We start from the raw sequence: 57,832 nt of genomic DNA, 5'->3' as shown, positions 1-57,832 counted from the left end.
TGGACAACCTGTAAGAGAGGAGGATTAAAGGGTACGTAAATGATACATATTTGCTCCCTTTCGGTCTGCTAAATCTAGCATTGAAAGCCTGAATGAAACACAGAAGCCTGCGCTTATGGAAAAAAAAGAAAAACCGGATTGGCTAGAAGCTGCTAATCTAAGGCGGTGAGCCCTAAGAGTAAATCAATCAGCAGGGTAGTGTTAAAAGCCTCACAGTGTTGCACCCAATTAGTGTTATACACAAAAAAATAAAAATATATATGTGTCAACTTGATGTTTATAAATGAAATAAATTACTAAAAAAAAGTAATATTTTTGTGTGGGTGAAATTCTTTTTCAAGAGATTAGCTATGTATAGGTGAAATTCTACACAATCTGTGACAAATGTGTGTATGTAAAAAATATCAAAAATGCAACATCTCTATAGGAAAAGCCAAGTGCACAATTCCGTGTGTATCATTATAAACAAGTGAATTGTGTAGAACATATCATCACAAAGCAAAAATTGTAACATTTAAATATCATAACATAGTGAATCCAAAAATATGTATACAGAGTTTTTAACTGAAAGTCTGGTGTAGGATAAATCCAATGAGTTCAAGAAATGGAGCACATAGCTCCGTTATCTTTCCAAACAAAGACAAAACCGAAAGTAGAATAAGTGTCCAATCCAGTGATGTGGGTAAAATGAAAATCCCCTCTTGGGTATGTACTCACTGGACTCAAGATGTTTTAAAGCCGTGTGCAACACCGGGGTGGAAGTAGCCGTTCAAAATTCTTCTCCCTAAAATCCATCTGAGGGGTGGAGTCTAAGTAGCAGCCGGCGTTCACCAGAGCTCCTGATGGTGGAGATAGGCTTGGCTGCTTGCTGGTACCAGGTCGCGATCCCCAGAGTTGCCCTGCCAAGGGATGGAAGAGAACACAGGAGACAAGAGTAAAGTCGGGTCCAGGCAGAAGATCAGGCTGGGCAGCAAGCGAAGAAGGGTCAGACAGTCCGGTCAGCAGCGAGAAACCAGCAGAAGTGTAAAGCTCTTTAACAAACAGGAAGCTGGTGCTGTGTCTTTTTTTGCCAGCTTCCTGTTTGTTGTTGCAACTCTGGGGATGGCAACCTGGTACCAGCAAGCAGCCAAGCCTATCTTCACCATCAGGAGCTCTGGTGGACGCTGGCTGCTACTTAGACTCCACCCCTCAGATGGATTTTAGGGAGAAGAATTTTGATGTACGACCTCGTGAACGTTAAAACGGCAAACGGCTAATTCCACCCGGCTTTTAAACATTTTGAGTCCGGTGAGTACATACTCTAGAGGGGATTTTCATTTTACCCACATCACTGGATTGGACACTTAACCTACTTCGGTTTTGTCTTCGTTTGGAAAGATAACGGAGCTATGTGCTCCATTTCTTGAACTCATTGGATTTATCCTACACCAGACTTTCAGTTAAAAACTCTGTATACATATTTTTGGATTCACTATGTTATGATATTTAAATGTTACAATTTTTGCTTTGTGATGATATGTTATAATTCACTTGTTTATAATGATACACACGGAATTGTGCACTTGGCTTTTCCTATAGAGATGTTGCAGTTTTGATATTTTTTTAGATGCACACATTTGTCACAGATTGTGTAGAATTTCACGTATACATAGCTAATCTCTTGAAAAAGAATTTCACCCACACAAAAATATTACTTTTTAATTTATTTATAAACATCAAGTTGACACATTTTTTATTTTTTGTATATAACACTAATTGGGTGTAACACAGTGAGACTTTTAGCGCTACACTGCTGATTGATTTACCATTGAAAGCCATCTGTTTGATAAAGTGCAAAAATACCTGCTGACCCAGCCACTAAAAATATGAGCCGATAACTTCCTATGCTCTCTGCCAATTCATAAGGAGCGGTTATGGAGATGATGAGGCGTCTGTGTTCTTTGTGATCCATCAGAAATGAAGTAGGCAGAGCTGACACCAAACCACAGGAAGTAGGCAGGGCTGACACCACACCACATGAATTCAGAGCTGTGATGTCATGTCAAAGGAGGAGGAAGGAGTACATTATATTTCTGGCACATCAACAGTTATTTTCTGTACTTGAGCGTGTTTAAAGGGATAAAACATGGGAAAACGTTCATGTATTCCAATGATACACAATTTTTTTGCATCACCTGTCCTGCAGGTGATAAGTGAAATCTTTGTTCTGTGCTTTGTTTTCAAGACACAGAAGTGATGCATCAGCCAGCGGAAGGAACCACATCATGCAGGCGGATAGGTCAGCTAGCAGGGGTACCAGTATCTCTTGGAGGACAGGTAAGTATTTCTCATCCTCTACAATACAGACTGCCCATGTGTTATTTTTTTTCACAGGGTCACTTTAACGAGAAAGATCAATGAAGGGCAGATCCCTTTAGTGCTGTGCTCTTGGCACATGCACAGTGGCGTAATGGAAGGGCCTGTAAAAGGTTACAGCGGCAATGATTCACAGTCATGGGAATGCATTCAGGGGCTGCATAGGTTACATACATAGGCCGGGCACTATATAAACTTGGTTAATAAGAAGGGCAAAGTGTAATGACGATATGCAAAGCGCACTGAACCATCACCCCGATCTGGAAACAGATCTAACCCTAGTAAGGTGAACTTTTACTGGCTGCTTTGTCCCTGTGCATTCTGTGCTACCTCATGGAATAAGCTTAGTTGGGGCTGATGTTTGAAAAAAATACATTAAAAAACAACAATGATTCTTGCTGCCCATAGCAATCAGAAAAACTAAATGGTCTGCACTGGTTAATATGGGAACATTAATTTTTGCTGTTAGCATGCCGTTCATAACCAATACAGGATAAGCAGCATAGTGCTGCCACCTGCTGGCCACTGCATTTCACAACAATCAGTGCTATACAGCTGGCAGATCCTCATCACAGACATTAGAATACCACACTTTTTTTTCTTCTTTTTTACTTCCACCGCTCCAAGTTTGCTCCTGTGATGGACTACAATCGCAATACAAACTAGCAGTCCCATCAATGGAGCGTTTTTTTTTTAAACTTTAATTTTAATTTTCTATCCGATTAATCGAACTTAATAATCGGCTAACTAATCGATTTTGAAAATAATCGTTAGCTGCAGCTCTAGAAGCAAGATTTATTCCCTAGGCTTTTTCTTTTCTTTTCCTGGCAAATAATATTTCTGCTGAGCTGGTGTGATACAAATCACCCACTTATATCATCTATTGCCTAGTGTCTGGCTTCACAGCAACAATCTAATACCAGCACCAAGAGTTATAGGTTTTTTTCTAGAATATTGCGGTATCTGCTGTACTGACAACTCCTTCTAAAAACACTAGTTGCCTGGCTGACATTTTGACCCTCTTGCTGTAATACGATAGACCCGGAACAAGTATACACATAAGGAATTCTGACTTTCCTAATCTGCACCTTGTGCGACTTCAGCGACTCAAAGTGCTGAAAAGAAGGATCAGGATAGTAGCCAGTCCACTAGCATTGGCAGCCCCCTTATTTCTCCTAGGTCTGGTTTCATTTAAAGCCGATGCTTTTAAGTGTCTGTGAAGGTTCTCATTCATCCGGGTCATGGTATATCTGTCAAAAATAAGTCTAGGCAACTGGACTTGCTGTACTTTTCCTGAAGACGTTTCAATGGTCATCCGACCAGTTAAGGTTTCATCTTTAGCCACTTCAGGACCGGAGCACTCTTCATTTTTCACACACATTCAAATCTAAATTTGTGGCTAAAAAATACTTTAATCCCCCAATTATATATTTCCTGAAAGCGGAGGGCCTGTAGGGAGAAAAAAATGCTAGTTGCACTTTTTTTTATGTTTCACGATATTTCAGCAAATGTTTATCAAATCGATATTTAAAAAAGAATTTTAGTGCACACAAACACCATATAATACCTAATTTGTTGGCACATTTAGGAGGTCAGAGCAGCCAGATCACTTTTTTTTTAATTACAGGTATTTATAAAGCGCCGACCATTTACGCAGCACTTTACATAGTTGCACATTCACATCAGTCCCTGCCCTCAAGGGGCTTACAATCTAAGGTCTCTATCTCACATACATACATAGAGGGCCAATTTTTAGAAAGGAGCTAATTAACCTAGCAGCATGTCTTTGGAGTGTGGGAGGAAACCGGAGTACCCGGAGGAAACCCACACAAGCACAGGGACAACATGCAAACTCCTTGCAGAAAGTGACCTGGCTGGGATTTGAACTGGGGACTCCCAGTGCTACAAGGCAGAAGTGCTAACCACTATGCCACTGTGCTGCCCACTTGTACATAAAATCAGCCAACCGTTACAACCGAATGGACCTCGCATCGTGACGAGCGCGTTTATACGCTCGAGCCGATTGGCTGAAGATGATATTTTTCATCTCGGCAAGCTCAGCTATGCGAGCTCTCGCAAGCGGACGCGCTGGAGTGAAAATTACAAGACACACTGCACGCGAAGGTTCACATGCGGTGTGTCACAGCCTTGATTCTCTGGCGTAGCCAAAATCCCATCAGTGAATTTCCTATTGCAAAGATACTCTGCACCTTATCATACCTATGCAGGACGAATACATCAGCAATGAAATGCCCTTTCCTTTTGGGAATGCCATGTGTGTGCCAGTGGCTCTAGTACATGGCTTCAATATCTGGTCCCAGTCTCTGACCTGTGTGATGATATGAAGTTCAGACTATCAGAAGTCCTTAGTGGTTCGCTCAGTCTCCTGAACACTCTGAAGTCTGGCCTTCTTACATGGCTCCTCGTCCGTGTGTTTGTGTTTGGGAAAGTCCGCAGCACACAGGGACAATTTGGGAGCTGCCGAGAGAAAATGTATACAAGGAGGAAAATGTTTAGATGGCACACATCCAACATAATACCTACTTTGCACTATCCTAACAGAGAGTCTGTGCCCCTGGCTTGGATGGAGGTCTTGTCCTTCCTCTTACTGGTTTCCAGTCCAGCACTGAATGATGGCTGGCTTTTGTTGATCACGCTGCTTTGGGCAGAATCTCTGGCTGATGAAAGGATATATCGCTGCAATGCCACACTCCCGGGAAGTGTACAGCCAAGATGGCGATACGGAAGAGTGTGTAAAAGCTACAGCACCAAGGATTTAACATTTATATTTATGGTAACCAGTTCATCTTTAGGATGCAAGGAGCACCGCTTTCTTTTTCATATGTAGCGACTGGATCTTTTTGAACACACGCATGTACCTGTTGATCTTCCAGAAATGCACTCAGCTCCTTAGTCCAGTTTTGACCTACAACAGCTTTTTTTTGTGGGCTGTGTGGTGTCAGCTCTGCCCACTGTCTTCTGCTAGACTACTCAATCCCCTCCTACTCTCAGATCTCTACAACATAAGGGCTAATCAATTTGGTGTTGGACCTCTGTACTTCCACACAGAGAGCAAGGGTCCTTGTCTCAGGATGTGACTTTATACAACTTTTGTTTTGCTGCACCTGGAATGTGTATAGGTCAGGGGTAGGCAACCTCGGATCTCCAGCTGTGCTGAAAATACAAATCCCATAAGGCATTGCAAGCCACAGGCATGACTCCTAGAGGCAGCAGCACGATGGGATTTGTAGTTTCAGCACAGCTGGAGAGCCAAGGTTGCCTACCGCTGGTATAGGTGATTTAAATGTTCAATGGGTCTGGACTACACACTGCATAGCCATGCATTTATTTATTAAGCCAGCGGTAGGCAATCTTGGCACTCCAGCTGTGCTGAAACACACGCCTTCATGCCTCTGCAAGTCACGTCTGTGGCTGCCAAAGAGTCTTGAAATGCCTCCTGAGACTTGTAGTTCCACAGTAACTGAACTGCTGAGGTTGCCTACACCTATGCTAAGCTTAAAGGACTTGAATGGCCAAATGCCAGTCAATGTCCCCAAATGGTAAAAAACAGGTTTTTCACAATATACTGGACCTATGACCTATAGAATAGCCTCTGCTCCTATACACACACACACACACACACATAACATATACATAGAAGTGTAAATTGTATAAAACACATAGACAGCATCACATATAAGGAACAAGCACGATTAGTCATTTCCTTTTTTAAACGCACAGAAAAGACTGGCTGCACATTACAGTCTAACATTTCACTGAACTCTGCGTTTCTTCTCTGATCTCCCCGATGCCTGTGATCGATCGGTGACGTGCAGACAGACCTGCTCTAATGATATTATGTGTTTGTATTATGTGTCTTGAATGCGCAGTGAGCTGGTCAGCCTTCCGTTCTCTGTATCCAATCTATTTTTAGGATCTGTGCAGAAGTCTAACCATTAGTGAAAACATCAGTGACCTCTATGATTTGCCAAGAAACACACATACTAATTATATTGCTGACCGCATTTGAGAATGGATAGAACTTACAGCACAGTTCTATTAAATGGTCTTTAACCCCTTCATGACTGAGGCCCTTTTTTCCATTTTTGCACCCATGTTATATTCCACATTTTAGGCCTGAAAATGACGTAAAACCCCCCAACATTATATATTTTCTGAATGCCAAGACCCTATAGAATAAAATGGTGGTAGTTGAAAATTTTTATGTTGCGCAATATTAGCGCAACTCCTTATTAAACCCCAAAATTTAGTGACAAATTTAATTAAATGCCCCAAAACACAACAAATGACCCATTTTTTTAATAAATTTTAAAAGATGAGGTTACAACGAGTAAAACGATACCCAACATGCCCAGTTTACAGATTGCGTGCGACCGTGAAACGGCGAAAAACTGCAGTACCCCAAAAAGTCAATAAAAGACACTTTAAAAGCCCCCACAGGTCATCAATTTAGAGATACCCCAAAATACTGGCCCTAGAATTATTGCTCTCACTCCGGCGTGCGCGGCGATACCCAACATGTGTAGCGCGTTCGTCGTTTTCATGCGTAGGCGCACCCGACGCGTGTTTACGTGGCGACGCGCGTGCTCGCGGGGGCGGGGTACTTTTAATTTTTTTTTTATTATTATTAGATTTATTTTATTTCATTTTAATTTTAAAAACTGTTTTTTTTTTTTTTTTTATTTACTTTGACTGCTATCACATGGGGGGGCTTGCAAGCCCCCCCATGTAATAGCAGATGGTGGTGACAGGTCCTCTTTAAGGTGATGCTGGGGGTCCAAAAGACCCTCAGTGTCACCTTTACACTGGAAATAAGCTATTGAAGTGCAGATCGCACTTCAATAGCTTATAGCTGGGCTGCAGGAGCCCAGAACTGACAGCCCAGGGACCGGAAGTGATGCAATCTGCATCGCTCCCGGTCCCATAGAACGGGGAGGGGATCGATGAACGGAAGTTCGTCGACCTCCTCCCCAGCTCCCCGCGGACACAAAGATCGCCGGTCCCGGGCCCGTAGGAGGGGCAACGGAGCCCGGGAAGCACGGCGGGGGTGTCCGGCGGGGGGGGGGCCCCTTCTTCGGGACGCAGAAGCGATCTGGCGACAGGTAAGTCGCCAGGATCGCTTCTGTTGTAAAGCCGACAGTCGGCTCTACAAGTTTAAACAGAGTCCCGGCGGCAAAAGTCGCCGGGAGTCTGTTTAAACAGCCCCGATGCTGGCGACGTACACTGTACGTCGTCAGTCACGAAGGGGTTAATGAGCAAAGTGTGATGCGCCATATTAAATAAATAGAATGCACTAGTATCATTATCGGTGACGATACCGAGTATTTGGGCGAATATTGTACTTGCCCATCCCGATACTGGAACTTCCGGTATCAGGATGCTGGGCCGTGAGTCATTATACACTGCCCGACTTCCCGATTGGCCCGGAAGCCGGCTCCGTGCTTCCTTGTCACTTGGTGACGAAGGAGCATGGAGCCAGCTTTCCGGCCATTCAGGAAACCGGGCAGCGTGTATGGACTCACGCCCCAGCATCCTGATTGGTCGAGAAGCTGGTCAGTCAGGAAGCCGGGCAGTGAGTCATTACACGGCGCCGGACTTCCCGATTAGCCGGAAAGCAGGCTCCATGCTCCCTCGACACCTGGTGACGAGGGAGCATGGAGCCAGCTTCCCGTCAATCAGGAAGCCGGGCACCGTGTAATGACGGTATTGGAGCATTTGGGCGAGTACGAGTACACTCTCATATATATACACATCGCGCACGCACACACAAACACACTATGGGGTCTATTTATCAACTATCCCCAGGGCCCTCTGCAGATATATGCCAATACATGCTCTAGTGGTTTCTTTACAAGGAAATGTATTTTTGAATGTTTGTTTTTCATGTAATACTGCAATATGGCCACTAGATGGCACTGAAGAGCAAATAATATATATACTTTTGCTCCTTAGCTTTATCTAGCGACTAGAAAGTGATATCACATTAAGACATTTAAAAATTCATTGCACTTTTTAAACAAAATAACTATAGAATGTTTGTTAGGAGAGTCTGATTTAAGACGGGCAGCAGGAATGTGGATGAACACAAAGCATGCTTATAGGTCCTGACTCCTGAGGATTTAAATTTTTGTCTGGATTTCAGCTTTAAAAGAAACCCATTTGCATTAAAACTGTATATAAATTCTAACAACAAACAACCTCATTTTGCTCTCTTTTAGTCTATATAATATACCATTGAAAGTGTTTTGTTACATCTATTAGCAACTAGATCTGTGCACTACAAAACACTTCCCCTTATATTATGGAGACAAGGAGAGAGGGTGGTGTTCTGTAATCCTAACACTTACTAGGTAAAAACACTAATAATAAGTAATCGTTGCCAGCCTAGGACATGGAGCGTGTTAACGGCAAGATCACCATGTGAAAATGTATAGATATAATTTTTTTTCTATCCATCCATCCATCTATCAATCTACACACACTGGTAGGAGTCATTATTTTCTTTCTCTTGGGTATAAATACAGTGTATCATTGACTTTCAAGGTGCTTCCAGTTCCTGGTAGCCACGTTGATGATCTCACTGAGGAGGTTACAGTCTGGGATGTCTCACCTGGATCTGAGGACCCCTGTTGGGAGGAAGTTGGATCTGTAATAGGACCACTGAGATCTTCCACACAGGATGGCACAGAGGCCAAAATACCTAGAAAAGCAGAAACAGTTATTTTCCTTCCCATACTCCAGTAGAAAGCATGCAACGTACTGACAGTCTATGTGGACAAAAGCATCAGGGACGGCACCATTCCCTACTTCTCCTTTTACTGCATCACCTGGACTACAGCACAGTTTTGTGGTCGGGCTTACATGCTACAATGTAGGTTGTGCACCTGAGAGATCCTCAAAGGGAAGGTTCACACCACCCAAATTAAAGGGGATCTATGGTCAAAATCCAAAAATAAATCTGTATATCTATATTGAATTTCCATGAGTTCTATCCCACTCCTAATAACCAAATCCATCTAGGAGGTTTGTAAACGGACATTTTGAAGTTGCCCATAGGATGCACTTCCTCAATATACTGACACAGTTCACTCAGCCCCGTGAATATGAACTTCCTGATGTCACAACATACACAGCTGCCTTCTGAACTACAACTCAACATCTGAACAATGTAACATTATCATTGCTTGCTGGAAGCAATGCATGATGGGATATGTAGTCGAGACATAAAGATTGGATCACATCAAGCAGCAGGGAAAGAGATGCAAAGCACACTGGGAGTCCAGGAAGTTGTTGGACAGACGGAAGGCAGCACTCACTACATAAAAAGTAAGCTTTGATTGTAATATCAGAAACATCTCTAGTATGTATTCCTATTACAATGCTGATGTCATAACAGGAGAGGATATGCTGGGACTTTACAACTCCTCTAAAGTTTGGCAGACGGTCAAAACCTATTAGAGTGTGTGTGACCTATGTTGAACAACCACACCTCAAACTGAGTGACCAGGATTTTTGGATACTGGGGTGGAAGGAGAACGGACGCTGGATACTCACAGAGCCCTCGATAGCGAGACAGCTGCTGATAGGTCTGTTTAATGCGCTCTATGTTCAGTCTGCTGGCTTCAGCATGGTTGACAATGGGCTTGGGATAATCGATGCCAACAATGCACTTGGCTTCCTTCTGCACAGACATCGGGGCGTTCCATGGCTCATATATGTAACGGGAAGGATAGCCTTTGAGCACTGGCAGGTACCGTCTGTAAGCCAAAGAGGTGAACGATTTAGAAAATGTACCCCAAACACACATCAAATAAAACTTGGACCACAATCTCAATACAAAATTAGTAAACTAAACGTGAGATTGTAGTCCATCCCGGGAGTGAGCTTGGAGTGGTGACTACTTTACAACACACACAGGGACCATGGGGAACAAAAGTAGCCCTCCAGAAGGAAGGACAGTGTCAGCACCAATTCAGAGATGATTTGAGGATCTACAGCCGAGTTATACACAAATAAGATACATTTTTGTGAACAGTTAAAAAGGAGAACTATGAGGCGAGTGCTTTTCACTCACCTCCTAGTTCTAGCCGACCTGTGACAATGAGACTGTCACAGGTCGGCTCAGTAGATCGGGAGGTGAGCGAACACATACCGGCGTTCGCTCACCTCTCCATCCTGTCACAGCTCTCTGCCGTGACAGGGGAGGGGCTGGATTCCCCCCTCCTTCAGCGTTGACTGGCGGATCGGACGGGAAGGGTACAGCTGGCTCTGCCTCTATATAGGCAGAGCCAGCTGTCACTCACGCAGCTGGGCGGATCCAGACACCATTGTCGGGATCCGCTTCAGCTGCGGTGTCTCAGTATACCGCAAGCAGTAGCTCGCGGTATACTGAGCTTAGGGTGACGGGAGAACGCTAGTTTGTGTCCTCCCGTTACCCTGAGAACTATGGGGAAAAGACTTAACCCCATAGTTCTCCTTTAAGGTGCTTGAATGTATTTTTAAGATTTAAGAGTCTCCTGAGATTAGTGTCACCTTAACCTATCAATATGAGGATTAGTGAGCAGAAACAATTGTTTTAATCTGCACTCATTATGGGTTTGGTTGCCCATGAGTTAATTTAGATATAATGAATGATTATTGTGAATGCAGGCGCAGTACACACTATTGCATTGATGCTTACACCTGAATACTGCGTCACTAAAATACACCTGAGTTACTAAAGTATCGCCAGCAAATGGTTCTAACAGTGACTTTAAAGCCGAAGTTTAATCTGCTAATATTTTGCCTATTCTATTAACCCAAATCAATATGCTAATTACATTTTTAAAGACAAAAAAACTAAACAAAAAAAACCCAGTTGCAGTGGGGCCATCCTGCACCGCAAGGGTTAACTGCTTGTCAAGTCTAGGGGTGCAAGGATAAAATGTAATACCAGCATGCTCCCTCAATCCATCCATGCAACTGGCCCGTGGTAGTCTCCTCTCTAAGGCACTCTTGGCCACAGGCGTACATTGGCCTCTGCCACACAAAAGTGAAACCATTCATTCCGCTGGAAACATATGCGAAAAAAGTCCGTATTTACAAGCACTTGTTCTGCCGCACACCTGACATAGTCCCCGCTGGGATCCGTCCGCCGTCCGAAGCCCACAGGACAATAACAGTGAAAAAACTGCTGAAAGAACGAGCTGCACGACAGCCACATCCAACTTCCCGCATTTACGCTGAAATCCGCGTCCAACAGCATTTCATCAAACACCTGCAGACAGAAACACAGACAAATGATCATTACAGAAAGAATGGGAAGTCAAAAGATCTGAACACCGGTCCTCCCCACATAATGCTACAGCTTGGCATGTCACAGCTATCTGGAGTGAAGAATCCCAAGGATGACAAAAGATCGATGTCTGTACCTTCTATTATTACTTATGGAGGACACACCATAAGAATATATATTCTGTACGTCCTCCATAAGTAATATTAGAAGGTACAGAGATCTTCTTTCGGAATCCTTATGAGATGGTGAGGCTCCATCCATGCGATAATGACAAACAGTCATAGATGGGTTTCTGCAAAAATTGGAATACTCAAACCATGACCACTGTACAGGCTTACTTCTGAAATTCTTTACATTTTGACTTATTAAATGGAAGGCATGTCAAGATCCTCTTCTTTTAAAAGTAGAGATGCACCGATACTAGTACTGGCCAAAATGCTCCTATACCTTCCCCGATACTGGAACTTCCATAGGGGAACATGGAGCCAGCTTCTCGCCCATTACTCGCTGCCCAGCTTCCTGATTGCACGGGAAGCTGGCTCCATGTTCCCCTATGGAAGTTGGCCACTCTATGCCGATTGGCCAAGAAGCCGGTTTCCTGGCCAAGCACAATCAAGCCGGCCAAACAACACGGAGCCAGCTTCTCAGGCAATCGGGTTGCCGTCACCATGCCAGCAGAACCACCGGTATCGGTACTCTGTATCGAAGAGTACCGAAAGCAAAAAATATCGGTACTCGTACTCTATACTGAAAAAACTGTATTGGTGCATCCCTATTTAAAAGTATATGTAAACTCCAATCATTAACTTTTCTTATTTGCTCCCTTTCGATCTGTAGGGGAGGGTGAAAAAGAAAACTAAGAAGTTACCACAGCTAATGTGGTAAGCTGCAATATGTTACAATTTTGTTCTTGGATTTAGGTATGCTTTAAGCTTCTGCATGGGTCTGACCTGACTCTTCAGCTCTTGTCAGAGGTCATGTTGCTAACAATTTCAGACCTCATACAATGCACATGGCTTGAGGTGACCTCACAGCCACTGACTAATGCTGAAGATTTAGACCCAGGCAGGTCTATACAAAAATGAAAATTTAAAGTAGTGTCCTAGACAACATCTATCTCACCTTAACCCCACATTCCCAGCTATTCCACAGGTCCCCTCGGGTCAGGAAGCAGGCCACAGCATGCCTCGCCAGGTGGTGTATCCAGCCTTCCTGCCTTAACTGCGTCATGATGGCATCAATCCAGGGGAAGCCCGTCTTCCCTTCTGTCCACTTTGCCAGCGCCTCAGGGTTCTTGTCCCATGGGATCTGTACGCAGATTGGGTTCCCTTCCATTTGGTCGAACTTGGGGTTGTTGGTAGCTGCCGTATAGAAAAACTCTCTCCATAAGATCTGACCGAAGAGGGAGAGAGGTGGGGGGCTGTTTTTCTTCACCTGTTGTGCCCAAAAAAAGCAACATAGGAATAAGACTGGGGGGGAGGGGTTGTTTTGCATTTATAGAACAATGCCACAAAATTGTATGAGAAGACATTCTGCAGCTCCACACCCCAATATAATTTTAGATTGTACATGCCTCCTTTGAGTGTTCTATTGCAAATAATACAATGTAGCTTATCTGTCATTGACAACTTTCCTAAAAGAAATAAAGAAAAAATATACTTGCAAAAGAAAAAAGGTCTAACAGTCTCTGATCTAGTTAGAATGTGGTTTTAGTAAACCTCACCCCTGCATGAATTAAGCAAATCCTCATCAGTATATTAGATATTTATATACTGTATTTTCCAGGGCTTATTGCTAGTTTAATAAAGCCCATCCAAAAGTATAAACGGTGTATTGGTGTTACTTGGGTCCAGGTGAGGGTGAGTCATCACTGGTGTGGGACAGAAGGCCCGTATATTACAGCGGCCCTTGCGGGGGTAGCGCTACATATGCATATGGTAAGGAAGGCTGGCTTGGCTTTTCTTTGTACTTATAAAGCAATAAACACTATCAGAAAACTCTTGCTTTGGGTACATCACTGTGATTGGGGGTTAGGTTGTAGAAGACATTGTTGTCACAATGATTTTCTAAGGTGGTCAATGGCAGACGACATTCATAGATCTCTTTTATGTGGTGCAGTTGCAGTTTTGTGTGTTTTATATAAGATCTTTTTCGTCCCTGTGGAAAATATGCTTTGCTGGAAACTGTACCAAAGATTTAGCATGCCAGTATGGACACAAAGGACTTCCCAGGTATACAAACACATTTGGCAGAGGAAGCACCAAGTACAGAGTCTACCTCCCCTACAGCACTTTTCTACAGAAGCCTGACCTGCAAACGGTGTCCAGGAAAACTACAAAATTGCAGACATCATCTGACAGTTTGACTTACCTTCTGATACAGTTCCCGTAACCGATAGTAAAAGAGTCGGCAGGACAGACAGCCGAAGCGCAGGTAAGGACTGAGACCCGTAGGGCTTGCCAGTAAAGAGTTGGCATTCATTCTGGGCCTCTCATAATTGGCCACCCAAGCCTGGAACAAAGACACAGATGAAGTACTGGAACAAACCAAATGACTCCAAAAAAGCTCCCCTATCCACAGACAGAGACACAGACAGACAGAGAGACCAACATGGATAGCAGCTGATGATTGTATCAAGATGCTTCTGTAGAAAATCCTAGCATCCAAAAGCAACCTATACAAACACAGGTATAAAACACACAAACTCCATGCAGCAAATGGGATCCGGGCAAGAGTTATAAGAACAGAACCCATAGCACCAGTGCTATCCATTAGGCCACCATATGGCACACAAGGGCATTCGACAGTCATCAAGGCTGATGTGTATGGAATAAAAAGCACATCTGTCACCGGTACCTTCCGTTCCAAGTGTCTGTCAAGACGGGCCAAGGCTTCAGTTTCACCTCCGGGCCATACTGCTGCTCCTGGATTGTCACGTGGGAACCCTGAGACACAAATATTTATGATTACAGCACGGTGTGTTATGTTATCATACAACATTTACAAGTTATATAAAGTATCAACAAAATATTTGTAAATATTTGTGTAAAATAAATCTCCCTCCATTTCTATTTCATGTCAGCGTCTGTTAGAGGGGCCTAGGAATTAGCCGCTGGACTCGATCATAGTCACATAGGGGGGGGGTGTCACATGCTCCATACTGGGCGCTGGCTGCGGCGGTAGCAAAGGATCTCTGGCAAGACGAGTATCTGGGGTTTGGGGGCCCTTTACTAAGACAATGTCACTTTGCCCTAAATGGGCTAGATTACCTTCTAAGTGTTCACAGGTACGTTTAGGAATAAGCAACCTCAGCACTCTGGCTGTGGTGTAACCACAAATCCCATCCTCTGCAAGTCATGCCTGTGGCTGTCAGAGTATTGCAATGCCCCATGGGAGTTGTAGGTCCACCACAGCTGGAGTGCAAAGGTTGCCTGCCCCTGGTTTAGACTACAAAATTTACTGGTGTGGCAGAAGCACAAAAAGGTCTTACCGAGTTCCTCCAAAGACGGCACCCCATAGGTCTCATCGTGCGTGCTTTTAATCTCCGCTCGGCACGTTTCCATCTGCTGTCGTGTGATGCTGGGGACGGGTCGGCGAGGAAGCTCCATTCGGCTGATGATGGCATTAAATCTCTTGTAGGTGAGCGGGGGGCTGTTACCATTCAGCTCAATGATTCTGTATAAACAAGAAAAGGTGTAGGAACCGATATACAGTAATAATCGAGATTTGGTGCTTTTAAGGAGGAATGGGCTGCCTCCTGGCAAACCTGCACCCAATTAATACTTTGCTATATGTGCTCCAAGATGGAGGCGCTCATAGATTAGAGTTAGGACCACACAACACAGGGGGCCTGGACGAGGCAGTGTAGCTTCCAAATATTTTGCAAAAGTTGTGCAACTAAAACTTCTTTTGCAGGCTGGCTAGTAAGTGTGCTGGAAAACTTTACCTTTTGTACTGTGTAAAGCCTTTCCATGTGCGCCTTAGTTTAAAAGCTAGTTATGAATTGATGACTGCGTTTGCCATTTGTTTCACTCTTTATGGAGACATCAGGGGTCTATTAGACTTCTGATGTCTTTCCTGCCCTCCAATACAGATCATCAAGCAGAGGAATGTGCTTGACAGTCTGTATGACCGGCACTTCAGCTGGCTTCTGACAGCTGAAGCAGGAAGTGCTGAGAGCAGCATTTCAGGCTTCAGTGATCACAGAGCAGATCCCCGCGGGCTGCTCCTGCTCTCCGTCCTGACACGGTGTGCGTGGTCCCAGGCCCCCCCTACCCCAGAGGACCAGGGAACCCTGAGAGGTTGGGGGGTACGGAGGAGGGCAAACGGCACAATCGTGGCTAAATGATCTGGGTGGCGGTAGAGCTCTGCCTGATGTCATTAGTTGCTAGGATGCCAGCGGTCCTTGCAAATAATGACTGAAGCAGAGATGGAGGCCTGTGCTGCATTATGGCCCAGCGCAGGTCAGCGATCATAGTCCGGACAGAACCACCACTCGGTCCGTGTCCAGACTGCAGTCCGCAATTTAGTGACCCCTGCCTTAAAGGACAACTACTTTTATCGTTTAAACTTAATAAGGGGGCAAATGTAAAAATCCTTCCTGTGACCATAAGACTGTATACTCAGTCTTAGAGTCCAATCATGACTGGTTCTCGCCAAGTCAGACTTTGGAACAAGTGCGTGCATGAATGCACCCGATTATCCTCTATGTAGGTCCTGGAAATGCAATACATTTTCCCGGTTCAGCAATGCAGTGTCCAATGGAGCTGCATCCCTCTTCCTATGTCAGTGTGCTGGATAAAAAAAAAAAGGGAGCGTAGGAATGGTTATTCCTGCACTGGGGTCCATTCGGAAAATAACCTGCGGTAACGCAGCACACTATGACTCCCAAAAAACCAGGTTGTGGCACATGCGTTACCACAACACACATTAGCATGAGCTGGCAGTAAATGTATTTTTTTTTAAATGCAAGGGGTGTTAAGTACCCTTATTTGACCTGGCATCAGTCTCTTGCAATCTCTGTACAGCAGATGGCAGACTGGGAGAAGCAGCACAAGGACCCCTCAGTTGTGCTGTAATGCTCATGTGCTAACAAGGAACATGCCGATAGGAGGAGAAAGCAGAGTGACTGAGAAATAAACTAATCAGTCTGCTGCTTTTCCATCCACTGTCCACTCAGACTGGGGGAGGAACAAGACCTATAAGCAATAATGAACTGCAGCAGAGAAATATCTTGTTTCCAGCCCTGCCACTAATAAATAAAAACAAGGGAGTTAAGCGATAAAAGCAATTGAAAATTGTATTTGATTGTTTTTTGACCGATGTTGCATTTAATTAGAAGAAAAAAAAAAAAGTTTGCTGTGCCGCAATTTAAATGACTATTGAGAATGAAGGAGAGTCTGCTCGGATACCATCAGTGTTATGAACATTCGGTCTCAGAGACACTTTGATCAAGCTCATAAGGTATGCTTGCTGCACAATGCGGGGCGTGGCATTTCATAAAGAAGCCTTACATCTCCCCTCCGCAGAGAACGACGATGGACAGGTTGTGTAGTGCCAATGTCATATGGTACACGTCATGAAAGCATCTGCTGCACACCCACATGCTTATTTTACAGCGTGATGTTCTGCTGATCAAACACTACAGAATTGGGGGTCCTCCACTTGTCATCGCAGCCTGTACAGAACAAAGTAGTAAGCACACGGCATTCTGGGTTGTGGAAGCTTCTTTATATAACACTGATGCAAGGCTCCTGCTGAGGGAAATCTCATTACATCGCTCCAACCTCTTTCTCTCCCCTAACCCGGTGCCGTCAACAACTTATGCAACCTGTGTTTTCTAGATTTAATTTCCATTGTTTTTTATTTTCTGTGTCAGTGATTACGCTGGTGGCTTATATCCGGGGTCCGTAGTCCTCTCTCCTCTATGCAAGTGTAGGGGGGAGAGACAGCTCAGCACAGGGACACAGACCCACTAAGCACATGCCAGGATGTGTGACTCCGCAGGAACAAAGAGCGGCCACCAGGGGGCGGTGTTACACTTGGCTGGGACTGTGTGGAAAAACCTGCATTTGCTCTGGCATGAATGAGTATTGTGAGCATGACAGAACGAGGCATGAAAGTAGTTACCATTGTTTTAGATTTTAGCCCCCCCCTTCCTGTGTGGGTTTCTCCACCTATTTGTAGTCTTGCAATTCCCTCCTTCACATCTACACTCACCATTGATAAAGAGGGAACGAGGCAGAGAGTAACTATGAGATGGCACCTCATTTAGAGCTATGCAAGGTAACCTAAAGTGTTTTTCCAGACAAAAAAGTGTCCTTGTCCTGTTTTAACAACTGTCAATGGAATTAACATGTGCATTAACTTCTCAAGCCTAAGACACTAGAGGGCAGTTGAAACTGCAGGCACCAGGTGATCATTATCTCTGAATTGGTTCCAGAAGGAAGGACAGTCTCAGCACCAATTCAGAGATGATTTGAGGATCTACTGACGAGTGATACACAAAAGATACATTTTTGTTACCAGCTTTAACTCCTGAGTTTACCGTCACTTTAATTGAAATCACAACCTAGTAAGGTTTAAACCACTGAGGCATTGATCTTTTGGTGTCGGCCGCAGGCCTTCATGAGAAAGACGTTCAACCAGAGCCCACCAGTTAGTTCAGTCTCCTGAATGACTCCAAGAGCCTCTGCAGCCGCAGAATTGAAGCCAGGCGGTCACAGGATTCCGTGTTTTCTTTTTTTTTTTAAATTCAGTCAAAGTACCGCAGCGCTGAATACTGAAAAATGGCCTGGATGGGAAGGGGGTTTAACACCGCGGATGTCAACTGGTTAAAATGAAAATATTCCTTTCTTTTGAGGACAGAATTTTAAAAGGATTCCAACTTTATTTTTAGAGCAGTCCTGAAGACTTATGCTGGTTATACACGCGAGCTCTCTCCTCTAAGATTATTTACTAGAAAGCTCGGCTGTGGCTCCCATCACCCAAACACAGTGCTGTTGTAGCGGGGCCTGAATCTTCTGTCATATGGTTGGATCTGTGTTTAGGTGAGCCGCTGACTAAAGCTGAAGTCTGTATTACACAAAAACTACCCTTGCATTGGGGTGACTTTGTCATATGTTGTCCAGATACGATATTGAAGGGGACACATACACTGTTAGCGTCACTTACTTGTCCAGGTTGTACAGGGTATGAGAGTTTTCCACAATGACTTCTACGCCAGCTTCCCTGGCCAGTTTCATGATGGCTGCATCTCGCTCCTTCCCAAAAGGTTCAGAATCATACTCAAATGTTAGCCGCGTCACACCCCATTCCTGCAAGATATCAAGATGAGAGGTTATAGGAATGACTTAAAGCGAGCGTAAAGTCTGCTTTTGGGGCTTTTCTTTTAAGTTTTGACAAGAAGACTTTATGACAGACGAGACCGTGTAAGTCCTTTCTGTCATAGATGCGTCTACCTGCATGCAAGCACCTTGTTCGGTGTACACTGAGCCAGGCATCGTCTCAGCACAATTCGTTTCCAGGACATAGTAACTGCAATTTGCATGTGCGGGAGTTACGTCATCTAGGCCTAGCCAATCAAGCAGCCAAAAGAATCCAATTCCACAAGATGACAGAGAAAGTATGGAAGCACAACATTGCAGTGCTGAAGGGGATTGCTTTGATAGGCAAGTCTGCCATAATGTAATACGCTGTGCATACTAGCACATTACGGCTAGAAGTACCTGGGGGCCCGATTTTTTGTCTGCTTTAATTCCACTTTATTTGGGCGAAAATGTAATGGTACATATGCATTGCAGAGATCATTGTAATGGTCCTAAACCGGCAAGTGTTACATTAGTGCAGGGGGGTGGGGGGGCTGAATCAGGTCTCTGGCCCAGGCAGGGATATGCTGTGTGGCAAGGCTGTGTAAATGTCAGGACTGAATGAGCGGAAATGCAATTCCTTTGGTTGTAAAACAGCTCCCATAAAAGGTATTTCACTGGCACATTTAGCTGTCTGCCTGGAAATTCAGCTCCAACAGTGAAGGCTTATAGTTCATAAACCACACCGCTGGCATGGTGGTTAAGGTGTGATTATTGTGCTATGGTCTCAATTATCTCTGCATCAGGCTCACTTAGTGCCCCAAAAGAAGAAGCTGGCATGGAATATATTGAGAAGCGGATCCTCACAACTGTGCTGTCTGGCCAAGTATTACCTTCACATTATCTAACTCGCTGACTTCTGCCCAAAAATAGTTCCATCTTAATCAGACTGATGCACAAACAAACAGACAGCAGTACCTGTGCCAGGTCAATATGCAAACGTTTGGTATGCTTGGGTTAAGATGTACGAGACCTCAGCTTAGTGCTCAAGCTAAAACCTAAATGCTACTCCTCACATTGTGTACATATTCCTCCTTTATACCAAATTATCTCTCACATTCTCCTTGGACCAAGTCCATCTGGGCATTCCGATTTACTGCTGAATGAGAGTGGATGAAGTTTAATGTTGCTCAAGTGAGAATTGTTTATACCTTTGCAGCATACTTCTTGAATGAAATTTCTCTTTTGTGGTTTGTGTTTATAAATGTACATTTTTTTTTTTACACCGTATAGTAGCAGGGTAGCTGCCCCTGCATTGCATGGGGTTACATGCTCATTAAGGTCTAGATCAGGGGTAGACAAACTCCAGCTTTCCAGCTGTGGTGAAACTACAACTCCCATTCGGTATTTCAAGAATCTGACAGTTCCGAAGTTTGCCTACCCCTGATCTAGGGTATCAGGTACAGCAGTTTTACCTACCTGGTCCCAGCTCCCCAGGTTAGTCGGCACTCTCCAGATCCTGCCTACACTCCAGCTTGTGGACTGTGCCTCGGCATCCTCACTAATAATGCAGGGCTATAGGCATTGTACTCCATAAGATCAGTGGACCTCCAACAGCTGGAGACTAGGGGCCAAAGAGGCTAGGGGGTGCTGATCCTGTAGCCTGGGGAGGAGCCTGTGGGAGTTTGGATCAGAGTAAGCAAAAGTCCCTTATATTATACAGTATAGAGACTCTGCAGTATGTTTTACTTGTTTTATATGTTCCAGCAGGCTCTTATGGTCCTTGCGCTAAATATAGACCTGAACAACTCAAAAAAGGAGGGAGACAGATCTATATATAAATCAGAAGAAATAAGCAGAAAGAACAGCGCACGGCGGCCACCGGCCGTTGGAATACAATAAATTGGCACTGAAGATTCCTGCACCAGCGCAGTTTATTGCGGATGGAGAAATCTACGTGTATAGCCAGTTAAAAGTGACAGTAAAGGCTTTTTCTACCCCCCACCCTCCCTGTTAAGATCAGATATCAGTACACAAGCAGTGCATTTTGTTAGATTGCAAGCTCTTACGGGCAGGGCCCTCCTTACCATCTTGTCTTGTATTGTAAGGTCTTCCTTATATTGTAAAGCGCTGCGCAAACTGCTATGTAAATCCTGTATAATAATAATAGCAATGATTCAGTTGACCCATAGACTAAAAAAATTTGATTTTGAAGGCCAATTCCATCTTTAATACCATGCCAATTTAGAAGACAAACATGGGTGGCTGGCCCAATGGCCCCCCCGGGTGTGATCTCTCCCCTACAATATAATTAGTTACAACAAAAGCAGAAAAGTACCGGGGTTTGTGAGAGATATGACACCGTGGCTTGAAGTTTAGTAGAACATTTTTTTTATTTTTAAATAACACCTATGTTGTAAGTGTACATACAGGAATAAAAAGGCAACAATCGAATTATGCAAATAATTCTAAAAAAAACAATGTTTAGACCAAGTGCATCCACCTATTGTACATGTTGGACATAATCATTTTGGATCAAATACATAATGCAAGTCAAATCCCTGCGCGTTTCACGACTTGGCTTCTTCAGGGGATTGTGACCTACCTTAGTAAGAAACCATACAATTTGATCAACACATATCCACAGTTTGCTCATAGGTCCATCATAGTTATATACAGTGCATATAGTATACACAGAAATGTGCCTGGGTATTCCTACCCAACGGAGAGGGTCCCACCACCATTCACACCAGCGTAGATCAGCTACTCACCACCCAGTTGGAGTGGCTTGGTATGGTTTGAACTCTCTATATGGAGTATAGAGGGGGATATAAATCCTCCAATCGAAGAAGTCGGCATGTGGGCCTCTGCCACAACTTTGATCTCTCGGATATCAAGTTTTATGTCCTCGATCACATACATGAGGACAGAAGGGGTGGAGATGTGGATCAAAAACTACTACGAACGGAGGCAAGGTGGATTTATAGATTGAAATCCACCTTGCCTCCGGGTTTGAACAAAGTACTGAGTTATAAGCCATTTTTACAATGAAAACATAGTTAGCCCAAAAGGATTAGATGTGCAGAATAGATCGATAGCGACCAGCATATGAGAATAAGTATTAGATAATATAAAGGAATAAGGAGAACGTATATGGCACTTATGTTGGATTATTCCTCAAAAAAATCAAAAAGATTTAAGAAAAATTGAGAAGATTTTTTCACTGATATATAAAAAACCGTATTTACATTTGTATATGTTTTATTAAGGTAACAATGTATGAATCAATCATCAAAGAGATATGTTTGTACTTGCGATATAATGGTATAGAGATCATATGAGCATTCCATAGGAAATTTAGTAATGTGCTGTCCCCTGATGTATGGTGTTCGTGCCCAATGGACTGGTACTCCCACCACACTTTATTATTCCACTCTATGGGGGGCCTATGGACTCCATTTCAGTAAATAGCTATTTCAATTTTGTATAAACATTCAACAACCAGGGAACACACACTGCACTCTCCTCTGAGTGCACAAGTATTTTGTAGACCCTGATGGCCCACCTCGGACCGTTGTCCCTAGGTACCAGGGCGGCAGTGGGGTGTAGGCATAGATATACAAGCATGCTATCAGAATGCCACCATAGAATGTAGATTCTTCAGAGTGAGACTCCATCAGCCACCGTGGCTGGCTGTATCGCTGACTTCCCGGGTTGCCATGGTGGCGGCGGGACGCCGGTGTACTGCGCAGGCTCTCTGCGCAGGCGCGGTAGGAATCCACACCACCGACGGACGTCCTAACACACGCAGGTGTGGGGCGTTCTGTCGGCGATGGGGGCGGTATCACTGGCTTCCCGGGTTGCCATGGGGGGCGGCGGGACGCCGATGCAATGCGCACACGCGGGCCCTCTGCGCAAGCGCAGAGGGAATCCACACCGCCGACGGACGCCATAACACACACAGGTGTGGGGCGTTCCGTCGGCGGTGGGGGCCTTATTAGGGGGAGGGCAATGCCGTCCAAGAAGCATAGGAGCCAGGGATGTCAGCCTGCTTGTGGGAGACATTAAGGTAGCTGTGACGGACCGGATCTTTGTGACCTGCACAACAACCTTCCACCTTACAACCAACAGATGCCAGGTACGTGCACCTCTTAATAGTTACAATGAAGACATACACTCACATATACTTTGTGCACTGACACACTGTAACCAGGTATACAATGACCCTTGTAATACAAAAACTTTCAGTTGGAAACCCCACTACAATAGGCAGGGGATTGAGATGGGGTGAGATGCTGCATAATTGCCCTAATAGTTTTGAGTTTGGCACTTTTTATTTAGTATTGCAGACCACTGTATGTGTGGGTTGGGGAGGGGGGTTGTTTGTGAGGATAGGAAGGGGAATGACTTTGTACACCTTCTCACCAGTATCACACTCCCCTATTTGGGTTGCGACACATAAGAGGGAACTGTTTAAATAAATCAAATCAATTAATTATTGTGACACTCTCCATTGAGATGATTAACCAAATGTTTATATTTTATGTAAATTTTATTTAAACACATACTACACTTGGACTCATCAGGACTGCACATATCAGTCACACTGCATACCACACATATCTCAGGAGGTCGTTGGACACGGTTTCATATCACATTCAACCTTCTCTCTTTATATTTAGTTTTACTTTCACTAGAACCACACCATTTACTCTAATTATATATATTTATATATATATATAAAAATTTGACACTCACTTTTTCTCACAGTAAAGGATCACATAGAACCCCGCATGGAGGATTCACTTATATAATTATATGCACTGTTTTATATAGGGCACATACATATAGATGTATATATAGGCACATATACAGATATCATGAATGAAGGAATTTAATGACAAGTATTCAGCTACCTCTTTAACTCTGATTTAAAAGATAACTACATATAGACTTAGAAAAATGGTCACAAGCTATGGGATGTTTCTTAATGCATCAGATGCATAAATACTAAAGAATTACAATCACATGAAAAACAGGTTTGTGGATGCTGGAGCACAAGAACACCACAGGACAGGCATAGGCAGCCCCATCTTCCTAAGTGGACGTGCAGTCCCTCCTTCCCACTGCGACCCCGCGGCCTCCCTTGGACATGGAAAAAACAATAAAATTGAACGAAATACTTAGATTGGAGGATTTATATCCCCCTCTATACTCCATATAGAGAGTTCAAACCATACCAAGCCACTCCAACTGGGTGGTGAGTAGCTGATCTACGCTGGTGTGAATGGTGGTGGGACCCTCTCCGTTGGGTAGGAATACCCAGTCACATTTCTGTGTATAATATATGCACTGTATATAACTATGATGGACCTATGAGCAAACTGTGGATATGTGTTGATCAAATTGTATGGTTTCTTACTAAGGTAGGTCACAATCCCCTGAAGAAGCCAAGTCGTGAAACGCGCAGGGATTTGACTTGCATTATGTATTTGATCCAAAATGATTATGTCCAACATGTACAATAGGTGGATGCACTTGGTCTAAACATAGTTTTTTTAGAATTATTTGCAATTTTTATTCCTGTATGTACACTTACAACATGGGTGTTATTTAAAAAAAAAAAAAAAATTTCTACTAAACTTCAAGCCACGGTGTCATATCTCTCACAAACCCCAGTACTTTTCTGCTTTTGTTGTAACTAATACCATGCTAAGCCTATATTTAGGGTTTAACATGGTACAATTCCGTAGCCCCCTTCACCCTGGAGATGCTACCCCGAGTCCCCTCTCCCACTGCGGCAGTGGGACACAAAGTTCGGAATGGACTATAACAGGTGCAGGTATGCCACTGCACTTGTGGTGCATTGATAAGTTCCTCCAGCTCCATAACCGTCAGATCCATACCTCCGTATAGACCTGGAGCAACAGCCTGCAGGATCCTGTGCATTGCACTTGTCATCCATTGACTGTGGCTACAATGCTTTTCAGGCTCCAGTGCCAAAAAATAAATGCATGTTTTTTTCTTTTTGCAATGTGTGTGCATTTATTTTTTCACAAATAGTGGAATATGCCTTTAAGTTTTGATTTCTTGTTCAGCCTTCCAGATGCTGCCTTACTCCATTTTTGCTGCTGTCGGGCTACAGTTGGCTTGATGCCGCTACAGCCCAACAAGAGATTTAGTGCCAGAGGTTGTTAATCCCAGCTTGAAAGCATCCCAATTAACTGTATTTTTATATCCAACATGGTCAATACGCACTGTAATTGGCCTCTAGTCTTTGTGTACATGGCCTAGATTCTTTGCCACAAAACCCTGTGCTCTAAAAACAGGTTTATAATCCCGGGGGGCACGCGCTGAGAGGTCACCGTCACATTGGCAGGATGAAGATTCCCAGGCTAAGTCCTGCAGAAAGCCCGAGCAGAAGCTTCCTGCAAGATGGGCTCATCCCCCTCGGCTCGTGATTGCATACTGTCACAGCGATGACCCCCTAATTCCCAGCACAGACAGAAGACATGCAGGGAGTGGAGACTGCCGTGGTTACTGCACAGGGTACTGTTCATTATTATGCATTTATGTAGAAGAACATATATTATATATAGGTCACTGAGCACATCACATCAGGACAGCCAGAGCAGAGCTTAAAATCTAATGGCCCTAAAAGCATACTAAACATGTCCATGTGATTCAAGGCTCCCCACAAGCTAGCTGTCTGGAAACAAATACATGAAATCACTAGCTGTCAAACATTAACGCTGACTGGGTTGCCACCAAGAAGACCAACTTGAGCATAAATTTGCTTTGGCAAGGACAAGCATCCTCCTAAAAAGCAAACCCAGGATTGTTATAGGATAGCTGCAGGTAGTAGGGCTCATGCACATGGGCATTGGTATATTCCCGCCCCATGTACAGTGAGGGAAATTTTGCAGCAAAAGATGTATTTGCTATTTTATTTCTTAATGAGCAATTTATAATTTTATCTGATTTTTGGCCAAAATTCTGATTTAAAGCCTTACTTTTTGGGGAAGGGTTAAATTTCTATCTACTAGGCATGTCTTGTAAGTGACATTGTGTTGTTCTCTGCAGTATTCTCCAGTATTCCACAGCAGCCTGATGAAGTGCCTCATAAGCATGTCAGTGATGCTCTAGGCTCACAAGTGGGCTAAATGACACTCGGCATCATTCAGCCAGGAAAAGGAGCAGTGCTGGACCACTGAGGAAGACCAGTGTGGCGCAATACAGGAGCGGCTTTAAAGACTTTCCCAAAACATGCTATTTGCAACATAGCAGTAAAGTCGTCATGGTCAAAAAAAAAAAAAGTTCCACCTACTGGTTGCAAGTAGTAAAACACAATACTCATGTGCAATACTTCAGATGTATCTGAAGATGAAAACCTAATTTTATTACTGATCAATAAAAACATAATAAAGCTACATACAGTCCTGAATAAGGATGGATTTAAGAATTGCTCTTCTTTAGAACCTATGTCGATGGTCTCAACTCAAAAGGGCTTTGCATTCGCATAGAAGTCTAACTCGCTTGCAGCAGATCAAATGAACTTCAGAATGAGGTCAACTGCAGGTCCATTGCACCAGTTAATGAATTCTGAATAATCTCAGAAGCATCTTAGGACTGATGTCATTGACACAAAACCCAAAGCTTGTCAACACAGACCATTAAAAGTAAACCAGGATAAGCAATTATTATCTAAACACAAGAGGTAGGTGTCATTTTACTTGGATCTTAGTGTGATTTGTCCATTTCTTTCACATCTGTGCAGTAATTCAGCACAAGATATTTCCTCTGTGCAGGAGCTTCCTGTAATAAAGATTGGTCACTGCTGCTCTCTCCCCTTGTGCAGGGTGACTGGTCTGGTCTCCGCCCCCTCATTGCTGCTCTCTCCTTGTGCAGCGTGACTGGTCTTGTCTCTACCCCCTCCTGTAGTGGGTTGGGCCTGCTGGGTCTCTCCCACATCTCTGCACAGGCTATATGCAGCACACAGTGATAGGTCACTGGTGATTTAACAAAGCAACACACACCACACACACCACACACACACACGTTGTGCCCATTAAAGAATATATTTAAATAAACATAATTTTAATGCTAGTATCCCCACCCCCCTTTCCCAAAAGGAGGGCATTTAACAATAGCACTTTTGATTGAAGTTTATAAGTGTTTTGATGCATATGATTCATAGTGATCTGGAAGAACAAGCACATCCAGCACTTGGATGGAAATCACAGTGTCGGCCTGGGCGTCTAGCACATTTATGAGTAAGTGTACTCACCAGAGAGAGCAATACAAAATAACAAGAACTAGGGCGTCAACATTAGACACAGCAATCTTCATTTTAACACGGCATTCTGATGAGTGCTTCAGAGGCACTGAGGCAATCTGCTCCATGCATTTTTCATCAGGATGCACCCAGCGGGATGAAAGGGAGGCGCAGCTAGAACTCTTTTCACACCTTTATAGAAGAGAGACTTTACACTTTTTATGAAGAAGACCGAACTTCACTGAACAGTGTTTAATTTAGGCCTAAAATTACTAGAATTTTAGAACTTAGACACAAGCCAAACTTCAAGGTCCCCAGGAGTATGATGGAGGAATTGTTTAGACCAAAGGTTTGTGAACCAAGGTACCACTGTACAAGTCTGGATAATAAGCTAATTTACCACAAAAAAGCTACCCGAAACCTTGAGGGCCCATTCACACCATCCATGCCCTAAACGCACTGGATCGCATAAACAAAGCCTCCCCGCGTTCTGGGGTGGGAAGGGGCATAATGGTGCCATTTATTTCAAAGGCACCGGAGACACGACTCCGGCCCGCAGTGCAATTGCCCGCACCAGCACGTGTGGTACCGCAATGCACTGCGTTCCTGTGCGATTGCAAAAAATCATGCAGGCCCTAAAGGTGTTAAGTTAATTAGAATGCTGAACTGCAGTCACCACGTGGTGCCTACAGGTTCCTGTGCCGGTCCTAAATCATTCCCCGTGTCCATATGGAACTCCTTTGATCTTAGTCCTGGACTTCAAACAGGGCTTTAAAGCGGACCTTTATCCCCTTTGACTAAAAAAAACAGCAAAGTGTTCAGCTCTTAGTGTGCACATGAGTTCCTACATTCATTGGTTAAACAAACACATTGCTTTCACTTACAATTATTGGTTAAGTGAGGCACTGGTGATGTAGCCCTGGCCTCACAGATGCATCCTGAGAAGGCTACATCACCAGTGCCTTCTTGGGAAATCTCATCTGTAAACTGCAAAATCTTGTGAGATCTCAGGGCAAAGGCATTTTATTTCCCCCTGAGATGATCAGTGTTCCACATGTTCCAGGAGGCAGATCCAGAGTTTCAGGAAGTAAAGGGAGATGGATTCATCCGCCCTTAGTGAAAATGGCCACCGTGAGAAGAATGGGGAGAAAAAAATATGCAAAAAATACAAAGCCGGCAATTATCTATCTTTCTCCTTGCAGACAGACATTACTACACATTTCTAAAAAGGTGGCTTTGCTGTCATTTTGAAGACGGGGGGAAGATCTTCTTTGCTTCTTCTTGAAGCTGAGATTAGGTCCCTTGCCTGCTGTACAATGGAAAAGCGCCAGAGAATTTCCAGCACTTGACAGTTGAATGACAGGAGGGGCTTATTCTCAACTCAAGGCTGTGTGTACAATCCGGGCCTAGGTTTTAAGAATCACCATAAAGAGATCCAATGGAGCAGATATTGAAAAAATGGCTAACATAGGTCCATGCAAGAACCATAAAAAGTCTGCACTTGAGCAGTATCCTTATACTCTGGGCATTTTTTTTTTGTCCAAATTTCATTCCTTTTAAGTTTAGAACATCTTTCAGGATTTTATTATCTGTGGCTCCATCCCTTACTTCTAAAACCTGTGCTGTCTCCTGCTGGACTACACAACCCTCCATGTTATGGAGATTAGGAGAGAGGGGGATTTGTATACCAGCAAAGGAAAACTGTCTCTGCTGCATTGAAATCCTAAATCAGTGTCATCAGCCAAGCCTGATTTGTCAGCTTGCGACATCGGTTAGGAGCTCATTGGATTTCTGGCAAGAAGAACAGGTATTTTTCTGGCCTTTGTTTTTAAAGTGACAGCACATGGGCAAATGTGTGTGTATTGCATGTGCAAATGTCTATGTACTGCGTACACTTCAAATTGAATGTTTTGACCTGTGCAGGTCATAGAAACAGGTTCACTTTAACAGTACTCACTGACCTTTCCTTCGCTCCCCTGTCTCTCTTTTCAGCTGAAGCCAAAAAACTCTAAGCAAGTGAGTTCCTCTAGTTTAGGCTTACACATGGCTGAGGACTATCCCTCTCCTCATGTGACAGTGCTGGACCAATCACTAAAAGGAACAGTGCTGATACACTGAATAAATAAGAACATACTCCTTTAAACCTGAAAGTATAGAGCATTTTCTTTTCTCTGGTGGCTGAGAGAAAGGGGGGTGCTGCTTAAAAAGGGGGGTATAAAAGCCTGTTGATTTGCCCTCCCTGCGCAAAGTACAGGTGCGGTTAAAATGAAATGATTTAAAAAGGACTATATTTTTCCCTTAACATTGGCATTACGAAATCTCTTTCTGCACCTCTGTGAAGCCTGCCAGAGCTTAAATTCAGTTTAATTCAGGATTAATTCTGCATTCTGCGCACTTTCCAGCTGAGAAGCAGAAAAACTAATTAATACTCCCCGGGCTTCGTTGCTCGTTGAAACACAGCTTCAGCCTGCGCCAAGAAAAGATTATCCACCGAGAAATCTCATTCATTTTCTTCCATTTGTTTGTATTATCATATTGCGGGGGCATCTGTGCCCGCGCTGGCAGTTTCTATATTTAACATCTAAGAAAAGGGGAGACGGGCTGCTCACAGAGGCGCAGCCGACACGGCCTAATATATTCCCTGCAGGATTCTGACAGCAAACTTAAAAGGATCAGGTCGTAGGAGAGAAAGCACGTGCCGAATTTAATGGCTGAAAACTTCACATAGCGCAACAATACGACAAAGTAACAAGGAGCAAACTACGTCAGCCGAGGTCAGTGTTCAAAAATAGCTCAAGATCCAAGCCGTCAGGGAAGGATAATTATCTTTTTATCTGCAGAAGAACTTTGCCGAGATAACTGGACACAAAACCCTTATAGAACTTTGGAAAAGCAACTAACTTTCTTAATGTTTAATAGGTCCTTACACGTCAAACAGCCACGGACATTTGGAATAGTATAAAGAGGACCTGTACTGTGGAAGCCATGCTCCACAAAAGCAGGCAGAAGTCAAGAAGGACTAGTCGCCAGTATTGCCAGTGATGTCCCTGCAGCTGATCTTTCCCCATGACTGACTTCCCATACCTTGTTTTGCATTAGGTCTCTGTGTGGATGCAACCATTGTGGGAGAGGAGCGGGGCTTTGTTTACTCATGTCACAGGGGCCCTCGGATGACTAGTGATCTCATAAGTAAGGAATGACTGGATAATGTAGGACGTTGCTTGTCTGCAGGACCTCAGGTGCAGCTTTCTCTCCAGTAAGGAGAACAGTGAGCAGCACAGTAGTGACACCACCAAATCTCACTTCAAATCTCCTGAGACTAGCATTCAGAGGCATAACATCAACTTTCTAAAAACAAAGGGCCAGTGCACTGTCCTTAAGATTTTAGGGGGGCCGGAATGTGGTCATTGAGAGCAGAAAATGCCCCAGGCTCAGAGGAATTAAACAATGCCTCAGACTTGGTGGTCAGTGATAATGGAAAAAAAATGAATACCTAGAAGCTGTGGTCAGTAGGGAGAATGAATAATGCCCCACTGTTGGCGTCAATAGAAAAAAAATAGTGCCCTATCTTTGGTATCAGTGGGAAGAATAGTGCCCCATGATTGGTCATAATGGCAGGAATTGTGCCTTATTCTTGGTGTCAGTGAGGGGAACTGGGCACCATTGTTGGTGTCAGTGGGAAGAGTTATGCCCCATCGTTTGTCTGTGGAAGGAATAGTGGTCCCTCAATGCTGTCAGTGGGAGGAAGAGTGTCCCAAACGCCAGTTAAATGTATGAAAAGGGCCATATCGAGCCCATGGGCGACAGTTTGGGGACCAAATTAAATAATCTCACACTGCAGATAGGAGGCCACAAAAAGGAGGGTTAGGCACAGTCACATGTCAGGAAACACATTGTTTCCCTTTTACTTTATTTCCTGTAGGGAGAAAAAGCTTCCATTACCCCCTGCAACGTCATTACCAGGCTTGTAAAGTTCTTGCAAGGGCAGCTGCTGAGAGCTCAGTTTCTACTGACATATGCATGCCCCCAGAACTACACCTCCATAAACACAGTGTGTGGACAGGCTCTCTGGAGTCAAAGCATCAGAACTGTTTTGTAGGTAAACCATGTTCTGCTAGAATATTCAAAGTATATATATATCTGTGTAGCACAGGATACACTACTGACTCACCTTGAAAAGCCGTGGTAAGACATCTGCTGGCTGTCCGCGTACTACAAATAATCGGGAGCCAAGCTTCCGTAAATTGGAATCCAGATCTTCCAGAGACTGAAGGAGCAACCTGAGGAAAACAGACAGGACTTAGCACATAAACTTATGAGCAACGCAAAAAAGAACCTAAACGGTAACTCCGCTCAGACCAGGTATTTCACTGTGTGGCAGATGTTGGAGAGTTTAACCACTGTAATTATATTTTTCAAGCACTCAAGCAAAAAGATTCCATGTCTATCTATCTTCAGTAGTTAATACCAGGAGTTTCATTCTTACTGTTGGATTTTTAATTAATTTCCTTTTCAGTGGCTTAAATGGACAACCCACTTAGCCTCTGCTGAATCTTTATTTGTGGACTTCAACCACAGCTTTATTTATGAAGCAGATTGCATATGGATACAACGACCTCAATAGGCCTGTGCACAGGGCTTAAAGTGACATTAAACCCTCAGATTTTTTAACATAAACCAATACTGTAATGAGTGCCTTACTGTAATCCATGGTTGTTTCCCTTCTCTTTGCTGCTCTTCCTTTTAAATCTGTATCCGTTCTCATGCTGGGCAGAACTTCTGTTTTGCAGCAGACTGCCTTGTCTCTGGAATGGATACACGGTGTCTGTGTATACGTTTCTATTGGCTTGTAACCTGAGCCAGCACTACAGGAAGAGGCAGTCAGCTGCAAAGGGAAGTTCTCCCCAGGCATGAGAAGAGATAAGGATTTAAAAGGAAGAGCAGCATATAGAAGGGAAACAACCATGGATTACAATGAGGCACACATTACAGTATTGGTTTATGTTAAAAAAAATCTGAGGGTTTAATGTCAATTTAACCCCCAGAACAAAGGAAAATCCTGTACAAAGCCAAACAAAAGAAAAAAAAAAAAGGTTTTGTCTGTGTGAAAGAGCCAAACACTGGGAGTGTCTCCTGCGCTGACATGCCAAGATGTACAGCATGGAGGCCGACCCCTTTCCAAAATGTGACTTCCGGTACAGACACAGATTGTATAAATTATAACTTGATTGTTATCCAACGAGGAATGTGCCTGGAGACAGAAAAGAGATCCGTACACCAGGCAATGTGCTGCTCACCCTCTACTTACAAAAAGTCACCATGTGTCATTTAAGGACACACCAGAAACTCTCGCACATTCACACACACACTCACACACACACACACACACGTGCATGAGCCAGGTGACACCCACTGCTCAAATATCTGATGTTTGTGATAATATTAATATGAATTTACATTAATATGGTAAAAAAGACCCAGTCGGACTATAAAAACAGATTTCCCAAGGAATAGAAGATCTCTTAGGCTGGGTTCACACCTGGGCGTACTATAGGCGCGTTTTTTTCTGCTCGTTTTTTTCGTTCAGTGAAACGCACGTTTGTATACCTCCCTGGCGGTATGATTTTTTTTTTTTTCTTCCAATGCCTTGTGTTCCCTTCCTCTAACCCCATGTGGCTACAGCACACAGCAGTTAGGTCAGGTTCAAAGGATGGAACCAAAGGGCACAGCAGTTAGGTAAGGGTCAAAGGATGGAACCAAAGGGCACAGCAGTTAGGTAAGGGTCAAAGGATGGAACCAAAGGGCACAGCAGTTAGGTAAGGGTCAAAGGATGGAACCAAAGGGCACAGCAGTTAGGTAAGGGTCAAAGGATGGAACCAGAGGGCACAGCAGTACATTAAGGGGAATTTATCCAAACTGGAGCAGTTGCCATGACAACCAACCAGTTTCTGTCTTTCACTTGCACAACTTAACTGAACAAATAAAAGATAGAAGATGGTTGGTTGCCATGAGCAACTGCTCCAGATGTGATAAATTGCCCCTAATGCCTTTTTTGTTTTTTACATAGACCTGACAAACCATTTACACATCGGGGCACGCAATGCCCTACACATAATCATAGTCCCAGCTGAAAAGTTCTACCAACGCTACACAACTTGGTTACACAGTAGATGAAGATCCAGCATACACGGATATTGGAAAGGTGAAGGAGAAAACACGGCTGCTTCAACTTCCCAAACACTGGTCCTACTTTGTAATACACCCCTGGCAGAAGGTTCTCGAGCGAGTCTTGGCACAAACACGGTAGGTTGGCCAAGACGCAGAGTTACAGAAATAAAAATATAACTCGTGGTTTACACGGCTTATGTGAGGAGTGGAAGAACACAGCAAGCTGTGAACGAATCCTAAAAGGCGTTATGTTGATATACTGAAATCAAAATAAATAATAATAGGGATGTTCACCGTCCCTTAAACCAGGCAAGTAGCCTCTTCCGCTCCCCCCCCCCCCCCCCCCCCCCCGGCAAGGGATCTCTCCCACAGAGAAGACTCCTCCTCCTGCTCTGTAGTTCCTCCTACAGAGAAAAGACCCCACCCCTAGGCCTGCAGCCCTTCCCACAAGGACGAGTACCTTCACACTGGAGGGTAGTGGAGACCTTTGACCCAGGCAAGTAGCTTCTCCCACAGAGAAGACTCCTTCCGCTGACCTGTAGTCCCTCCTACGAAAACAAACCCCTCCTCCCAACTGCAGACCCTCCCACAAGTACCAGACCCCCTCCCCATGGTCTCATAGACTCAGTCACTTTTCAATGAGGGTTCTATGACCTCAGTGCGTACCCCAATATGTACAGACACCCCACCAATGACCACTCGCCCTCCCAGGTGGCCGTTACACAAGCCCCGTCACGTGTACTGCCCTCTCAGGTGGCTGAGCTCTCACCTCCACCGGTTCACCCCGCCGGAGGAGGCGGAAGAGGCGGCGAACCAGGGGTCCAGGATATAGACGCAGCGCACACAGCAGGCCCCCCGCAGAGCGGCCAGCAGAGCCGGGTTGTCATGGAGCCGCAGCCCCTTTCGGAACCAATGCACCGAGCTGACGGAGGGGTACTCCATCCCCGGGTCCAGAAGATGGCGCTTCTCTTTGGGGTGCTGTGTTCCGGTCACTCTCCAAGCCGTGTTGTGGTCCCCTCCGCTGTGTCCCTCCATTCCGGTCTCCGCTCGCTCCTCTCCGCTGTCAGTGTAGGTGCCAGTGGCTGAGCTTCCCTGTGTGTGTAACTGTTTATGTGTCTGCAGCCCAAACACGAGACTGGCCGAGTCCCGGGAACGCCCACCGTCAGCCCCGAGCTCTGATTGGCGGCTGGACTTTGGAAGGGGCGTTGCCCGCGTCGATCACATGCAGGCCATGTGTGAGATGACATGGGAAGAGGACGTGTATGTTGTTGTGTGGACTGGATGAGGTCCTCACCTGAGTCCACTCCGGTGTATGTATATGTAGTATTGTGTGTGCATTGCCCCTGTGTGCTGATCCACGTCAGAAGGTGCACACACGGGGGTTACCCCGCTGATATCTACATGGACACCATCAGGAGGATTTACAAAGGCTGGATTCTCACCTTTGCATTTGTTTACTCCATGCATTCTGCATTGAAATCAATAGAAGTGTATTAAAATGCATGTTGTCATGCTTTAATATGCGTTTCTGAGCATTTTCAATGTGCACTGCTGTGTACTATGTGCACATCAATGCAGCGACATGGTGCATTGACATGCATTATGATGTGTGCCATGCTTGCGTCGTATTTTGATGCAGTTCTATTAATTTTGATAGCGTATCAAGGAAAAAAATGCAGAAAGTGTAATTCCAGCCCAAGCTCGTGCATCTGCCGTTTTGCTTCACTCCATGACAATGCAAATCCCATTATTCTCTATGGTGCCCTTCTGACTTCTCAGTTTGATTTTTGGGAAGGTGAAGGCGGTTCTTTTGGTGCATCAGAAGCAGTGGGGTCACGCGGTGGGTGTGGCTTGCACTGGGTGACACCAAAATGGCTGACAGTCACCCAGGGGCGTCCCAAGACCGGGTGTCACCCGGAGCGGTGCACAACGATCTTATTGATACCTGCCGGCGGCCATCTTGGTGATGGACGCCGGCAGAGAGAGGAGGAGACAGTCACCCGGCGGGATGAGGTATGCTGCCGGGTCCAGTGACAGTGAAGGCTCTCTGCAGGGACATGATCGAGAAGTGAGCGAGCGACGGTATGCGTTCGCTCACTTCTCGATCTATAGAGCCGACGTGTGACAGTCTCATTGTCACAGGTTCGGCTCGAACTATGAGGTTGAGTGAAAATCACTCACCTCATAGTTCTCCTTTAACCCTTGCAGTTTTTTTCTTTTGGCCATAGTTCTTCTTTAGGCTCCTATGCACTCTAGCAGCGTGTATAAAGGCTGTGACACTGCACGCAAAGCGTCATGTTATGCCGAACGCTCTGGAACGCACTCTTTCGTGGTGTGTACTGGTCCACAGAGAGACAGCAGAGAGGGAGATATGCAGGGGAGAGAGGCAGTAGTCCCAGTAACGATTTTAATGTGCTTAATTTTGAAATAAAGGGCTTTTTTCGTTGGTAGATCTCATTGAGCTCGTCATTTGAAAAGTAGATCTTCAGACGAAAAATTGTCGGCATCTCTGCTGTATATTATACAGTCTAGTCTAACTCTATAGACCAGCGGTTCTCAACCTATGTAATCTCAGGACCCATATTTGCCCTTGGCCATTAAGTCGCAACCCAAGTCCCACTGCAATGGACAGCACGGCATTGCGGTACCGCACGTTCCGGGGTGGGCGATCGAACTGTGGGTGGGAGGTGTGTTTGGAGTACCATTCAAATGACTGGCAACACAACATACTTCCCACGCCAGAACGCGTGATTGCATGGTACAGTGCCTTACTCTGGTCGAGGCACCTCTACATGACACATGAGGGAGCTGTAAGCAATGCACATGTGGTTGGAGCTCCCTCGTGGCCATAGCCTTATCCTATCCCACCTCAAGCTGACACTCAATGCTGGGCAGCATATTCTGAATGGCTGCTTGGTGTAAGAACTGACAGTGCTGTGCTAGGGGGTGGCTGAGGAGCCTCTCGCCTAGAAAAGTGGAAGGCATGCAATGACCCACTGAACACGGGGTCGCGGCCCACTTTTGGGTCACGAACCAAGTATAGTGACGGTTAGTAAGTATAAAACGGAGGGGACAGTATCGGCATTCCAAAACTACAAAGAATTTAATAAAAGATGTAAACTGGTAGTCCGGGCAGCTAAAATTTAATGTGAAAAATATATCGCCAAAGTTAGTAAAAAGAACCCCAAACAATGTTATCAGTACATAAACAGTAAAAAGGGGAGAAAGGAACAGATAGGCCCAATAAAGGACATAAATGGGTCGTTACTCACAAACGACAGGGAGAGGGCCAAGGCGCTAAATACTTTCTTCTCGTCGGTATTCACCAAGGAAACAGACGTGCCCAATGTACATGATAAAACACAAAATTTAACAAGAAATACACCTGAGTGGTTGACGGAAACTGGGATACAACATAGGCTTAAACTACTAAATGCAAATAAAGCATTAGGACCTGATAATCTACATCCCAAGGTACTCAAAGAACTGAACAAGGAGATGACGAGACCATTGTTCCTCATTTTTAAGGAATCGGTAATGGCTGGTAGAGTGCCAAGCGACTGGCGAAGGGCTAATGTGGTACCTATATTCAAAAAAAGGTCAAAATGCCAACCGGGGAACTATAGACCAGTTAGTCTGACATGCATAGTATGTAAACTGTTAGAGGGAATTATTAAGGACTACTTAGTGGAATTCGTCCGGGATCATGGTATAATAAGTGATGTGCAGCACGGATTTAGGAAGGATCATTCTTCCCAGACCAACCTGCTGACCTTTTACGAAGAGGTAAGTAGAGATCTGGATGGAGGGAGGACGGTGGACATAGTATATCTGGACTTTGCCAAAGCATTTGATACGGTGCCACATAAACGCTTGTTATACAAGCTAAGGGCTATGGGCATAGATGAATTGTGCACGTGGATAGAAAACTGGCTACAAGAACGTGCACAGAGAGTATCAGTTAATGGCACCTTTTCAGACTGGGCTGAGGCCATGAGTGGCGTACCCCCAGGGTTCTGTGCTGGGTCCAATGCTTTTTAACTTATTTATTAATGACATTGGGGAGGGATTGAGTAGCCATGTCTCAGTGTTTGCTGATGATACAAAAATTGGGAGGGTAGTAGACACAGATTTAGACATTATAACATTACAGGAGGACCTGGATAAAATCGGGGAGTGGGCAACTGTATGGCAGATGAAGTTCAATGTAGATAAATGTACGGTAATGCACCTTGGAGTTAAAAATAGGCAAATGGACTATACTCTTATGGGTGTGCCACTAGGGAAGTCGTAAATGGAGAAGGATTTGGGGGTCATTATAGACCGAAGACTGAAGAATAGCTCGCAGTGCCAGGCTGCTGTAAACAAAGCAAGCAGAGTCCTGTCTTGCATTAAGAAGGGAATGTCTTGCAGGGACAAGTGTATTATTTTGCCACTTTACAGATCACTGGTTCGGCCACATCTGGAGTATGCGGTCCAGTTTTGGTCACCGATACTCAGAAAGGATGTCCTTGAGCTGGAAAAAGTCCAGAAGAGGGCAACCAAACTCATTAAGGGGTTTGAGGATCTGAACTATGAAACAAAGTTGTTAAAATTAAATATGTTCTCTTTGGAGGTTAGGAGATTAAGGGGGGACATGATTTTTCTGTATAAACTATTCAAGGACGACAGCAACCTTAGTAACAAACTGTTTACGGTCAGCTCCGTAACAAAGAGCAGAGGGCACAACCAAAAATTGGTGGAAAAAAAATTTCAACATACAGGGCGCAAGGGGTTCTTCACAGTTAGAGCGGTTAAGGTCTGGAACTTGCTGCCGCAGGAAGTGATCTCAGCTAAGAGTGTGGAAGCATTCAAGAGACTCCTGGACGAGTTCCTTGGAGACCATAATATACAGGGGTACAAGTACTGCTAAGAGAAAAATCACACAGACACATATACACGCACACACCTGCTCATAAATGCATAAACATGCAATAGGTTGGACTTGATGGACTTATGTCTTTATCCAACCTCAAATACTATGTAACTATGACCCACCAGTTAAGAACCAAGGCTATAGACTATACTATATACTTTCCTATTGCATGGCAATAGGTAAGGAATCTTGTTCATCAACAGTACAATGGTGACGTGTGAGCTCCCTCTGCTGGTGACTGTTGAGAATACAGCTTGTGATAGCAGTAACTAGTCACATAGGATCAGTGTGAAGAGTTCTGTGCATCACATCAAATAATATTATCATATAGGATCATATCTACTTATCTGAACATGTCAGTGGTGTATCTACTATGTCTCTAGAATGTAAGCAAGGTCAGATTTCTGCATCGATGTGGCCTAAAAGGCAGGGAAGCCAGAGACGTCACCCAGCCTGCCACACTTCCATTGCTCAGTGGTAATACATTGTTCCTGTGTATGATAAAAGGAACCAGACTGTCTCCCTACCTAACAGTGCAGCAGTCATGGGTCCTCATTTGTTTTTGCCTCTGCATGATTGGTTGGTGGAATAGCGCAATGTGTACTTAAAGAAGAACCACGGGCAAAACTTTTATTAACTTTTGCAGTGTGGCTACCCCCTCCCTCCTACTCCCCCGAATCAGCTGGCTGCTACTCTGGTCCCTGAAGTCTGTCTTCCCCACCACTCCAGTGATGGAATGTCCCTCGGCATCCACATGTCCTATATAATGCGTATAGAACGTGATGACTCAGAGACCTTAGAGCGCTGCAATGGAGGGGAAATGAGGCTCTAAGAGCAATTGGGTGAGTATAACTTTTTTTTAGATTAGGTAGGTCCTCATATTACATAACATATAGTTTTGGTAGATCTAAAGTTGATTGTACAGAAATTGTATGGGCAGATTGTAAAGGTGCCCATACACTGCACGATTCTCGTACGAGAATCGCGGGAAATCCCGCGATCGTACGAGAATCGTGCAGTGTATGGAAGGCGTGCGACCGTTTCTACTGTACGGTCGCACGTCTTCCGTCGAACCAGCATGCTAGAAAACCCGCCGGGAATCATACGATTCTCGGCGAGTTAGTGGCCTGCTGGTTCGACAACTGCCGAACGGGCCGGTGTGCGCACGCGCACACAGCCCGTTTGCAGTCATCTTAAGCCCGCCCCTCATTGCAGTCATCGTAAGCCCGCCCCTCAGGGGGGCGGGCTTGTGATGATCGAGAGTACGATCTGCCTGTCCAAGATGGGCAGATCGTAAGTTTTTTTAATCACTTTACAACCATCGCAAGACTAAGGTCTTGCGATGGTTGTACAGTGTATGGCCACCTTAACACTTATGGCGAGCCTAAGTCAAAGCACTTGATTGCAGTAGGAGCGAGCGGTATTAGACAGTTGGCCCCATAGTGTCTTACGGTAAAAATCTCTTATTTACTTCCTGTCATAGAGACACAGCAGCAAATGAGCTGAAATCTCTCCAATGTAACCCCTTAGACACCTGGTGCTTGCCTGTGGCCCAGGGGGTGCATACAGCATTTTGGCACTTGCTGTGTGGCCCCTTGAGTCTGTAGGCTGTGTTTTCCTTACCTAGGGGTTTAGGCCAGTGAAGGAAAAATATATTTAGGTGAAGTCGTAATAGTTAAATGGTTTGGTTAATTTCATCCACACTTTCTTACTTTTTCTGGGCAGTCTATCACTTGTCTCTTCTGCAAAACCTTGAGGCACGTCGGTCTAAAATGTAAAAACTGTAAATGTAAAAAAACAACATGTGGCCCCTACAAAATACATACCAGACCTTTATCCAGGATCGGTGCCTGGTATGGTACGATAATTATCGTACGATAATCGTATGCGATCGGTTTTTCGTACAATAATCGAGCAGTGTGAACGGAGACGTGCGACCGTTTCTACTATACGGTCGCACGTCTTCTGTCGAACCAGCATGTTCGAAAACCAGGCGGGAATCGTACGATTCTCGGCTGGTCAGAACGGTGCTCGGAAGATAAATGCTGAACGGGCCGGTGTGCGCACGCGCACACTGCCCGTTCAGCATTGCGGTCATCGGAAGCCCGCCCCTCTGGGGGGCGGGCTTGCGATGATCGAGAGTGCGATCTGTCTGTCCAAGATAGGCAGATCGTACGTTTTTTTAATCCCTTTACAACCATCGCAAGACTAAAGTCTTGCGATGGTTGTAGAGTGTATGGCCACCTTTAATCTATGAAAGCGCTTACAGGAGGCAGAGCTGGGTTATGACCCACCAATCAACAGCTTGTGTCAGTGACCCAGCTAGGCTGCTTATCTGCTGTGGAGTGTGGAGTGAGGTCATTAGCCTGGTTGTGATGGGAGTTCCTGGATCACGAACATAGCTGAGCAGAATGACTGAACCTACAACATTTCACATACATGCATTTCAGCTCTGCATAATCTCTATGTCTCCCCGGAGCTCAACTTGAACCGCTACAGAATTCATCATCATTAAATAAAACGTATAAGATAAATCAAACTGCAAAATCCTATCACCGTAGGCCAGAGCTGTTTGCAGACATTGGCTTCTATGTCTCAGCTTCTACGGCCGAGCGTTTATCGAGATTGATTTGCTTGTTTCAGCTCGGCTGTTCTCCTTCCAGCTTCTGCTGAAATTCAGCTGCTAATGGCCATTATAAAATCAGACAGCATTTCCAGTGACTTGCAAGGCTCCTGCTCTATATCCGCCCGGTATGTAGGTCAGCATGAAGCAGCATTACATCAAGCCAGGAACAGGCTCGCTAAGGGAAGTCACAGCTGGAATTACATGACACTACAAACAGGGACATTCACTTAGCCTAGTTTTGGCCAATTATGTCTGAGTGTCTGGGTGCTGTCCCTGAACACAAAGCATTCATTTCCACATCACGGTGCATAAGCATTCCGTGTCGTATTATTCACTAAAGGCGGCGACACCTGTGATAAAATAGCTTAGAATGTTGTTTTAACTTGTGCTGTACCTGTCATCTACCGCTTAAAGCGACTCTATCTTTAAACTAAAGCTAGCCATATACTCAGGGGCGTATCTGCCACGAGGCAAACAAGGCGTTTGCCACTTTCCAGGAAGGCAGCAAAAATCCCATCCCCAAAATAGTCAGGCGAGCCAGGCTGCACAGATTTCGGAAGCCTCGGCTGCCTTATCAAGCAAGCAGCAGGAGGGGCGGGTCTGGATCCCCGCAGCTCCGTTCGGGTGGCGGAGGAAGCCGGGACCTGGAAGTGCCGTCGGGCAGCGGAGGGGGCCGGGACCCAGAAGAGTTGTCGGGCAGTGAAGGAGACCCAGTCCAGCAGCGGGCAGCTCGAGACAGCAGATACAAGTAAGAGGATCACACTGCTGGTCAAGGGACCCTGCAGAGCCCATCATAGATTCTGCACAGCCCATCAGAGAGTCTCAGGTGGGCTCTGCAGGGTCGATTAGGCCCAAACCAAAATACACCCCTAGGGGGCTGATTTATAAATCTTCCGTCCAGCTGGGCATATGCCGTTTGTGCGGCGCTATCACCACTAGATGGCGCTGAGGGCAATGGGAATGTTCTATGTTCTTCGGCTCCATCTAGTGGCGGTAGTGTTGTGTGAACGGCATTCGCCCAGCTATACGCTGAGTGGAAGATTTATAAATCAACCTCTAACAGATTCCCCCATCCACACTAAACAGTGTCCTACAGGTATCTCCCTTGTTGGGCTATTGTACTCCCGTCAGCTGCTGTCAGAATATCCGTTCAGTCGCCGCTCAGCCAGCAATTTTCGGCACGTCTCCTTTGACAAAAGTCAATTGAATAATCGACATCTGACGAGCTGGCAGGGCCACCCACGGTTAGAATCTTGATGATTCCTCTAACATTGTATCACCACTTTCACAGCCGAATTGGGAGAACACCTATTTTATTTTTGTTACAGGCTCCCATTCCCATAGCACAAGCTATACAAAATATATTTAAAACATGGTTCTTGCAGTTTAAATTACTTTTACTTGAGTCAGGGTTTCTTGGCTTCTCAAGGGTTCAAATTTCTACTCGCTTCTCCTTCTTTTGTAATGTTAGGATGGATTGTGAGGGGGTAAGGGGCTTCCCCATTGTATGTTAATGAGAGAAACACAATTCACAAACATCAGTCCTATGTCTTTCTAAAAGCACAGATCACTGTGAAGGGGCTGAGGAAAAACCTGGAATCAGCCATGTTGCCTGCTGCAACAAAACATCTGAAAAGGTAAGAATGATTAGGTATGCTGTGTGAATAGGCACACACAAACATATGCAGGGGTTTTCTCAAATTTGATTGCCAAAGTGGAAATACACTTCAAGAACAAACTGTGAAAGATAAATACTACGGGTCCAATCACACCAGTGGAAGCGCATTATGCTACCAATACCTTGCACCCGCTGGTGTGCATTGTGCTGGCGGCACAATGCATTGTTACAATGCATCCCACTCTTTGCTTTTTCCTTTATAAACTTAAATGATACAAGAGGTTACATTTCACTCAACTCTATGCGGCACCGCGCATCGTGATGTATTGTAGCGCAACCCAATGCACTGCTTAAGGCTAGGTTCACAACTAGGTGACACCGGTCAGGTCAGAAGTCGCCAAGGTGTGAACCGATCGCGCTGTGGGTGCCATTAGAAAATTTCTAACATTTTCTAATGGCACCCAGTCGCGCCTGGCGGATTGCGCGGTTTCCAGCCACGATTCCGCCCGTGCTTCCAAACAGCCGCGCGCTGTGTACCTTTTTTCTGCGATTGCCGCACGGATGTCACCCCATTAAAATCAATGGGGCTGCGGGGCAATTGCTGTGTGCACCTGAACACGATCGCGCGTCCCGCGTGTTGTGCAGATGTGAACCTAGCCTAAAAATGTAACCTTTGCCTTTTTTTTAGCACACGCCGGTGTGAACTGAGGCAAAGGCCCTTAATGCAAATTGTCTTGTCTATACATTGGAACTGTGTTTGGCAATGCTGACCTATGGGGCTGGTGTGAATGAGCCCTTAGCTTACAAGTTCTGTTGAATTGTTGATTTCCAGCCACCGTTTGTAATACATCCGGGTGTTTTTGCATATCTGGTCTCCGTTGAATCCTCTGGTTCCTCCTGCAGGTCCCTATGTCACTACTGTGTCCTGTAGTGACATATGGGATGCAAGGAAGAACCGTAGTGTGCAGCTTGGGGAATATTGTAGAGTTCAGTTTTAAAAGTCTTGCGAGAAAACAACAAACAGCCACCGGACTTCCACTGCATGCTTTTGCAAAAGGGAAAAAAAAAGGAGAAGACAATTACTATTTTTGTACAGAGCACATCCTGGATCTCCAGGTATTCATGTTCACATGGCAGGGCGGTGAGTCAGTGAATTAAAAGGCAGGTCATACAAGGCGTTGGCACACTTCCCATTTGACATAACAAACACCTATTGTCTCGAAGCACACTGTATGCTGGAAAGGGCAGAGTAGAGAGCAGGACCTGCTTATTTTCACAAATTCCAAAGCTTACGAATATTTTGGAACAGATATATTAAAGTCAATGCCCATTCAAAACATTTTAATTAGGTTTACACAGAGTGAGGAAGGATATGAACCCCATTAGGTTTTTATCCAAGATCCATTAGCTTTTCCCTAACTTTCTGTCCTGCTGACAACATTTTGCCAGGAAGTGAGGGGAATACTCAAACCGTAAGTAAAAGGTGCCCATACACCTTAAGACCATCGCAAGACTTTTGTCTTGCGATGGTCGTATGCTTATTGAAAGCTTGTACGATCTGCCCACCTCGGAGGGGCAGATCGTACTTGCGATCATCGAAAGCCCGCCCCGCTGAGGGGCGGGCTTCCGATGACCGCAATGCAGAACGGGCAGTGTGCGCGTGCGCACACCGGCCCGTTCCGCAGCTATCGGACGAGCAGGCTAGAAACCTGCCGAAAATCGTACGATTCTCGGCGGGTTTTCGAGCATGTTGGTTCGACAAAAGACGTGCGACCGTACAGTAGAAACGGTCGCACGTCTTCGTTCACACTGCTTGATTCTCGTACGATCGCGGGATTTTGCCCGATTCTCGTACGAGAATTGAGCAGTGTATGGGCACCTTAACAGAGAGAGATAAAAATGCTTTTTTTTTCTTCTTCAGTGGAGTAACTACCACTTCCTCACACTGACAACAACTTCCAGTGGAGTAACTACCACTTCCTAACACTGACAACAACTTCCAGTGGAGTAACTACCACTTCCTAACACTGACAACAACTTCCAGTGGAGTAACTACCACTTCCTCACAGACAACAACTTTGGGGCAATTTTTCTTAAATTGACGGTACATTTTTTTTCTCTTACCCTTTACTACTTGCAATTTAAAGTGACATTAAACTATACCCCCCCCCCCCCCAGTGCTAGTGTAAGGACTTACCCTAAGCCCTGGTTCACACCTAGGAGTTTTTGAGCAGTTTGAAAAGCGATTTTAAATGCCCAACACAAGAAATTCCATGATTTTCAATGGCCCTGGTTCATACCTGAGGAGAAAAAAACGCCAAACGCACGAAAAGGTACATGAGCTTCTTTGGGCAGTTAAGAGCTTTTTTTCCCCATAGACTTCATCGGAAATGCCCAAAAATGCGCGGCAGAAGCATGTTGCACATTTTCGTGAGCGTTAATGCGTATTTAAATACACATTCTTCCATTTCCACAACGTGCAAATAACCGCATGCTGTTAATGCACGTACTAACGCAGACAGGGCAAAGACAGGGCTGCCTAGGTGTGAATCAGGCCATAATGATGCCTCTTGATCCGATCATCATTATCTTTCCTGTCGTTTTCAGCTGTCCCTCCAGCGCTGGTGCGGGTCTCTGAACCAGCGCTGACTGCTGTGTCTTCTGTGTCCCACGGAATCTGTGCGCGTGCGCGCTGCCTGCATCTACTTACCTTGTGTCTCTCCTCGTCTCCCGGCCGAAGATCTGTACTGCGCATGCACCCGTCCCATGATCCTTTGTGGCCACCCGAGATTTTTCAGATATTCTGATGGGAACACACGGCGAAGACACAGGTAAGTTTAACCTTTTTTGTAACTTTAAAAACATTTTTTTGTTGCATATATCTACTGCTTGCTAGCAATAGATATATGCAAAAAAACCCCAAGGGTTTAAAAGGAGAACTATGGGTTCAAGTCTTTTCCCATAGTTCTCCTTAGGGTAACGGGAGGACACAAACTAGCATCCTCCTGTCACCCTGGGCTCAGTATACTGCGAGCTGTAGCTCGCGGTATACTGAGACGCCGCAGCTGAAGCGGATCCCGACAATTGTGCCTGGATCCGCCCAGCTGCGTGACTGACAGCTGGCTCTGCCTATCTAGAGGCAGAGCCAGCTGTACCCGCCCCCTCCCCCGTCCGTTCTGCCAGTCAGCGCTGGGGAATCCGGCCCTTCCCCTGTCAAGGCAGAGAGCCGTGACAGGATCGAGAGGTGAGCGAATGCCGGTATGTGTTCGCTCACCTCCCGATCTACTGAGCTGACCTGTGACAGTCTCATTGTCACAGGTCGGCTAGAACTATGAGGTGAGTGAAAAATCACTAATCTCATCGTTCTCCTTTAAGGTGCACCGTGTTACAAAAACCTGACTGCTGCACTATGGGGTGCTGCAAGCGACACAGTCATAGGCAATATTTCTCACTTACAAGACAAAAAGGTATATTTGTCTTCTTGGGTTTAGATACAAATGTTCTAGTGACAGAGGTCACATCAATTTCTGTTCTGCGTGTGTTCATCCAATAATAAAGGCTGTTTATTGCTTTGCAGGATTGGAGAGAAAAAAACATTTACAACCACACTCCTTTACTGGTTTATTGAATCATATAAAAAGTGACAACATTGTTAAAATATTTGGAAAGAATTGCTGTCCCATGACACAAAACAGGTTGTATTTCCACTGGAACACAGAGAATCATTTATCCGAGCAGCTGAAATCACATCCGTCCTTTGCTGTGCCACCGACACTCATCTGAGTAGCACATGCCCAGAAAAAGGGAAATGGTTGGAATCTGGTTGCTATATTAAAAGCAAGTTGTACTTTAGACTGAGACAGAAGGCAGAGATGGGATTTCCTATTAACAGAATCCCTAGTGCGGAAAGGAAGTGTCCCTGTTACCCACAGCGTCAAATTTCTCCCAGGATCATGCCAGGAAAACAAAAAGGTGCCCATAGGGCGACAACCTTATTTTCTTAAAGGAGAACTATGAGGTTTTCACTCATCCTCAGTTCGAGCCGACGTGTGACAATGAAACTGTCACAAGCGGCTCAGTTGATCAGGAAGTGAGCAAACACATACCATCTCTAGCTCACTTCTTGATCATGTGCCTGCAGAGAGCGGTGACTGTCACTCACAGCTTCTGCAGGGATTCCCCCCCTCCCAGCTCTGATCCTCCTGCGCTGACTGGCAGAACGGACAGCTGGCTCTGCCTCTAGATAGGAAGAGCCAGCTGTCAATCACGCAGCTGGATGGAACTCAACAGCAATGTCTGGGTCCATCCCAGCTGCTGCGTCTCAGTATACCGCGAGCTGTAGCCCGCTATATACTGAGCTTTGGGTCACGGGAGGACGCTAATTTGTGTCCTCCCGTGACCCTTAGGAGAACTATGGGGAAAAACACTTATCCTATAGTTTTCCTTTAAATAAAAGCAAAAACTTTTATTTTAGATTAGGTGTAGGGAATGGATAAAACCCCTCTTTGTTTTGTAAATTACCCCTCCATTTTTCTAAAGAGGAAATCCCCACTTAAGACAGCTTTCCCCACTGGAAGATTTTACCTTTATTCCTGTTTCAGTGACAACTCAGTGTGGATTCTCCCCTCACTTCCAGTTCCGGTGACAATACTTACCGGGGCGAATAGAGGGTGAACCTTCCCAAAGGAGACACAGACTGCGATAAAAACCTCATTGGGGTTCTTACCCTTCCATACTCTATCCTGTTGCGTCACCAGGGACAGGAATTGAAAGGAACGCTCCACGAAAGGGTACAGGATATAAAAAAGGCATGGCTTTTCCATTGATGTTAAGCCCTCATTCACATGACTAACAAGCGGCCCGTACAGATCTGAGCTGCGTGCACGGCCGTATTGAGCTGCTCCCGGGAAGGACAGGTGCTGCGTGTGATGTGTACGCAGCAGCCTGTTCGTCTCTATGGGATTACGCGGCCGTACGCTCACCTGAACTGGAAATCCGTGCGGGTGTCCATGCTCGAACATAGACAGGATCCATCCCGCCCTGCGTACGAGCAGGGACACCCGCACAGATGTGCGATTCGGGTGAGAGTACGGCCGCGTACTCCCATAGAGAAGAACAGGCTGCTGCATACAAATCACACGCAGCATCTGTCTTTCCCGGGAGCGGCGCGATACGGCCGTGCACGCAGCATGGATCTGTAGGGTCCGGCTGTTAGTCGTGTGCATGAGGCCTAAAAGTGACAGTGAAAGAGGCAGTCAGACAATGTGCAAAGCATCAGAATAGGAACCGTCACCCAGAGCAATCAGGGAAATTCTTCTAAAGTGCTAGAAAAGCAAGAAATGAGGTTGCCATGAGCAACAGCTGTGATTTCTTTCCTATAGATTGTACACACAATGCCCTGCATTTTACCATAAGGAATGACGCTACATTAAATCCCGTCTCTTTAAGAATACAGTGATTCCTCTCCTATTTCCAATTTGATTGCCGCATAATAAATCTCGTATTTAAATCTAATATTACATAAAAGGTGAAATAGAATTGTAAAGAAAGTATTGACAAATATTGTATTTAAATCTAAAGCTCAAGGAGATTAAATAGAACTGTAAACATAGTTAAAAAAAATCATTGATATCAACCCACTGGCATTCTGAGCCATACGGACATCTGTACTAGATTCTGCCCCAACATTTACCATTGTTTGTGCATAATCTTTGTAAGATTATGCCCATTGACCGCTAAGGTAAGGGAGGGCCTTCTCCATTGACCGCCAAGACATGGAACAAACATGTTCTCTATACAAAAATATTTATTTTTTCTAAATTGCTGTATATACACTTCATGGCTGATTTAAAGAGCAACTAAGTATTATTTACATCTCAGTGTGAAAAAGGGAACAGAACAGCACACCGGTATCAGAACCCCCCAGAATCCCTGTCTTTGGAAAAAAGAAAGTTCTACATAAAAAAAGAAAAACAGTGCGATGCGGCTCGATCGAGCGCATCGGCACTGTTCGGGGACACGCACAGCAGCAGCCATGTGGTTGACCGCGACTGCTGGTGTGAACATACCCTGACTCTAAATGACCTTAGAGAACTATGGGTTAACCTTTTCCCCACATTTCTCTTTAGGGTCACGGGAGGACATATAATAACCTCCAATGACCTAAAACTCAGTATATAGAGGGCTATTGCCCGCTATATGCTCAGAGCGCCGCAGCCGGATCGGACCCCAACAATACAGTCAAGATCCACCCAGCTGCATGAGTGACAGCTCGCTTTACCCATCTAGAGGAAGAGCCAGCTATGCCCGCCCCCTTCCATCCCTCCAGCCTATGGCTCCTCCACCATTAGTATCCTCCCCCCCGCAACCAGGAAGAATGGGGAACGAAGTATCGCTTTGGGCCGGCGGCTAAAAAAAAAAAAAAAAAAGGTACTGGGTGGTTTTTACCTTAATGCAGAGAATGCATTCGAAAGGAGAATGAGGCGAGTGATTTTCACTCAACCTCATAGTTCGAGCCGACGTGCGACAATGAAACTGTCACGCGTCGGCTCAATAGATCGGGAAGTGAGCGAACACATACCGTCGCTCGCTTACTTTTCGATCATGTCCCTGCAGAGAGCCGTGACCGTCACTCACGGCTCCCTGCAGGGATTCCCCCCTCCCCGATCCTCCAGCCCTGACTGGTGGAACAGACGGGGGCGGGTACAGCTGGCTCTGCCTCTAGATAGGCAAAGCCAGCTGTCAATCACGCAGCTGGGTGGATCTCGACAGTAATGTCAGGATCTGTCCCAGCTGCGGCGTTCTCAGTACACTACTGACCTTTGGGTCACGGGAGGACGCTAGTTTGTGTCCTCCTGAGACCCTTAGGAGAACTATGGGGAAAAGCACTGACCCCATAGTTCTCCTTTAAAAAAAAAAAGGGTACAAAAACACCCTGTGGGGGAATTGACCAAAACTGGAGCAGCTGTGCATGGCAACCAATCAGCTTCTATCATCAGTTTGTTCAGTTAATGCTGGGCACACACCTTACAGCCATCGCAAGACTTTTGTTTTGCAATGGTTGTAAGGTAATTAAAAAAACGTACGATCTGCCTTTCTTGGACAGGCAGATCGTACTTGCGATGATCGCAATGCTGAACGGGCAGTGTGCGCTTGCGCACACCGGCCCGTGCGGCATTTATCTTACGAACATGCTATACACCCGCCGAACATCGTACGATGCTCGGCGGGTTTTCAAACATGTTCGTAAGTTAAAAGTCGTGCGACCTTACAGTAGTAGAGGTTGCACGCCTTCCACACACCATGCGATAATCGTACGATCGCGGGATTTCCCGTGATTATCGTACGATTATCGCAAGGTGTGTGGGCACCTTAAGATTTGAAAATGAGAGAGAAGCTGATTGGTTACGGTGCTCATCTGCTCCAGGTTTGATAAATTCCCCTGCCTGCCTTTAATGCTACTTTAAAGGAGAACTATGGGGTTAAGGCTTTTCCCCATAGTTCTCCTTAGGGTAACGGGAGGACACAAACTAGCATCCTCCCGTCACCCTAAGCTCAGTATACTACTGCTCGCGGTATACTGAGACGCCGCAGCTGAAGCGGATCCCGACAATTATGTCTGGATCCGCACAGCTGCGTGAGTGACAGCTGGCTCTGCCGATCTAGAGGCAGAGCCAGCTGTACCCACCCCCTCCCAATCCGCCAGTCAGCGCTGGCGGATCGGGGAGGGGGGAATCCAACCTCTGCCACGGCAGAGAGCAGCGACAGGATCGAGAGGTGAGCGAATGCCGGTATGTGTTCGCTCACTTCTCGATCTACTGAGCCGACCTGTGACAGTCTCATTGTCACAGGTCGGCTAGAACTATGAGGTGAGTGAAAAGCACTCACCTCATAGTTCTCCTTTAGCTATAGAATAAAGAAAGCAGAGTGTGATAACCTTTTACTGGGCTTAGTGGATGGGTGAAGCCAAGAACTATAAAGAGGAGGCTCATTCACACCATATCATTTATGCTTTGTGCATTAAACAAAATAGGTCCTGCATGTTTTTTTTTTTACAATGCAGCTCAATGCACAGAGTATTTGCATTGTTATACAGTGCACTATATATGTGCATACGAATGCAAATAAGTATATTGCAATGCACGGCACATCTACAGAGCATTATGGCAATGCAGAGTAGGACGAGTGATACCAGACGTAATTGTGTAAATGGGCCCTCACTGTACCAATCCTAAGAGGTATGAAGATGGCTAATATTTTCCACCCAGCTGAGTAGATTCAATACTGTGTTATCAGTCTGGGGAACAGACCCTTTAAGTCATTACAAAGGTTCCGGGAAATGTCGCCTGTCGGCAGGTTGTTGGGTGGCTGAAGCAGTATGAAATAACTGCATTCAGTGGTCCATAGGTGGGTGCACAGTTTTTCACATTTGATGCTCACTATGTTCATATCGGTTTTATTTTCAGTCTGAATGTCGTATTATTACACAGGAGCAGAGTTCTTTTCCTCTGTCGTATTAGTCTGCACAGGCTGATCTTGTGTCTTCTTCATCTCCATACCCTTCACCCACGTGTAGCAAAAAGAGCCTCCTAGTACCATGAGATTACTGGTCCACCACAACACAGTCTTGACCTGCTGGTAGTAGAAGACAGCCAGCACAGTCTGGGCACAAGCCTTTGCCGTCCCCGAGATGTTGTGAGTCAGGGGGCTGGTGAATTTAATCTGCATCCCTGTTACGTACCCTATAGCGAAGCCGAAAATCCCCCCCAGAGTCATCATGCCCCAGAAGTGCACAGAGTTGAGCTTGTCAAACGACAGCAGGGTGCCGATCTCCCCGAACACCAGCATCAGGGGCAGGAAGAGGAAGCAAGCATTGACGTTGTTGTAGAAGGTCAGGCGCCAGATGCTGCCGTCAACAGCGGGAAGGACCTTCTTGGTGTAAATGGCGTTCAGGGAAACGCAGAGACTGGCCAGGACCCCATAAAATATTCCAGCCCAAGACAAGGTGCCTTCCGCACCCTCTTGCTCTATGCCGAGCCAGAAGCCACCTGCAGAGGCAAGAAGTTGATCAAAGACATGTAAAATCAATCATTGAAATGCTAATACAAAGTACAAACAATAAAACTGTGCAAAGGCAAGAACCAAATTCTATTTACTTTATAGCGCATCAAATGGGATGGGGATAGAACCCTTGTCAGATTTTACTGCCATCCCCTTACTTCCAGTTTTGGGGACAACCTCTTACTAGGCAGGAAGTGAGGGAAAATCTGTAACAAACAATAAAACACTGATAGGAGGTTCTAGTGTGCGCACGCACGCACACTTTAACTTCTGTTGTGTTGCTGTTGGAGGGATTTCCCCTCACTTCCTGTCTTGGAGACAGGCTTTTTACCAGACAGGAAGTGAAGGAATCTCTCCAAGGGCAGTAAAACCTGAAATAAGATGAAAAAAAAGATAAGGCTTCCCCAATCTATGCATTGCCCTAACTCAGCCTCACACAACCAGAGGTTCCTCCAGAGGTTTTTAGGGGTTCCTTGGCTACCACAAATATTAATATTTTTTCTCCAAATGTTAATCTAAGTCCCACTGACCACCAATGTAACTGGGGCTTCTCCCCTGACCATCAATATGCGGAGCACCCTCCCAAGGGAGGTTGAGAGAGGCAGCTCTAATCCTAAATTATGAAACATTGGAAAAACCAAAAACCATTCAGGTTACAATATACAACATGCAAAACAATTGAACTCTCGTAGCAAGCCTCACCCAGGATGACCCCGCAGGACAGCAAGGCGTAGAGGGACGTGGTCTGTTTCAGCAGGATGTAGGAAAGCAGGACGTTGAAGACGGTACTGAGGCACCTGCCCACCGTGTAGAAGGCCACGCCGAGGTACTTGAGGCACAGGTTGTTGAAGGTGATCATGCCGATGAAGACCACAGAAAGGGGCAGTACACTGCGCAGGACTTTGAGGTCGAAGCGAATGGAGGGGAACTCCAGCATCTGCAAGGGGATGACCAGATTGAGCAGGCTGAGGACTTTACACAGGACCACCGTGACCAAGCACTGGTAGAAGGTGACGAAGAGCGGAGCGTCCAGCTTCAGGGATGGGCTGTCCAGCAGGTACTTGTTCAGGAAGACCATGGTGATGGAGATAAACCAGTAGAGAGTGACCACCATGGCGATCTTCAGGGCTCTGACCAGGAAGGGCTCCCTGCCCTCCTTCTCCAGCTCCCCATCCCCTGTCATAGCCATCCTCAGGATGCTGGATCGTTTCAGAGTCCTGTACATGGTGAACACAGGCAAGGTCAGAGCAGCCACATATGAGACACACAGAGGAGGAGAGCAGATAGGGCACACAACAGCAGCTCAGCAATACAAGCAAAAGAAGCAGGAGAGAAAGTCCTCACCGGGGCTCAGTCACCTGATGCGCTCACCCGGGACACCGAGCACATGAGGAGACAGCGCCCTCCCCCTGCTACTATTTCTACTGCACGCTGCCTCACTGACAGCTCCTCCCGCGGTTCTCTTCCGCAACTTGCTTCCGGGAATGACGCGTTCGGATGACGTCATGGTAGAGTGGCTTGTCGCTACCCAGGAGCCGCTTGCGGCGGCCATGTTTTTGGTGGATAGTATTATAGTAAAGAAGAGTTGCCTGCTACAATGTGTGTAAATGTCATCACTTCTTAGATGCAGTGGCTGCCTTCGTGTTTTTTCTAGGATTTGTTTCTTACTTTTTTTTTATGAAGATCCTTTCATACTCCTTGTGCTAGGGCAGAGGTAGTCAATTAAAGTATAAAAAAGTTGCCCATACACCTTGCTATCATCAGGAATCCCAACCTTAAAAAAGCAATTTCAGGGAGGTGCCCTCTGCCGCCCCCCACAACACAGCTTCTTTGCTATCTGCTGGTTTGGTTTTTTTTGTGTTTTTTTTTTAGTATTCTGACAGCTGCTGCCATCAGAATAAAAAAATAAAAAAAACCCAGCATAGCAATGCATAGCTAGATTGCTATTGGCTATTTCACTTTGCAATATCCAATAGCAAGCTGGCTAATGCACCCGCCCTCTGCTGCTGTCAATCACTAGATGAGGACCTGATAGAGAACTTCAGGTCCCCTTTGCTGATTGACAGCAGTGGGCTGGTGCAATAGACAGCACTGAAGTATGGAGCTGCGACCCGTAGGATGTGGTCACTTCATACAGGCCCCCGCCCCCATTCAACCAAACAGTATGCAGATAGGAATACTTAATCCTCCTGTCCCATCGCACTCCTGACCGGACAAAAACCCAAATCCAACTGGGTGGGTGCGGTAGTGACAACGGATGCCTCCGTGAAATGTAGATAGATGAAAGTAGTCACTCGCACTCCATGATATTAAAGTCAATGCTGTTTATTGACTGAGATAACACACATCTCCTTAGCGACGTTTCGAGACCATGCGGTCCCGTCCTCAGGCAAACCTCTGTTTGTATCACATAGGATAACATAATGGTGACATCTTCCTGCCGACGAGATCCCGGGGCATGATGAGCACAGTGCTGGGAGCGTCTTCTCTTGAAGATTTAGAGTACTCTACTGTACATTTCGCAGATTTCGGTGGAAAGAGGATGATGACATCCTCACCTTGGAAAGAGGAAACTGACACCCTCACCTAGGTGCCTTGGGCAGGAGCCTCGGGAATGGTTAGTATAATATTAAAGTGACAATAAAGTCTCAATTGTTTTTACATTTATCTATTGCTAGCAAGCAGGAGATATATGCAAAAACATTTGAAAAAGTTACCAAATAGGTAAAAACTTACCTGTGTCTCATCCGCTCGCTTCCTGCTGTAGATCTGAAGCTTCTCGAGCGGCCGTGCAGGAGGATGTGTGCGGGCGCATGTGTGCGGGCGCATGTGCAGTGGACATCAGTGGCGGGGGGAGGAGGAGAGACGCACTAAGTCAATGCACGCAGCCGGGAGTGTGTGCGTCAGACAGACTCCGTGGGGCAGAAAGAGACAGCAGTCTGCGGAGGAACATAGACCGCCACCAGCACTGGAGGGACTGCTGGGAACAAGTGGAAGGAAGAAGATGATCGGATCAAGAGGCATCATGCAGAATTAGAATGGGGAAAAACTTGAGACTTTAATGTCACTTTAAACCCCCCACGTTTTTAAACCAGAAGCATCTATGAGAATGCTCAGCAAACTTGCACATGATGGCACACTTACCTACTTGATTGCCCTTCTCAAGTGATGACAGGTCCAGACTCGTAGTCTCCGGTCCTCATCATCTTCTCCAACCCCATCCCACGCTGCTCCTCTTTAGCCCTTGCCGGCCACGGATGATGCAAGTCCTGCAACTGAGTTACATTGGGCCGGAACACAGCTCCATTCCCAATATCTGTCAGGGGGTGACACTGCACATGTGCCGCAGGCATTGTGCACAAAATAAAAGTTTGCTAGGAGCAAGCAAATAAGGTTTTGGTTTTTTTTTTTGGTAGGAGAGACGTTTTGTGTCTCTTTTGCCCCCCCCCCCAAAAAAAAAAAAATCTTACCTCCCTGCAATTTTTATTATTTACAGATTTCAGAAACCTGCACCGATGGAACCTGCACTTCTCAATCTGTTAGTTGCCCGGCTGTCTTGCTCTTCGATACCTTCCGTATCACCGACCTGCAACAAGCATGCAGTTGGGGATGGCAGAACTCCCGATTCGCATACTTGCTCTGGGACATTGACTTAGAAAATACTAAATTGAGTTGATCAACATGCCAGCCAGGGAACTAGCAATTTCAGAAGAAGAAGCGAGCAATGGGAGCCCACATGTTTTCTCAGTACAGAATTTCTTTCATGGTACTGTTGGCAATATTCTTTGGTGCCATTGTATAATTCCCCCCATTATATCATCTTCAATTCAAAGAGGAAGTTCAGGAATCTAAAAACTAACCTTTGCAGTGGAGCTACCCCCACACTGCAAGGGTTAACTGCTCGCTTTGCCCTTCAATTCAAAGAGGAAGTTCAGGAATCTAAAAACTAACCTTTGCAGTGGAGCTACCCCCACACTGCAAGGGTTAACTGCTCGCTTTGGCCTAGGGGCTCGAATAAAAAAAAAAAAATATATACCCACCTGATTCTCAATCTCACCTGGCTGCTACACCGGTCCCCACAGACGGTGGGGACCGGCTCCAAAGGTCTAAGCCCCGCTGAGGTCATCACGTCTGATGCAGTCCATTCACCTGCATTAGACGTTAAGGATGCCCAGGGGAGAGGAGGTGAGCGCTGCCTGCCACAGGACTGAAGATCAGTTAAGTATATCTTCTGTATTCTATCCCTTAGAGAAAACCAAGCAGTTAACCCTTGTGGTGCGGGAGGTAGCCCCACTGCAAGGGTTAATTTTTTAAGATAACTGCAGATCATTTTTAAGTATGCATGAATATGATTAAAACCTCCTCTCCAGAAATAAAACTGTTAACTAGCTTTAGTAGTCCTTTAGCATCATACATTAGGGTGAGTATAGACATCGGAGGGGTGTTTGGCTGTGCGGCCACCAACCAACTGCTGTCAAGTGCCTGTGACCCCGGATGCTGCCGTAGACATGGACACTCAGCTTGGCTGAACCTTCATATTAATGGGATTGAAGAGAGACCTTTTCTAATATGACCTATGGATTTCCCCCCCAGTGCTGAAGTCTACCTGACCTCATAGACTGAAGATCTCTGCTCATTCCAGGGGAATCTCAAGCTGAACAGCCACAGGGCACCCAAGCTTAATGTAACACCCCCCCGCGCCACCTCCCCCCCGCTTTATAGACCCCTTTACCCCCAGGCCCCTCATACCTGTAACAAGACTGGAAGTCTCTAAGGAAGCCAGCTTCAAGTACTCACTTCTAAGCTCCAACGTCACCACCAGGAACAAATGCAGTTAGAGTAGTCACGCCCTTCACTTTTAAAGTAATTGTCTCTAGTTCCTTATCACATAACAGCCTGGAAACAGGTTTACCATGTAATACAACCCATGGAGCTTCACCTGTACTACACCAACCCACCCACGTCTCAGATCCTGCCGGCTCCGCACGTTCCACATGCAAATGCAATAGATATTTTTAACAATGCACATTGAACGTACACATTATGCTAGAGGCAGTGGGTTATCTTTCTACGGGAGGGAGTCATCAAGATTCACTTGTGTAGTAACCAATAGCAAATCAAAGAACTTTGGTGCATGGCGTCAGGAATTTTACATGAAGTCTACAGTGTGCCTGATGTTGTGTTGGAGGATGGTGGCGCCTATTTATTATATCACATGGTATTATTCTGAGAGCCTGTGTATGCATAGAGGTGCTTCTTTGGTAACCTTGGACAGGTGCGTTGGTGCATTGTCATACATCATTGTGCGTTTCCTTTGTGTGTTGAAATGCGTTTTGATGTGTGTTAATGTGCGTTTTTACATTTAGAGTTGGTAGGGTTAAGGGTAGATATGAGCCTGGGCTTGTTGGGAGCCGAGTTTGCTTAAGCCCGCTCAAAACTGTGAACACCCCCCCCCTGGCATTTCCTGCCCCGCAGCTATATGTCAGTGGCCCCGCGGAAACCGCTGACACTGATTAGACTAGGAAGGGGGGGTGCCGGCCACTTTTGAGTGGGCTTGGGTGAACGCAGGCGAACTGGGTTTGCACCAAGTCCAGTGTCATCACTTATTGACTTATTAATACCTGTGCCGCCCCAATGGGGCATAGAATATGTTGTAGAAGTTAGTATAGATAGAAGTTTTACATAGTGTGTTTGCCTATGTATTTTCTCATAGTTAAATCCATGTGTTATCCTATGCTGCCATCTAGTGGCCTTTTGTTGTAATGTACATGTTTTTCTGTAATTATTCCTCATGTGACGATGTATTTCCCCCTAGTGTACGCCCCTTCCTGCTTCCTGTGTGCAGTACTTCCTGTGTCATGGCCACAGCTACTAGCCACATGTAACAAGGACACACATGTAATCTGCACAGTACGTAGGAAAGGCATCATTTTCTGACCGCACAATACTATCACCGTTCAACTGCTGTTCCTATCATCTGCTGTAACCTGATGTAAAAGAATAAACACCTCTTTTGAATGAATCGGTATTGACAAGTTCAGCTATCTGACGAGGATTGTCCGCAGTGAGTATATCTGCTTATACAGGCCAGGCATAGAGGTCTCAGCAAGGGATATATTTCGCTATCACAACGATCGGAGTCAGAATAGTCAGAAAATGCATAGAATTCTTACAGCCTGCTGTGTATATGTGTGTGCCTAATCTGCAATCAAG

At 45.4% G+C, this 57,832-nt stretch overlaps 2 protein-coding genes across 2 annotated transcripts; both read right to left on the bottom strand.

The window, feature by feature from the left end:
• Positions 1 to 4,690: 4,690 nt before the first annotated feature.
• Positions 4,691 to 34,452, bottom strand: CRY2 (cryptochrome circadian clock 2). Its single transcript, XM_018554511.1, has 12 exons — positions 34,428 to 34,452; positions 34,170 to 34,334; positions 31,404 to 31,512; positions 18,824 to 18,966; positions 15,141 to 15,325; positions 14,507 to 14,595; positions 14,021 to 14,161; positions 12,773 to 13,084; positions 11,481 to 11,632; positions 9,931 to 10,133; positions 8,987 to 9,076; positions 4,691 to 4,833 (listed from the first exon to the last, which is right to left on the bottom strand). Exons 1-12 carry the CDS (start codon positions 34,433 to 34,435, stop codon positions 4,712 to 4,714), a joined length of 1,719 nt encoding a protein of 572 aa, XP_018410013.1. The 5' UTR covers positions 34,436 to 34,452; the 3' UTR covers positions 4,691 to 4,711.
• A 16,575-nt stretch (positions 34,453 to 51,027) lies between these two features.
• SLC35C1 (solute carrier family 35 member C1) lies at positions 51,028 to 53,095 on the bottom strand. Its single transcript, XM_018554517.1, has 2 exons — positions 52,322 to 53,095; positions 51,028 to 51,606 (listed from the first exon to the last, which is right to left on the bottom strand). Exons 1-2 carry the CDS (start codon positions 52,842 to 52,844, stop codon positions 51,041 to 51,043), a joined length of 1,089 nt encoding a protein of 362 aa, XP_018410019.1. The 5' UTR covers positions 52,845 to 53,095; the 3' UTR covers positions 51,028 to 51,040.
• Positions 53,096 to 57,832: the final 4,737 nt, after the last annotated feature.

The sequence above is a fragment of the Nanorana parkeri genome, unplaced genomic scaffold (genome assembly GCF_000935625.1).
Source record: "Nanorana parkeri isolate BGI_ZX_2015 unplaced genomic scaffold, ASM93562v1 scaffold163, whole genome shotgun sequence".
NCBI classification, from domain to species: domain Eukaryota; kingdom Metazoa; phylum Chordata; class Amphibia; order Anura; family Dicroglossidae; genus Nanorana; species Nanorana parkeri.
The sequence above is the reverse complement of the archived record's forward strand: the minus strand, read 5'-3'. Positions and strand labels throughout refer to the sequence as shown.

Coding starts and splice junctions, on each gene's coding strand:
- CRY2 (XM_018554511.1), bottom strand. Junction 15,326..18,823: donor ACCCTGTACAACCTGGACAA/GTAAGTGACGCT, acceptor TTGTTTATACAG/AATCATTGAGCTGAATGGTA. Junction 13,085..14,020: donor TACGGGAACTGTATCAGAAG/GTAAGTCAAACT, acceptor TGGGCACAACAG/GTGAAGAAAAACAGCCCCCC.
- SLC35C1 (XM_018554517.1), bottom strand. CDS start 52,844: ATGTACAGGACTCTGAAACGATCCAGCATCCTGAGGATGGCTATGACA. Junction 51,607..52,321: donor GTCCTGCGGGGTCATCCTGG/GTGAGGCTTGCT, acceptor TTGCCTCTGCAG/GTGGCTTCTGGCTCGGCATA.